Genomic DNA, 72,089 nt, shown 5'->3' on the forward strand with positions numbered 1-72,089 from the left:
ACATGATGTGGGGATCTGAAGAAGATGAAGTTCTAGCTCTCTTAAGGAATCTGTTCTTGGAAGATGAAGACATGGATTGCAGTGTGATAGTTGAGAATGAGGAGGAAGAAGGCCTCGTCATCCAGACAGTGGAGAAGGGAGTTTTCTCAGGAACTGGACTGCCACACAGGGCTCGATGAGTCCCGGGGTAGCATGGCTGCTAGTGTCATTCATTTTGAAAACAATTCCTTTTGAGCATTTTTGTTTAAAATATTTGTTCTTTCCTTTCAGTATTTTGCTTTAGAAAACATTGTTTGAAGTCATTAAAATTTGCTTTGTTTGACGTTTCAATACTTATCAACGGCTTAATGTTTTATTATTATTATCTTTCATATTTTTCTCTCTACAGCATTACTATTTCTTACCTTGATGAACCAACAACTGTGACATGTAATGAGACAACGCAACATAAGGATAGTGACTCGGAAGAGATAAGATGTGATACCTGAGGAAATCGTCAGAGAAGTTGAGAATTTTGAGAACAAACCTAAGTCCAATCTGGACGAGACTGAGGTAGTCAACTTGGGAGATTCTGAAACCGTCAAAGAAACTCGCATAAGCATTCACTTGTCACCATCAGAGAAGAAAGAGTACACTCATTTCTTAAGAGAGTATGAAGACATTTTCGCATGGTCATATGATGATATGACTGGGCTGACCACGTCCATAGTGGCTCATAAGCTACCTACCAATCCAAGGTGTCTGCCAGTAAAGCAGAAGCTCAGAAAGTTCAAGCCAGATATGAGTTTGAAAATCAAAGAAGAAGTTACCAAACAGATCAAAGCTAAGGTTCTCAGAGTGGTTGAATATCCAACTTGGTTGGCTAACATCGTGCCAGTTCCGAAGAAGGATGGGAAAGTCAGAGTATGCATCGATTATCGGGACCTAAACAGAGCAAGTCCCAAAGATGATTTCCTGTTACCCAACATACACATACTGATCGACAATTGTGCCAAGCATGAACTTCAATCCTTTGTGGATTGCTTCGCGGGATATCATCAGATTTGGATGAATGAAGAGGATGTCGAAAAGACGGCTTTTATCACACTATGGGGGGTGTACTGCGATAAAATGATGTCATTTGATCTGAAGAATGCTGGGGCCACTTATATGAGGGCCATGACAACTATTTTTCATGACATGATACACAAGGAGATAGAGGTATATGTGGATGACGTCATCATCAAATCCAAGAAGAGTACAGATCACATAGCAAACTTGAGAAAATATTTTGATCGGCTTCAGAGGTACAATTTGAAATTGAATCCGGCAAAATGTGCCTTCGGGGTCCCCGCAGGAAATTTATTAGGCTTCATCGTCAGTCGCCGAGGAATTGAGCTAGACCCATCAAAGGTCAAGACTATCCAAGATTTGCCGCCTCCAAAGAACAAGAAAGACATGATGAGTTTTTTAGCACGTCTCAACTATATCATCCGCTTCATAGCACAATCAACTGTAATATGTGAGCCGATTTTCAAAATACTGAAGAAGGATGCCGCAACCAGTTGGACTCAAGATTGCCAAAAAGCTTTTGACAAAATCAAATAATACTTGTCCACACCACCAGTCCTAGTCCCTCTAGAGCTTGGTAGATCACTGTTACTCTACCTTTCCATACTAGATGGGGCTTTCGGTTGTGTCTTGGGACAACATGACAAGACAGGGAGAAAAGAACAGGCCATATATTATCTGAGCAAGAAGTTCACACCTTATGAAGCACGGTATTCTCTGCTGGAACGCACCTGCTGTGCTTCGACCTGGATAATCCAGAAACTGAGGCACTACTTCTATGCCTATACTACATATCTCATATCAAGGATGGACCCTCTGAAGTACATCTTCCAGAAACCCATGCCTACAGGGAAGCTGGCAAAATGGTAGATATTGTTGAGTGAATTCGACATTGTCTATGTGACTCAGAAGGCAGTTAAAGGACAAGCATTAGCAGATCATCTTGCGGAAAATCCTGCAGGAGGAGAATACGAACCACTAAAAATTATTTTCCTGATGAAGAAGTATCATTCGTAGGAGAGGATATCTCCGAAGCCTACGACGGGTAGAGAATGTTTTTCGATGGAGCCGCAAACTTCAAAGGTGGGTAAATCCACTAAATCCCAAGTGTGATTTTTCTCTAAGGCATGTATTTCCTCAAGCATTGCTTCAGATCATCCAGGATGATTCAAAGCTTCTTTTACCATTTTGGGTATAGAAATAGAGTCTAGAGACACAATCAAAGATCTAGATGCGGGAGACAAGTGGACGTAGAAAACAAAATTAGCAATGGAATATATGGATTTGCAAGTACGTATACCTTTGCGAAGAGAAATTGGAAGGTCAAGGTTTTCTGGAGGGTCAGGTGGAGGCAAATCTGATGATGAAGGAACTGATGACGAAGGAACTGATGCAGAACATGTATCATTCGTCTGTTGCCTCCGTGAGTAAACTTGAACAATTGGCGGTCTTGCTAACACAGTTGGAGCAGGTACTAAAGGCAAAATAGTGGATTGGTTCTCGATAGATGAACTAGGAGATGGAGGAACATCATCTCGTTGTTCTGTCAAAGTACATGTAACCTGATATACTAGCCACTCATCTTCCCCCCCCCCTGACTTGTAGAAATGGGAGGTGTATAGAAGTGTAGACTCTAAAAATACCACATCAGTTGACAGCAAATATTTGCCAAGTTCAGTAGAATAACACCGACACCCCTTCTGAAGGCGAGAATAGCCAAGGAAAACACACTTCAATGCCTTGGGATCCAACTTGGTAACCTATGGTCGAACATCTCGAACATAACAAGTGCTTCCAAATACCTTAGGTTCCACCGGAAATAATGCATTGTTTGGAAAAAGAACACTGTAAGGCACATTACCACCAAGCATAGTAGACGACATGAGATTAATCAGAAAGCAAGCCGTAGAGACCGCATCAGCCCAGAACTGTTTAGGAACCTTCATTTGGAACAAAAGTGTCCAAGCTATCTCAAGTAGATGTGTAACGATCCGACCAGTTATTTTAAAAGTTGTAGCCCCATTCCCCTATTTACTGCTCATTCTGTGCTTTATAACTATTATGTGACTTGCCGGGGTAGTCGGTTCAGGTCCGGAGAGATTTTAGAATGAATTGGAACACTTAGTTCCAAAGTTTAAAACTTAAGTTGAAAAGATTGGCTGGATGTCCACTTATGTGTAAACAACCCCGGAATAGAATTTTGATGATTCCAACAGCTCCGTATGGTGATCTTTGAACTTATGAGCGTGATCGGAATTTTATTTGGAAGTCCGTAGTTAAATTAGGCTTGAAATGGCTAAAATAGGAATTTAAGTTTGAAAGTTTGACCGGGGAGTTAACTTTTTGATATCGGGGTCGGAATCTAGTTCCAAATATTTTCAAAGCTTCGTTATGTCATTTATGACTTGTGTACAAAATTTGAGGTCAATCACACTTGATTTGATAGGTTTCGACACCGAATGTAGAAGTTGGAAATTCTTAAGTTCCTTAAGCTTGAATTGGGGTATGATTCGTGGTTTTAGCATCGTTTTATGTGATTTGAGGTTACAAATAAGTTTGTATGATATTTTAGGACTTGTTGGTGTATTTGGTTGAGGTCTCGAGGGCCTCGGGTGAGTTTCAGATGGTTAACGGATCAAAAGTTGGACTTAAACAGCTGCTGTAATTTTTCGGCTGGAAATTCGGGGGCAGAAATCGAAGCCATGATCGAGCTCATGGTCGAGGGCCAAGACCGAGGCCCAGGATCGAGGCTTAGGATCGAGGGCCATGATCGAGGGCCAGGATCGAGGGAGGATCGATGGCAGCTTGGACAGAACTTTAAGTTATAAAGCAGGGGACTTCGTCCTATTTTCTATTTTTGACAAATTGGAGCTTGGGGAGAGGCGATTTTTGGGAGATTTTCAGAGAAAACATCGGGGTAAGTGTTCTTAACTCAATTATGGTTAGATGACCGGAATCCATCATCTGTTTTCACCATTTAATTAGTGTTTTGAGATTGAAATTTGGGAAAAGTTTAGAAATCTCAAAGAAACGAATTTTTGAGATTTCGGTATCGATTCAGAGTCGGATTTGAGTGAAACTGGTATAGTTGGACTCGTAATTGAATGTGTTATTGGGTTTTGTAACTTTCGCCGGATTTCGAGATGTGGGCCCTTCATGCGATTTTTGAGTTAATTTCAGATTCTTATTGAAAAATGTAGTATTTTCTAATGAAATTGATTCCTATAGTTTTTGTTGACTGTATTGAATTATTTTGGCTAGATTCGAGCCATTCAGAGTTGAATAATCGAGGAAAAGGCCTACTAGTGGATTAAATTGGAGCAAGTCAAGGTAAGTGACTTGTCTAACTTTGTGTGGGGGAAATTCCCCCTAGGATTGGTATTGATGTGATAATTATAATGTGTTGAAAGTCGTGTACACGAGCTAAATGTGAAAAACTCTAGTTTTTAAATTGTGTATTTTTCTGTCACACATTAATTAAATTATTTTATCCGATTATATTCATCATCATTGATCAATATTATATTCCTAAATTTGCCTGACATTTTTCCTACTAATTGTTTTTACCCGTTTAGTCGAAACTTTGCTTTATTTTATTCTGTGCATTATTTGAAGGTTGAATTTTCTTAAATTAAATATTATTAAAAATGAAGTATTTTACATTTAATAATTGGATGTTAAGGCAAGATGTTAAATTTGAGGAAATATTAATTTTGCTGAATATTTTGTGAAGATTTTTGTATTCATTGTGATTGAGTCGTGAGCTCCGTATTGTGTAAATAATGGATATTATTTTGCTGAATATTTGGTGAAGACTTTTGTATTTACTGTGATTGAGCCGTGAGCTCCTTATTGTGGAAAAATATTCTGGTTGTTGATTTATTTTGGCAAGTTGAAATATTTGGGCATTTGAAGTGCAAATTATGATATATTGTGATATTGATACGCATGCGATGATATAAGGTCTGGGTGTTGAAACGCATGCGGTGAGATAAGGGTGGCTTGATACGCGTGGCTAGTAGGGGAACTACTAGAAGTCATGCGGTATGATAAGAGTGGCTAAAACGCGGGATGCTATTTCGGGAAAAATATTTTCTTTAAAATTAAATGTGAAGGCTCCCGTGGTGATATAAGGAAATGAGATATTGTGAATTTATTTATGATCTGGGACTACGAGGCGGTACCTCGGGAGCGCCATTGTTGATATTTCTTTATGGCTGCATTTGCCTTTGATTAATGTCGTGATTTTCTTAAAGTTGAAATTTTTTGTTTTCCTGCCGCAAGGTATTACTTACCCTTATTTTGTGAAATTTGATGGTGACATACTACTTACTTGATTCATTTCCATTGTCATTTATTGTTATTATATTGTTAAACATGTCACCATGTCTTTTAGTATTCCAGTAGGGCCTGACCTGACCTCATCACTACTTTACTGAGGTTAGGCTTGGCACTTACTCGGTACCGCTGTGGTGTACTCATACTACGCTTTTGCACATTACTTTGTGTAGATCCAGGTACTTCTTACCAGCCCAGATATTAGTGAGCCACCGGTGTATGGAGACTTCGAGGTATATCTGCCAACGTCCGCAGACTCCGGAGTCCCCTTCTATCTTATTATGTTGTCTTCCTTATTTGCTTTAGATTCTGATGTATAGAGACATAGAGAATAAATTCTTAGAAGCTTGTGACTTATTCCTACCGGGTTTTGGGAGTTGAAATTGTTAAATAGTAGTTTTTATTTATTCGACTGTTAAGGATTAAATTTCAGTTTTATATTCAATTATATTCCGCATTGATAGGCTTACCTAGTCTTAGAGACTAGGTGCCATCACGACATCCTACAGAGGGAATTTGGGGTTGTGACAAGTTGGTATCAGAGCTCTAGGTTCATAGGTATTATGAGTCACAAGCAGGTTTAGTAGAGTCTCGTAGATCGGTACAGAGACGTCTGTACTTATCTTTGAGAGGCTATGGAACTATTAGGAAATTATCACTTCTTTAAATCCTTATCGTGCGCAATTGTTGACTTCAAAATTTTAAACCATTATCTTTTTATTCTCTCACAAATGGTGAGGACACGCACAACTAGATCCGATGATCAGGCACCCGCGCCCCCTGTTGGAGCCGCAAGAGGCTGGGGTCGGGGCAGTGGCCGAACCAAAGGCCGAGGAAGACCACGTGGTACAGCCAGAGCACCCGCACGAGCTGCTGCAGAGGAACCACCAGTGGCTCCAGTTGAAGAACAAGCACCTGAGGCGCCTGTTACCGCTCCTGGACTTCAGGAAACTCTTGCCCAGATTTTGAGCATGTTTGGCACTCTAGCTCATGCAGGGTTAATTCCACTTGCTCCTGCCACATCTCAGGTAGGGGGAGGAGCACAAACTCCCGTTGCCCGTACCCCAGAGCCACGGGCCCAGGTTGACCATGCCCCAGAGGTTATACCAGTGCAGCCAATTGTCCCAGTTCGGCCCGAGGCTAGGGCAGTAGTTTTAGAGGGGGAGCAGATCAGGCTCGAGAGGTACAAAAAGTACCACCCTCCCACATTCAGCGGTGTAGCTTCAGAGGATGCTCAGGGATTTCTGGAGGAATGTCACCGTATCCTTCGTACTATGGGTATTGTGGATTCTAGTGGGGTTTCTTTCACGGCATTCCAGCTTAGAGGAGCAGCCTACCAGTGGTGGCGGGCATATGAGTTGGATAGTCCGACCGAGGCAGCTTTACTCACTTGGACTCAATTCTCAGATATGTTCTTGAGGGAGTATGTTCCTCAGAGTCTTAGAGATGCATGACACACAGAGTTTGAGCAGCTGCGCCATGGTTCTATGACCATGTCGAAATATGCGGTCCGATTCAGTGATTTGGCTAGGCATGCATCAGCCTTGGTTGCTACTGTTCGATAGCGGGTTCGTTGATTTATCGAGGGGCTCCACCCTAGTATCAAATTTAGTATGGCCCGAGAAGTGGAGATGGACATCACATACCAACATGTGGTGTCAATTGCTAGGAGATTGGAGGGTATGCGGACTTGGGAGAGAGAAGAGAGGGAAGCTAAGAGACCCCGAGATTCTGGAACATATAACAATTCTCGTGCCCCAGCTGCAGCTCATCATGGTAGAGGCTATGTGAGCCGTCCTATTCATTCAGCACTTCCAGCTTCCAGTAGTATTCCGGCTACTCCCAGATCCCATGTTCCATATTATGCACCGCCGGTGTCTACTGTACCTCCTGTACGGGGTGCTTTCAGCAAGCAGTCTAGTCGATCAGGCCCGAGCCAGTCCCAACAGCCACATCCTCCGAGGGATTGTTTTAAGTGTGGTGACACTCGTCATATAATGAGGTATTGCCCCAGATTTAGGAGGGGTGCACCTCCACATATTTCTCAGGCCCCACCTATTCCACAGGGCCCTTAGGCTTCTCAGGCCATGATTACTGTACCCGTTGCTACTTCACCTGCACATCCAGCTAGAGGTGGAGGTCAGACATGTAGAGGTCGCCCTAGAGGGGGAGGCCAGGCCAGATATTATGCCCTTCCTGTTAGGACAGAGGCAGTTGCATCTGATTCTGTTATCACAGGTATTATTTTGGTCTGTCATAGAGATGCATCGATCTTATTTGATCCAGGCTCCACTTATTATTATGTGTCATCTTATTTTGCCCCGTATTTGGGCGTATCCCGTGATTCTTTGAGTTCTTCTGTTTATGTATCTACACCCGCGGGTAAATCTATTATTGTTGTCCGCGTGTATCGATCATGTTTAATTGTTATCAGTGGTTTTGAGACTAGAGCTAATTTATTATTGCTCAGTATGGTGGATTTCAATATTATTTTGGGCATGGACTGGTTGTCGCCCTATCACACTATCCTTGATTGTTACGCCAAGACGGTGACGTTGGCTATGCCAGGTCTACCGCGGCTAGAGTTGAGAGGTACCTTGGATCATGTTCCTAGCAGAGTTGTTTCTTTTCGTAAAGCTCAACAAATGGTTGAGAAGGGGTGTGATGCGTATCTGGCCTATGTGAGAGATGTTAGTGTTGATACTCCTACCATGGAGTCAGTTCCTGTAGTAAGGGATTTTCCTGATGTATTTCCAGCGGATCTTCTGGGTATGCCACCCGACAGGGATATTGACTTTGGCATTGATTTGTTACCGGGCACTCTGCCCATTTCTATTCCATCATATCGTATGGCCCCAGCAGAGTTGAAAGAATTAAAAGAACAGTTATAGGAGTTGCTTGATAAGGGCTTCATTCGGCCCAGTGTATCGCCTTGGGGTGCTCCTGTCTTGTTTGTGAAGAAGAAGGATGGTTCTATGCGGATGTGTATTGATTACCGCCAGTTGAACAAGGTTACAGTGAAGAACATGTATCCATTGCCACGTATTGATGACCTATTTGATCAGCTTCAGGGTGCCAGGGTATTCTCTAAAATTGACTTGCATTCAGGCTATCATCAGTTGAAGATTCAAGAACCCGATATCCCGAAGACTGCTGTTAGGACTCAGTATGGTCATTATGAGTTCCTTGTAATGTCATTTGGGCTAACCAACACCCCAACAACATTTATGCACTTAATGAATAGTGTATTTCAGCCCTATCTTGATTCTTTCGTCATTGTGTTTATTGACGACATTCTGGTGTATTCCCAGAGTCGGGAAGATCATGAGAAACACCTGAGGACTGTGCTTCAGACTTTGAGAGAAAAGAAGTTATATGCAAAATTTTCAAAGTGTGAATTCTGGCTTGATTCAGTGGGATTTTTGGGCCACATAGTTTCGTGCGAAGGGATTAAGGTAGATCCAAAGAAGATTGAAGCAGTGCAGAGTTGGCCCAGAACATCATCAGCTCTGAGATCAGGAGTTTTCTTGGTTTGGCGGGGTATCGCCGATTTGTAGAGGGTTTCTCTTCTATTGCTGAACCTATGACCAAATTGACCCAGAAGGGTGCTCCGTTCAAGTGGACCGAGGAATGTGAGGAGATCTTACAAAAGCTCAAGACAACTTTGACTACAACCCCAGTATTGGTATTACCTACAGGTTCAAGGTCTTATACTGTGTATTGTGATGCATCGCGTATTGGTCTCGGTGCAGTGTTGATGTAAGACGGTAGGGTGATTGCCTACGTATCCAGACAGTTAAAGGTACACGAGAAGAATTATCCGGTCCACGACCTTGAGTTAGCAGCTATTGTTCATGCCTTGAAGATTTGGCGGCATTATTTGTACGATGTACATTGTGTGGTCTACACTGATCACCAGAGTCTACAACATCTGTTTAAATAGAAGGATATTAATTTGCGGCCGCGGATATGGTTGGAGTTGCTTAAGGATTATGATATCATCATTCTCTATTATCCCGGGAAGGCCAATGTAGTGGCCGGTGCCTTGAGTCATAAGGCGGAGAGTTTGGGTAGCTTAGCATATTTACCGGTAGCAGAGAGGCCTTTAGCCTTGGCTGTTCAGGCCTTGGCCAACCAGTTTGTTAGATTGGATATTTTCGAGCCGAGACGAGTTTTGACTTGTGTAGTTTCTCAGTCTTCTCTTAATGATCGTATCGGGGAGCGTCGGTATGATGAACCCCATCTGCTTGTCCTTAAGGATACAATTCAGCACAGTGATGCTAAGGAAGTCACTATTGGAAATGATAGTGTATTACGAATGCAGGGCAGGCTATGTGTGCCTAATGTAGATGGTTTGCATGAGTTGATTCTACAGGAGGCTTACAGTTCGCGGTACTCAATTCATCGGGTGCTGCAAAGTTGTATCAGGACTTGAGACAGCTCTATTGGTGGAGGCGGATGAAGAAAGACATAGTGGAATATGTATCTCGGTGCCTAAATTGCCAGCAAGTGAAGTATGAGCATCAATAACCGGGTAGATTGCTTCAGAAGTTAGAGATTCCAGAACGAAAATGGGAGCAGATCACTATGGATTTTGTTGTTGGGCTCCCACGGACTCAGAGGAAGTTCGATGCAGTTTGGGTTATTGTGGATAGGTTAACCAAGTCAGCCCATTTCATTCCCGTAGTTACTACTTACTCTTCGAAACAGATGGCTCAAGTCTATATTCGCGAGATTGTCAAACTTCATGGAATACCGGTATCTATCATATTTGACTGGGGTACGCAGTTTACATCATGGTTCTGGAAGGTAGTACAACGTGAGTTGGGTACTCGGGTAGAGTTGAGTACAACATTTCACCCTCAGACGGACGGGCAGTCTGAACGCACTATTCAGATACTGGAGGATATGCTTCGTGCACGTGTGATAGATTTTGAGGGTGCTTGGGATCAGTTCTTACCACTTGCAGAGTTTGCTTACAATAACAGCTACCAGTCGAGCATTCAGATGGCTCCGTATGAGGCCTTGTATGGTAGGCAGTGCCGGTCTCCAGTAGGTTGGTTTGAACCGAGCGAGGCTATGCTATTGGGTATAGACTTGGTTCAGGATGCCTTGGAAAAGGTTAAATTGATTCAGGATCGACTTCGTACAACCCAATCTATACAGAAGAGTTATGCGGATCAGAAGGTTCGTGATGTTGCATTCATGGTTGGTGAGCAGGTCTTGTTCCGGGTTTCGCCTATGAAGGGTGTTATGAGGTTCGAGAAGAAGGGCAAGTTGAGCCCTAGGTATATTGGGCCTTTTTAGATTCTTGAGAGAGTTGGGGAGGTGGCTTACAAACTTGCACTACCACCTAGTCTCTCTGTAGTTCATACAGTGTTCCATGTTTCCATGCTCTGGAAGTATCACAGCGATCCGTCTCATGTGTTAGACTTCATCTCAGTCCAGTTGGGCAAGGATCTATCTTATGTCGAGGAACCAGTGGCCATTTTGGACAGACATGTTAGAAAGATAAGATCAAAGAACATAGCTTCAGTGAAGGTGCAGTGGAGTGGTCAGCCAGACGAAGAGGCTACTTGGGAGACTGAGCGGGAGATGCAGAGCAAATATCCACACCTATTTGAGAGTCCAGGTATAATTCTAAACCCGTTCGAGGACGAACGATTGTTTTAAGAGGGGGAGAATGTAACGACCCGGCCAGTCATTTTAAAAGTTGTAGCCCCATTCCCCTATTTACTGCTCATTCTGTGCTTTATAACTGTTATGTGACTTGTCGGGGTAGTCGGTTCAGGTCCGGAGTGATTTTAGAATGAATTGGAACAATTAATTCCAAAGTTTAAAACTTAAGTTGAAAAGGTTGGCTGGATGTCGACTTATATGTAAATGACCCCGGAATAGAATTTTGATGATTCCAACAGCTCCGTATGGTGATTTTTGAACTTAGGAGCGTGATCAGAATTTTATATGGAAGTCCGTAGTTAAATTAGGCTTGAAATGGCTAAAATAGGAATTTAAGTTTGGAAGTTTGACCGGGGAGTTGACTTTTTGATATCGGGGTCGGAATCAAGTTCCGAAAATTTTCAAAGCTCCGTTATGTCATTTATGACTTGTGTGCAAAATTTGAGGTCAATCGGACTTGATTTGATAGGTTTCGACATCGAATGTAGAAGTTGGAAATTCTTAAGTTCCTTAAGCTTGAATTGGGGTATGATTCATGCTTTTAGCATCATTTTATGTGATTTGAGGTTTCAAATAAGGTCGTATGATGGTTTAGGACTTGTTGGTATATTTGGTTGAGGTCCCGAGGGCCTCAGGTGAGTCTCGGATGGTTAACGGATCAAAAGTTAGACTTAACAGCTGCTGTAATTTTTCTGCTGGAAATTCGGGGGCAGAAATCGAAGCCATGATCGAGCCCATTATCGAGGGCCAGGATCGAGATCCAGGATCGAGGCCATGATCGAGGGCTAGGATCGAGAGCAGCCTGGATAGAACTTTAAGTTATAAAGTAGGGGACTTCGTCCCATTTTCTATTTTTGACAAATTGGAGCTTGGGGAGACACGATTTTTGGGAGATTTTTAGAGAAAATATCGGGGTAAGTGTTCTTAACTAAATTATGGTTAGATTACCCGAATCCATCATTTGTTTTCACCATTTAATTAGTGTTTTGAGATTAAAATTTGGAAAAATTTTAGAAATCTCATAGAAACGATTTTTTGAGCTTTCGTTGTCGATTCGGAGTTGGATTTGAGTGAAACTGGTATGGTTGGACTCGTAATTAAATGTTTTGTCGGATTTCATAACTTTTGCCAGATTCCAAGAAGTGGGTCCCGCGTGCGATTTTTGAGTTAATTTTGGATTTTTATTGAAAATGTAGTATTTTCTGATGAAATTGATTCCTATAATTTTTGTTGACTGTATCAAATTATTTTGGCTAGATTCGAGCCATTTAGAGTTGGATAATCGAGGAAAAGGTCTACTAGTGGATTAAATTGGAGCAAGTCAAGGTAAGTGACTTGTCTAACTTTGTGTGGGGGAAATTCCCCCTAGGATTGGTATTGATGTGATAATTGTAATGTGTTGAAAGTCGTGTACACGAGGTGACGAGTGTGTACACGGGCTAAATGTGGAAGATTATGTCTTTAGATCGTGTAGATTAGTGATGCATACATTAATTAAATTATTTTATCCGATTATATTCATCATCATTGATCTATATTATATTCCTAAATTTGCCATACATTTTTCCTACTAATTGTTTTTACCCGTTTAGTTGAAACTTTACTTTCTTTTATTCTGTGCATTATTTGAAGGTTGGATTTTCTTAAATTAAATATGATTAAAAATGAAGTATTTTACATTTAATAATTGGATTTTAAGTCAAGATGTTAAATTTGAGGAAATATTACTTTTGCTGAATATTTTGTGAAGATTTTTGTATTCATTGTGATTGAGCCGTGAGCTCCGTATTGTGAAAATAATGGATATTATTTTGCTGAATATTTGGTGAAGACTTTTGTATTTACTATGATTGAGCCGTGAGCTCCTTATTGTGGAAAAATATTCTGGTTGTTGATTTATTTTGGCAAGTTAAAATATTTGTGCACTTGAGGTGCAAATTGTGATATATTGTGATATTGATACGCATGCGATAGTATAAGGTCTGTGTGTTGAAATGCATGCGGTGAGATAAGTGTGGCTTGATATGCGTGGCTAGTAGGGGAACTACTATAAGTCATGCGGTGTGATAAGGGTGGCTAAAACGCGGGATGCTATTTCGGGAAAAATATTTTCTTTAAAATTAAATGTGAAGGCTCCCGCAGTGATATAAGGAAATAAGATATTGTGAATTTATATATGATTTGGAACTACGAGGTGGTACCTCGGGAGCGCCCTTGTTGATATTTCTTTATGGCTGCATTTGCCTTTGATTAATGTCGTGATTTTCTTAAAGTTGAAAATTTCTGTTTTCCTGCCGCAAGGTATTACTTACCATTATTCTGTGAAATTTGATGGTAACATACTACTTACTTGATTCATTTCCATTGTCATTTATTGTTATTATATTGTGAAACATGTCGCGCCCCCTTTTTCTCGCGAAATCGGGTTTCGACATTGACAACTATTTTAAAAAGGGAGGAAGGGTTATTAAAAGAAAGTCGCCACCTAACGGATTAAGGTGCATTAGGGAACCTATTGCAAATGACTCGGGTTTACTAGTTTGCGTCACCAAAGATCGGGTAAGGGCTCAAATTACCTCGAGGTCCACAACGGTGGATCCCGGCCGAACTTAAATCATGTGAATTAGTCTAAGAGAGAAGAGAAACATAAAGAAAGAATTATTTTAATAGGAGTGGGGGGTCGTATGTTTTTTAGCCTAAAGGATCACCCCGTGTAACATAAATAATACTTCGTAACTCCCCCAAGACGGGGGTGTTACTCATATTATTCAGCGGGCACAAACTATCATCTCCTGCTACCCGATTACTATCTTTAAGTTATTTACCTAAAGCGCTCTAATCAATTCTAAATCGTACCCTATGCGTGCACTACCTGTCCCTTGCCTATGGCCCAGGAGGCGTTTGGACCTCTATTTTTTGGATGGTTTTAGACTTAACTTAGGTTGCTCAAAAATGATAAAAACTAGGCGACATACAAAACAAATTGGACTTTCATGTAAAAGCAAATAAGGGCTCAGGTTAGCCTCCACACTTAGGTAACAAATGCACGCAAACAAATTAGGCGTTTTGACAGTTTCAACAATTGAAGTCGTTAGGCCCTATAGACATGATTTCTATATGATTATGGATTTTAATCATGCGAGCAGTTATGCAAAGTAATTTCTAAGTGACTGCACAGTTGTCTACTGGTTATAAGCATAAGCGATTGAAACCTATAAACATACTATCTAGGTGATTTATTCAGTATTTAGCAGTAATAAACATGAGAGATATTCAGAATTACTCAGTTGTTCCTATAGGCATGCTTTCTACTGGCATTCAATGAGGCAGTATTTTAAAGCCTGATTTTAGTGCTTAACACATATAGTGATTACCTTGTAGACATGATTCCTACCCTTGATGATTGAAACTGGTTTTAGTTCTTATATACTAAATGAGCAAGTATGACAATAACATATCAATCAATTAAGAACCCTATGGGAATGACTTCTAAAAATGTAGATTTATAAATGACCCTATGAATATGCTGCAATGCAAATTGAACTTTGGTTATTTTATTCCCTATAGGCATGGTATCTAAAAAGCAGAATAGGCAGGTTATCCACAGAGCTTATTCGAGCAAGCAAACACCTATATGCAGGTTATCTATAGAGCATATTCGAGCAAAATAAACACCTATAGGCAGGTTATCTAACATACAATAGCAGAATCTATTTGAATAAAGTAAACACCTATAGGCAAGTTATCTAACATACAATAGCAGAATGAGCAAAGTAAACACCCGTAGGAAGGTTATCTAACACAATAGCAGAATGAGCAAAGTAAACACCTATAGGCAGGATTTCTACCCATTCTCATGCAAATATTAAAATAAACCCAGTTTCCCAATTTACTAATACCCCAATTGTTATTACAAATAATTATTACAGACCAAAATTGAATGAATGAATTACAAAGTATAAAAACTATAGGAAGTCTGCAGCAGGCCCAAATACACCTGAACATGCCAAGCCTTCAACTCACAATAGCTCCAAAAGCCCATGTTCAAAGATACACAATAACCAGCAGTGAATGATTCACCCATATCTCAAGGATAAGCATACAAAACCCAAATCTCTAGCGTGTCAGAGTTCCCAAGGGCTTTAAGAACCCAGGGCAGGGCTCACACTAGAGAAGAATGATCCGAACAGTTCAAAGAAGACTAGGGACCAAATCCTAGTATATCAGAGTTCATGATGGTCTCATATGAACCCTGAGCAGTGCTCACACTAGGGAGGCCAAGGGACAGAACCTAAATTGCTTTGGCTTTCAACCAGCAAAGAGTGAGAATTCAGGAGAGTAGGGTGGGATTAGGGGGTACAAAATCACACATAGAACACAAACAAATAGCAACACATTTGAACCTAGGCAGACTTAATTCAGTTTTTAGAAGTTAACACAGTCACATGCTAATAAGACCAGTTCATAAACATGTTCACAGTGATAACAAAGACTGCAGATCAGACTAAGTCACAGAAAGAAAGCTCATTGATTAACAGTAGGTCAAGAACACACTAATTAGTATTATGAACTGATTAAACAATTTTGTAGAGGTATCATAACATAGTGAGCACAGAACCAAACAAGTCATATGGTGGCAGGTTCAATAAACAAATTGATGAATCTGTTAAGGCACACATAACTAAACAATCCTTAGGAAAGGTATGGAGGCATTTAAGGCTAAAGAAGAGCCCTAAATTACTCAGAGTTAGGTAGATTCAAACTAAGTTCAACATGTCTTAAATACAGGTAATAGAATTTGGGGTAACATGGTTTGATAACAGTAACACATTAAGTAGGTAATCATAATGGAATAGCAAAGGATTCAATAAACTCACTAGTTAAGATGAAACAGGAAAACGGAATCCAACAGTGTAGCAATTGTTACCAACAGAAGCAAAACAGTTGAGGATTTCTGGCCTTGGCTTCCAGCCGGCCAGGAATCAAAAGTACAGAGTAGTATTGCTAGGAGTGAAAAAATTTGAGTTCTAAACTTTATTTCAAAGGGGAGTGGGGAGGGGTTCGAATAATGTTCTAGCATTAAAGAATTCCTCACTTAAATACTGAGGTCAGTGTTTAAATCAGTCGGGTTGAACCCTATGTTTTAAGTGAAAAAATGCACAAAACCAGTAAGAAATAAGGTAAAGAATCACATCAGGCAGATAAAAGATCATTGTAAAAGGAATACTCAATCGAGTCAGATTTGATTCAAGTAAAAAGGGTTGAAAACCCTAAATTAGGTAAACCCCGAAATTAGCAGAGAATAATGGCAAAGAATCATGTATTAACACGTACAAATGAACATAGACATGGATTATTCAAAAGAGACATGAAATTGAACCAGATTAGTTCAAGTAAAAAGGGGCTGAAACCCTAATTTTGGGTAAAACACAAAATTAGCAAGAATAAAGGAAAAGAACACATATTAGCACAAAATAAACATATATAGGAACTTAAAAAAGGAAACTTATAATCGAACCAGATTTGGTTCAAGTAAAAGGGGTTTGAAACCCTAAATTAGGCAAGTCACAAAATCGACAAAAATCAACAGACCCATATGTAATATAGCAAATATAGACGAAGGACTGTTTAAAAAAAATAGTGTTTGAACCAGATTTGGTTCAAATCAAAGAAGATCTGAAACCCTAACATTTAGGGCTTAGTGTGAATCAAGAGAGATATGAGAGAATCATCACAAATAACGTACTTGGTCTCGAGATTTGTCCGGATTCAAACGATAACAAATAAGGGAAGAACCCTAAAATGGTAAGGGAATAGGGTAAGAATCCCATTAGGACCGGGATTTGGGAGGATTTGGGTGAGGCGGCAGCGTTAGGTTTCAACAGGGGAGGGGAAATGAGGGCGGCGGTTTTAGTAAAGTAAGGATTAGGGTAGAGAGGAGGGATATAAGGGATAGGGGGTCGTTAGTTGTGGGCCGTTGATCATTTTTGATCAACGACCAGGATTTAGGCGGATTGGGGTTGGGTTTAATGAATGGGTAAGGGTAATTGGGTTAGGGGTATTGGGCTTGGGCTAGTTTGGGTAGTTTTAGGTTCGAATTAGTTATAGAATTAGGGCCAGATTTTAAATACCCGATTTTAATAAATAATAATTTGTAAAAATAATAGATAAATAAAAATATATATTATTTGTGCATGAAAATGATTAAAAAAAAATTGTTTAACATTATAAAAAATATAAAAGTTATTTTGTTTCATAAATAAAGTAATTATAAGTACATATTGGCTATTTTTGCAAAATGTACAATTTAGCCTAAAAATGCAAATGTAATTATAACAAAATGTAAATAAAATATTTAAAACCTAATATGGGTGTAAATGAAAAGTGTAGATGATAAAATCATCATAAAAATAATTTATAAGGTAATTAATAGATATTTATATAATAAAATATAGGAATAAATTGATTTAAAGCCTTTAAAAACCATAGAAAATTATGAAAAATGCTTGTATATGCTTGTAGATCAAATGATGGTGCATATGCACTATTTTGAAAGTATAACAATAGATGCAACATGTACAACAGATGTCTACTTGCTGTGAATTATGTGGTAAAAATATGAGGAAAAAATTGGGTATCAACAGCTGCCCCTCTTTACCCGGGAAGGATGAAAGAGTTATCGGGTAAAGAAATGATGACTGATTTTGACCGAATGGGGTGATTTGAAAACACTGTAGGCCGCACTCTGGTCTCTGAGCTGCCTACATATCCTTGGTTATACAGGAATCAGGCCATGTGTAGTTCTGGATCCAACGGTGGAACGAACCGATGGAGTTGTTGTAAGAACGGACAAAATATTCTGGATAAGACAAATTGGGATTGAGAATGGTTATGGATACTTGAGTAGTTATCAGATGAGAATGGGTAACGGACGGTGATCGATTACATTTGAAATAATTGAAGGATATGGACGTTGAATGGAAACTGGAGCAAAGATTGCTCCTGTTAGGATAACGGTTACTTACCGGATTACCTGCAAACTCAAAATACAATGCATATAGATTATCGCATAAATTTAAACATGATGCAAATTCCCTTTGGACCATGGAGATTGTCTTTGGACGGTGAGGATGATGTCTTTAGACCATGATGTCCTGGGCCATGAATTGTGCGGTAAAGGATTCGCAGGCCATGAAATGATGTTCTCGGGCTATGAAGATGGTGCCTCCGAACCATGATGCCTTTGAATAATGATATGCAAGATTAAGAGATCCTCAGGCCATGGCATGGTGTCTTCCGGCTATGAGGATGATGCCTTCGGACTATGACGCCTTCGGACAAATTGGCTATATATCAGCCTATGAGATGCAAAGACATGATGCTTGAGATAAAACAAGACAGAGCTTAGTCTTGTATAGAGTTGGGAGCAGAGCTTAGTCCCAAGAGAAGAGTATAATGCAAGGTTTGGAATAGAGCAACATTTGTGGTTATGCAAGGAGAGACAATTCTTAGTCTCGTGCTGGGAAGGCAATGCTTAGCCTTATGCAGTTAAGGAGGCAGGGCTTAGCCTCATGCAAGATTTGAGACAGTGCTTAGTCTCATGCAAATGGAAGGCAATGCTTAGCCTTATGCAGTTAAGAAGGCAGGGCTTAGCCTCATGCAAGATTTGAGACAATGCTTAGTCTCATGCAAATGGAAGGCAATGCTTAGCATTATGCAGTTGAGGAGGCAGGGCTTAGCCTCATTCAAGATTTGAGACAATGCTTAGTCTCATGCAAATGGAAGGCAATGCTTAGCCTTATGCAGTTGAGGAGGCAGGGCTTAGCCTCATGCAAGATTTGAGACAATGCTTAGCCTTATGCAATTAAGGAGGCAGGGCTTAGCCTCATGCAAATATTTGAGACAATGCTTAGTCTCATGCAATGGGAAGGCAGTGCTTAGCCTTATGCGATTAAGGATGCAGGGCTTAGCCTCATGCAAAGATTTGAGACAATGCTTAGTCTCATGCAATGGGAAGGTAGAGCTTAGCCTTATGCAATTAAGGAGGCAGGGCTTAGCCTCATGCAAAGATTTGAGACAATGCTTAGTCTCATGCAATGGGAAGGCAGAGCTTAGCCTTATGCAATTAAGGAGGCAGGGCTTAGCCTCATGCAAAGATTTGAGACAATGCTTAGTCTCATGCAATGGGAAGGCGGAGCTTAGCCTTATGCAATTAAGGAGGCAGGGCTTAGCCTCATGCAAGGTTGAGACAATGCTTAGTCTCATGCAATTAAGGAGGTAGGGCTTATCCTCATGCAAAGATTTGAGACAATGCTTAGTCTCATGAATGGGAAGGCAGAGCTTAGCCTTATGCAATTAAGGAGGCAGGGCTTAGCCTCATGCAAGTTTGAGACAATGCTTAGTCTCATGCAGTGGGAAGGCAGTGCTTAGCCTCATGCAATTAAGGAGGCAGGGCTTAGCCTCATGCAAGGTTGAGACAATGCTTAGTCTCATGCAATTAAGGAGGTAGGGCTTAGCCTCATGCAGTTGAGGAGGCAGGGCTTAGCCTCATGCAAGTTTTGATACAATGCTTAGTCTCATGCAATGAATAGATAATAAGTGATTGCGGAGTATTTCTTAGCTGGAGATGAGTTCGGTAGCTTTGTTGTTATGAAGACAGTGATTCTAAGGTGCGCACGTACTGGCGACTATTTCTTGTTTTTGCATTCAAAGAAAAATATTGAGTTTTGCGGGGGAAGTTGGTTCGTGCCTTTTTCTGCTTGCTTTACTCTATTCCGCATTAAAATCCTATCCGAGTTACCATGGGTAGCATATGGATAAGAATAAAGTTTTCGAAAAATATGCATGCATAGTTATTCAAAACATAGTAATATGCAATTTAAAAATTGATTAGATGAACCGGTAACTGTGACACCATCAGAGACATTGCGACCTTCTTGCCATAGAAATTTGAGGGTCCTCCTCAAAATTCTGCCCCAGTTATATAGACAAATTTCTGGCTATTTCGCATGTGGTGCCGTTGGCTGAACTTGCTCCGGAATTTTGAGGGTCCTCCTCAAAATTCTGCCCAGTTTCTGATTTTGGGGAAAATGAAATTTTATTGAATTGTGACCGAACCCACTGGGCTGCCTACGTATTCCCTCTTTAACGGGAATCAGGTCAAGCGTAGTTCAATTACATCATATGAAGAAATGTAAACAGTTTAAACATAATATCTTTTGACTACATCGGAGTTGATAGGCTTTGGCCAAATTTCTCCATCCATTTTTGCGAGTATGAGCGCTCCTCCTGTTAGTACCCTGTGAACCATGTAGGGTCCTTACCAATTGGGTGAGAATTTTCCTTTGGCTTCATCATGATGTGGAAAGATCCGTTTTAGCACCAGCTGCCCCGGTGCGAACTTTCTAGGTTTGACCTTTTTGTGGAAAGCTCTGGACATTCTGTTTTGATAGAGCTGACCATGACACACTGAATTCATTCTTTTCCCGTCAATGAGAGCTAGTTATTCATAGCGGCTCTTTATCCATTCTGCATCACTGAGTTTAGCTTCTTGTATGATTCTCAAAGAAGGGATTTCTACCTCGACGGGAATAACGCCTTCAGTACCGTAGTCCAATAGGTAAGGAGTTTCCCCGGTTGACATGCGGACTGTGGTACGGTATCCTAATAAGGCGCATGGTAACTTCTCGTGCCACTGTTTGTGATTCTCTACCATCTTCCTTAGTATCTTCTTGATATTCTTGTTAGCAGCCTCCACAGCTCCATTCATCTGGGGTCGGTATGCTGTGGAGTTTTTGTGCTTGATTTTGAAGGTTTTGCACATGGCTTTCATTAGATCACTGTTGAGATTGGCGGCATTGTCAGTGATGATGGATTCTGGAACCCCGAATCGACAAACAATACAGTCCCTGACAAAATTTGCGACGACTTTCTTGGTTACAGCTTTGTAAGATGCAGCTTCAACCCACTTTGTGAAATAGTCGATGGCCACTAGAAAGAACCTATGCCTGTTTGAAGCGGTGGGCTCGATTGGTCCAATGACATCCATTCCCCCGACAGCAAAAGGCCAAGGTGCGCTGGTTGCATTAAGTTCATTTGGAGGTATCCGTATCATATCTGCATGTATCTGGCACTGATGATATTTCTGGACATATCGGATGCAGTCTATTTCCATAGTCATCCAAAAGTATCCGGCTCTAAGTATCTTCTTGGCTAGGATGAAACCATTCATATGTGGGCCGCAAGTTCCGGCGTGTATCTCTTCAAGTAGTTTGGAGGCTTCTTTGGCATCAACACACCGTAATAGCCCTAGATCTGGAGTTCTTCTATATAGAATTCCTCCACTCTGGAAGAAATTGTTAGACAACCTCCAAAGTGTGCATTTCTGGGTGTGGCTTGCGTGCTCTAGATATTCTCTCTTTGTCAAATATTCCCTAATATCATGGAACCATGGATTCCCATATGTTTCTTCTTCAACATGAGCACAGTAAGCCGGCTGATTATGGATTCTTATCGGAATGGGATCAATGAATTTCTTATCCGAGTGTTGTATCATGGAGGACAAAGTGGCCAATGCGTCTGCGAACTCATTTTGGATTCTCGGGACATGTCTAAACTCTATCTTTGTGAACCTCTTCATCATCTCTTGCACATGATATATATGGTAATATCTTGGTATTATTTGTAGCCCATTCTCCCTGCACCTGATGTACCAACAGATCTGAATCGCCAATTACCAGTAATTCCTAGATATTCATGCCAACGGCCAAATTGAGCACCAATATGCAAGCCTCATATTCGGCCATATTATTGGTGCACAAAAATCTGAGTTTCGCGGATACCAGATAATGTTGACCTGTTTCTGACACCAAAACAGCTCCAATACCCACTAGAAAGCAGTGGGATGCAGGTGGGTCTTCATGGTCAAAGTTAATCTTGACGGCTCTATGGCGAGACTTAAGGCCAGACTTGTGGCTAAGGGGTATACTCAAACTTATGGAGTGGATTATTCAGACACCTTCTCTCTGGTTTCCAAATTTACTTATGTCCGCTTGTTCATTTCTCTAGTTTCTTCTAAGAATTGACCTTTGCATCAATTGGATATTAAGAACACATTTCTTCATGGTGATCTCCATGAAGAGGTATCTATGGAGCAACCACCTGGTTATGTTGTTCAGCGAGGGTATGGCAAGGTCTGTCATTTGAAGAAATCCTTATATAGTTTGAAGCATAGTCCCCGGGCTTGGTTTGGTAAATTTAGTGAAGTAGTTCAAGAATTTGGGCTGAAAAAAAGCAAATGTGATCATTTTGTCTTCTACAAGCAATCAATAGTTGGATCTATTCTCCTTGTTGTCTATGTGGATGACATTGTTATTACAGGGAGTGATTATGCAGGAATCTCTTCTCTCAAGTCTTTCTTGCATACTAAATTTCATACAAAAGACTTGGGACAACTGAAATACTTCTTGGGAGTAGAAATAACTAGAAGTAAGAAGGGAATTTTTCTATCTCAGAGAAAGTATATTCTTGACTTACTAGTAGAAATTGGTAAGTTGGCTGCTAAGCCTTGCAGTACTCCAATGGTTCCTACTTTGCATCTTATGAAATATGATGGCGATCTATTTAATGATCCAGATAGATACAGGAGGTTAGTTGGGAGATTAAACTATCTCAATGTGACTCGTCCATATATTACTTTTGCAGTAAGTATGGTTAGCCAGTTCATGTCTGCACCCATAGTTAAACATTGGGAGGCTTTGGAGCAGATCCTATATTACTTAAAAAGAGCTCCTGGACTTGGCATATTATACAGCAATTACAGTCATTCTCGCATTGATTGTTTTGTAGATGCAGATTGGGTTGGATCCAAGATTGATAGAAGATCTACTACTGGTTATTGTGTATTTGTTGGTGGAAACTTGGTATCATGGAGAAGTAAGAAACAAAATGTTGTATCTCGGTCCAGTGCAGAATCTGAGTATAGAGCTATGGCACAATCAACATGTGAGATAATGTGGATACATCACCTTTTAACAGAAATTGGGTTGAAGCATCCTACTCCATCAAAACTCCGGTGTGATAATCAAGTTGCACTCCATATTGCCTCAAATCTAGTGTATTATGAAAGAACCAAACATATTAAAATTGACTGTCATTTTATTCGTGAAAAGAGTCAGGAGAACTTGATTTCCACTGGCTACATGAAGACAGGAGAGCAGCTAGCTGATTTTCTCACTAAAGCATTGAATGGCACTAGCTTGAGGGGGAGTGTTACAGGAGAGCAGCTAGTTGATTACCATTGTAACAAGCTGGGCATGATCAATATATATGCTCCAGCATGAGGGGGAGTATTACAGAATAAACCTAGACGCTTTACACAATAAACATAGATTATTTTTTAGTAGTGTACATAACCCATATATAGATAGCATATTTGTAGGAATCTCTTTTATTTATTTTCTTAATTAGCACCTAATATACTTGTATATATATGTATTACGACATGGAATAATACACCAATTTGATTCTTTCATACCTTGTTAATTACAAAGTGCCATATCTTTACATCTCTAAAGTTCGCAAAATATATTAACGTGGGAATTCTGCTGATTTTTTTTCCTTCGGGTGAGAGATTTTCATTTTCCTGAGTTAAAAAGGATGAAGTCTGCTTTTTTAATTTCCTTAGATATTTTCTATGCTCTTACTTTGTTGTCAAGTTTGGCATTTCTTCTTGATTTTATTTCTGGGGTTCTGAATAACTCTAATCAAGAATGTTAAAAGAGGAGGAATTTTGGTTTTACTCAAGAAAGATTCTACTGAGTAGTACATTATTATTAGGTATGTCGTCACTTATAAAATTCTAGGGATGCAATCGCAATCAACGAATGCGACTTGTAAATCGCAATCCGCTTAAAACGTAATCTTATATGTGACATAGCATATGTGATTGAGTCGCATTCAGGAAACGCAATGTATAAATCGCAATCAATGAATGAGACTTATAAATCTCATTTGATGATGCGGCTTATAAATCGGGATCCTGGAATGCATCTTTTTAATCACAATCATGAAATGAGCTTATAAATTTATATCTCTAAAGTTCAAAAATTTATTAACGTGGGAATTCTGCTGAATTTTTTCCCTTCGGGTGAGAGATATTCATTTTCCTGGGTTATAAAGGATGAAGTCTGCTTTTTTTAATTTCCTTAGATATTTTCTATGCTCTTACTTTGCTGTCAAGTTTGGCATTTCTTCTTGAATTTATTCCGGGATTCTGAATAACTCTACTCAAGAATGTTAAAAAGAGGAGGAAATTTGATTTTACTCAAGAAAGATGCTACTGAGTAGTACATCACCTGACTATTATCAGGTATATCGTCACTTATAAAATTTCACGGATGCAATCGCAATCAACGAATACAACTTAAAACGCAATTCGCATATATGACATAAATTGCAGTCTGCATATGTGACTGGGTCACTATCAGCAAACGCAACTTATAATCGCATTCGATATTGAATGAGACTTATAAAGTATTTAGAGAATGCAACTTATAAATCTCTAGCAGCGAATGAGACATATAAGCCGCAATCATTAAATCAGACTTATAAATTTATATCTCTAAAGATGGAAAAGTATATTAAAGTGGGAATTTTGCTGAATTTTATTTTCCGTCAGATTTGTATTTTCTTGGGTTAAAAAAGATGAAGTCTGTTTTTTTAATTACTTTTGATATTTTTGTGCTCTTACTTTGCTGTCAAGTGTCAAGTTTGGCATTTCTTCTTGATTTTATTTCCAGGAAACTCTACTCAAGAATGTTAAAAGAGGAGGAATTTCGATTTTACTCAAGAAAAATTCTACTGAAGATCTACAAAGTAGTACATCACCTGACTATTATTAGGTATGTCATTACTTATAAAATTCCACAGATGCAATCGCAATCGACGAATGTGACTTGTGAATCGCAATACGCATATGCAACTTAAAACGCAATCCGCATATGCGACATAAATTGCAATCAGCATATGGGCTGAGTCGCAATCAGCAAACACAACTTATAAACGCAACTTATAATCTGGTGTTTTCGCACCTGCAACACTTGGTCTGCATGTGCGAGTCCGCAGAAGCGGACAGCGGACCACAGATGTGGTGTTGGTTGGACCGAAAGCTTCAGGTACAGTAAGGAGGAAAGATTTAGCACAATGGTCATAATGTTGGTGCATTGGGACAAGTTAGATGGTACTTCACTTTTAAGAAAGTTGTAGCGCGTGTTTAAGTCATGAAGAATGAAGAGATTACTCACTTGCTTAGGAATTTCTGTTCCCCGAAAGATTGACAGAGTTCAGGAAGGAAAGATATGAAATACGAGGTAAGATGCTTCCAGCTAACGTCTTGTCTTTCAGATTCAAGCGAGTTACTCTTTGGTGCTTGAGGCTACATGTAATTCCAGGCCACTGGCAAAAATGTGAAGAACCTTTCCAAAAATCCAACATTGCGAAAGAGTCTTCAATTATATAGGATTTGAACTCGAGCAACTCTCTCATGTCTCTCATTTTTAAGAGTTGCAGCTGCAAGTTGAAGCAACATATGAAAATAATAGCAGAATATTAGATTTGCAATCATATTATGTACTTTCTTAGTTTTGTTTGTTAGACTTGTGCATACACACACTGCACACACACATGTGTGTGTATTCAAGTTTTGAGATGAGCACTCATTTCAAACACGAAATATTTGATTATTCATTCTTTATCTTGAGATGCGGGGTTGAAATTTTCTCAGTTGACCGTTATGGTTTTTTTTTTTAAATTTGAAGCTTTCAATTCATTCCGCATTGTTGTAATTATACATGAATTAAACATATATTATATATCCGTCGGATATTTTTAGTTTAATAGATTAGGGGGCGGCTATTTGGGTTAATTGTTCTATATTTTAAATCCATTAGTCTACTACATCATGGAAAATAAAAACATCATTTTCGGAAATAAAGATATTTGTCAGAGTTTGCAAGTATATTACTGCATTCAAGAGTTGACTGGCAGCCAAAATATCTTTAAGCTATCTAGCTATTACTAGGGAGGCTAAGAAGAGGAATGTTTTTCGGGATGTAGTCACGTTCTTGTGCATTGTTTGTTGTGCACCTCTTTAAATGCTTAGTTACACTGATGCACAATAGCTTCAGCTATTTACTGAAAAAACGTACCAGTAGAAAAAATATGTTCATAATCTAAATCCTTATATGCAGTCTACAATGATTGTAATTGATTTGAGGCAAACAGAGTAATAAGACAAGATGAAAAAAGTGCTGGAAACAATGATACAATAAATTAGAAGATATGGTTCTAATAGTTTCTGTCGCAATTCAACACTACGTATTATCTTGCAACGTCAAGGAAACAATGATATATGCTACCTTCTCAGCTTGGCATGCAGAATTTCACCCATAAATTCTGCATTAGTGTCCAGGACAAATTAAAGCAACATTACAAACATGTAACAACAACAAACTTGCAGATCTCACCTGAGGGAGCATCGCTAGTGCCATTGCGGACATCCACAATTACTTTGATCTCACCTGCAAGCATCTTTTCACATAAAAACACCTCAGTCCCATTTGGATCCTTATTGTTACATATAAATTTTCTTATCAATATTTTATCTCTTCATTTTTAATTTTTCAACAAAATTTTTTATTTTTTTTTAAAAAGCTATGCAGATATCATGATGACAAAAGTATTCTTGTTGTTTGTCAATCTTTCATTTCAAGAATTTAAAACATCATGCTGAAGACATCAGGACAATACTTCTCAATCTCATTAAGGAGCACAACAGTGTAAGTCGATGCCTCACAGCTTCAGCTTCAGTCAATTGACCAACTTCAGTGTAACCAACATCTTACTAATATTTCTCATTTTCTTTTTCTCTTGTAATGACTTCTGACCTAGACTAGCTAATTGGATATAGTTTAACATTTGTTTGTTAAACAAATAGAAATTATCAATTTATGTTCAATCTAAAGCCAATATTTTCTTTAAAGACGTTTTGATTTCGAAATTAAAGGTAGTGAAATCGATATGATATTACCTATAGTTTTAAAAGTATGAAAATGCCGAGGACAATGTAAATAAATGATAATTGCAGTTTACTTGTTAAAATATTTTCCCCATCAAATTTCAAATAATTGTATATTTATACTTGTGACTGTGACAATTTTAATTAGTAACAATTGAGTACCCATGACTCCAAAAAATGAAGGTTAGCATATCACACGATAAGGCAAATGTTATGTCCTCCTCATTCAGATGTATCCCCTCAAAGTGGCAATAAAATCGTGAGCCCGTTCAGTTTAAAAACAAAGTATACAAAAGCTATTGTTAACCGTTTAAAGGTTAAAAGATTAACACTAATGCTATTTTACTGATCTAGTTCTTGAATTTTAAAATTAAAATGGAGTATTTCTGGCGTTCAACATATGTATAGCTTTTCATTCTCTCTCTTTTATTCACAATGTTTTTAATGTATAAAAAGCACTAACTAAAAAAATTCTTCAAATAGTCTTATTCATTGTTTCTAGGACCCAAAATTAGATGGATCGGGATTAGCAATCTGACAAGACTACTATTACCTACCAATCAAACTCTCTCTCTCTCTCTCTCTCTCTCTCTCTCTCTCTCTCTCTCTCTCTCTCTCTCTCTCGTAAAATTACACGCCCTTTAAAAAATATTAATTAGGAAAGAGATTGGACTATTCTACCATTATTTATGTCTTAAGATATAATTTCTCTTTATTGAATATTTATGTTATTTATGTGTTATCTTCATTTTCAAAAATAATTATTACTAAGGTAAAAAAGAAAAAAAATATAATCAATTTTGTTTTGAAATTCTAAAATGACAAATAATTTGAGACAACTATTTTTAGTAACCACGACTGTTAATATGAGACGGGGAGTAGTAAAAGAAAATTGACTTTTAGCTACTACTTTTTAATGGAGGAACATAAATTCGGCTATAATTGTACTTATAACGACCAATTTTTTTATGTCGTCATAGTAATTTTTAAATGGTAAAATATTTATATTTATCTTTCTACATTTAAAAATTATTCATATCTACCCTCCGTTTGATTATTTGAATGTATATATCCCTAGCTTTACACATTTGAAGAAAAATGTCCTTCATTCGGGGAGAAATTCAAAAATAGCCAGATTTACAATTGGTCATTCAAAAATAGTCATAATTTCAAAAGTAATCGAAATTTAGCCACTTTTCATGTAAAGATAAATTTGAACGAAAACACTGTTCAAAATCCGGAAAATACTCCAACATAATATACTGGAGTTCCAGCATAAGTATACTGGAACTCCAGCATATTATACTGTAGTTCCAGCATAAGTATACTGGAACTCCAGCATAATATACTGGAGTTCCAGTATAATATACCAGTCCAACATAATATGCTGGAAGTTCATACACAGGTGCACCGATCTCCAGTATATTATGCTGGAACTTTCCGTGTTGCAGCAAAATAGTGACTATTTTTCAATGACTTTGCAAACGCTGGCTATTTTTGAATGACCAGTCCGAAAACTGGCATTTTAAAATATCCATTTCATTTGCCCAAGTCCATTACTGACCCTTCCTACAATCCTATGAGAAGCTATGCAACCATCACTAGAAGAGAAACCAATTACCTCCAAGCAGGTTGCAATGTCATACCCATATAAATGAGAATCACAAGTCAGAATCAATCCCTCATATAGTATTGCAAAAACTTGATTCTGTTACTCACTTACTTGGTTGTTTAGCTTCTATATTTCCATTGAATTTTATGAAGTGTATTGAAATTAAGAAGAAACTTAGGTGAAAGCATAAATTTAAAAAGTCTAAATTATAATTTGGCACCATCAATGCATGTGGTAGACATTAAGGTGCCGTTTGGTTCGAGTATAAGTACTATAATAATACCTGCATAAAATCTTGTACTAAATTGTGTATATTGTTTGGATGCTTATTTTATACTAGCACAAAATTCAACATAACTTATACTACCATGTTTGGTTGTTTTTTTCCTTGTTGGAATAAATAATACTTGTATAAATTGTACATGAATGTATGTGTTATTTTATATGGGAAAAGATGAAATAACGATACATGTATTAAGTTATACGGAGATTAAAATAACAAAATTACCCTCACCATTTCATACTTGAAATCTTTTCTTTTCTAAAGCCTAATGTGTAGATCACTTCTGCTTAACGCTTAGAAACACAAAGTGAATGCAAAATGCTTAAAAATCGATAACAAGAGATTTGCTAAATGAGAAAGTAAAGAATAGGTATAGACTTCTAAGCATTACAACAAAATGCAAAACTATTGCATAACTCGTTACAGCAAGATGCATAATTACCGTCTAAAATTGCATAACTTGTTACAGCAACATGCAAAATGTCCCTCTTCCAACGAATTTCAATGCCATAAAACAGGTATAGGCTTCTTCCATATCATTATTACTAGACTGCCCTTGCCCCTGCTAAGCACGGGAATATGTTGGTGGTGTATCTTTGAAATCTTTTTTTCAAAATGATGAAACAACAGAAGAGATCCGAGCTTTGATTTGCCTGCCTCGTGGATAAAACTAATGAAACAATTAATACTGTAGTGCATATACATTTGATATGAGAAGCCAGAAGTGCAAATTTCATGAACATGCTCTAAAGGAAAATAGCTTTACACTCGGGTATAGAGGAGGAGCCTTAACCAAGGTGACAGAAAATCACTCCAAAGCAGCGTTCAACTTCCATCCATATCTGGAATGCAAGACGCTTTACTAAAGAGAAATATGAGATAAAATTTGACAGATCTCACAGAGGCACTGTCCAATCTTCTCATGCTCACCGGCGTTAAAACTTAATTAGAGGATAAATTCCTATTCCTGCCTTTGCCATGGTGAATCTTCTCGAAGCTTTTGGCAATTACATCTTTCACTCCCTACCACAGGGTTTACATCATTACAATATGCTACAGAGAAGAAACATAAAGAAATCAATAAAATTTCCAGTAGCAATGTAACTAACCAGAATATGGGACCCTAGGCAGCCTAAGTCTTGGGAACTTTCACTTCCATGCTCACTCCAGCTAAGATCATGGTGTCTTGTCCAGCAAACTTGTATTCCTGAAAGCATCATTCATTTAAGTAGTGTTAACAGAAAATAAGCTCTGAAGCATCTAGTACTTTGATGTTACAGATTTTGAATTGTATAAAAGACACCTTTTTTTGTAAGATGAAATGTATAAAAGGAACTCTTTCTCAATGTCAAAGATCTGAAAAGAAAGACTTGCAAACCAAAAGCGGAATGTAACACTGCAGCATCAACAAATACAGAGAGTTTCTCCCGTAGAAATGTGAATTGGTATTTGGCCAACTTCCCCTTTTAAAAGCCTGTTTACCGGGCAAATGTTTGTATAAAGTACCTAGCCATAATGTCATCATTGCCACAACAACTACCATATGAGTTGAAGTCCTAGCTATCAACCACCTGCTGATAAATAAGGTACCTAGCAGGACTATCTTTGTGAATGCTTCCAGCTAGTGATACGATCACAAAAGTTTAGCAAGCAGTAGGCATTGTTCACCTTATGGGACCCTAGATGCCTCTATCTAAATCCAAAAGAACTTGTGGAAAGTATGCAAATTCTCCACTGACTTGCCAGGTATAAGCATCTCAAATTGATATTTGGAAAAACGAAGTCCCATTAGAATGACAATTAAGGTTTTCTTCTAAATCAATTAAAATATACTATAATGCGATATATCTCGTGCCTTCTTTTGCCCAATTGATTAGATATCTTTGGCAAAGGTCTAATTAGTATCTAATGGAGTACCACTATAAAGAGAAAAAGACTTCTCATCTCCATGGAATTATTAGAGGAAACAATTTTAGCCTTTAGGCCGCATACAAAAGAAATACTGCATGGACAAACTTGCAACACCCCTGCCTTGATCTTGATCATAGAATAAGACCAGTACATAGAGCAAAACCACTGCACTCCATCAATTCTCTCTTGCATAATAGACATCACGTTTATGAAGACGGACATACTATACCAATCAGAAGCCATCAAAGCTAAGGTTCAAAGTATAAACTAAAACAATTATCTACAAGAGTCCAGTCGTATCAATCTCTCCCGAGTTTTTAGCCCATTACATTTAATCGGTAACTTCAAGTTCTATAAATATTAATTCAATAAGATTATTCATTTTCGTCATTTCTCATGATTAATCAAACAAAATATGAATAATAAAAATACATATTTAGATCAAGATCGCATTTCATGATTAAAAGAAGAATTAGAAAAACTATACATGAATTAAAATAAAAAATCATATAAAAGAACACTAATTCCACAAAAAGACATATTATCCCCAAAAAATGAATTATATGTTCTACAAAGCAACGGTTGTAGAAATTCAATGAAGGCTGAAGAAACTAATGATATCCAGTAAGTTCAAACTCGAATAATCAAATTAGTTTGCACTTTACCAAAATAAAAAATAAAAAATATAATCACTATAAAGCTTTTCGACCACATTAATGTTTATCAGTAAGGCATAGAGCATGGCTGGACCATTATGTCGATAGTTTTAATGCTTGACCAACCTACAAATAGACACCACTATCATATAATGGAGGTTGTGATGACTTCAACTTATCTCTATAGGGGAACGAAACATATTCAAGTGATCTCCTCAATTCTTTTGAGGTGACATAGCAGGGATATGACAGACAAATACTTTTAAATGTTTCTACTAACTTAGATAATAATTTTCCTTCTATTTCTTCTTTGCCCTTTTGTGTGAGGGTGCTTCCTTCTTGTGAATTGTTATTGCTAACAGGTAGTTAGCTGCAAACTATTTTCGGAAATTGAGAATCAAAACCATGCTCATCTTCTAATGGAAGGTCGTTCATACTTGAGAGACTCAAGCTCTGAAACTATAACTATTCATGGCGGAATGACCTAATAAACAGCTCAAAGCTCAAATTAATTCATAAATACTATGTCAAATGCTGATCGAAAGCTTAAATCCAAGTTTAGCTCAATGCTGAACCCTTAAACAAAAGTACTGTTGTTTATTTCTTTGCAGGCAACAACCACAAAAGAAACAAAAAAAAACTTGAAGACATTTATACCATTCATATAGAGAAGTAATATTCTACATCCATTTAGAACACAGGACGATTCAAGAGAAACTTAGTAGTAGCTAATTGGTCTTGACTTCTTGATAGTTAGGTTATTTTCATTAAGTTGACAGAATATGGTGCTTAAAAATAAATCAATATTTATGGTTTAACTCATTAAAGGCAAGGTATGACAATTGACTACAGCTCACTAATTTTACTATGGCTGCCACCTTCTTCAACATGTTTTCAGTTGGATCATGAGAGTTCTCAAAAGTCTTGGTAAAAGCTTGCCATATTTCACCGTGCTTCGATCGTAAAACAACACCCAAATTAATTCGTAACTGCATAATAACATGGGGATCATGATCGCATTTCTTTATATCTAACATTTTCTGTTAACACATAGCTAGACAATATTGCAATAGAAATAAAATAGAAGCAAATGGAATTTATTTCAAAAAAAACAATTCTTTAACACAACAACATATAACATTGTTTACTAATATTGTTTAGTAGTAAGTAATAAATAATACTATACCTTTTGGTTGCGAAATATTGTGTAAGTTGTAGAACTCCTGTGTGACAAAGGAAAAGAAATTAAAAATTGATTAGTTGCTTTAGGCATATTGTCAAACACCTTAGCTATAGTATGCACAGCGTTGTATTAGAGTATGCACCTCTGCAGAGAATATTCGTAAGAGGCATTTGAACAAATAATGCATATATAGAATTTTCAAAGGACATGAAGAAAGAACGGGAAAAAAAAACCTCAGGGGTTGGCCTGGTGGCAATTGACTTGAGCCTTGGGGTTTGCTCCCTTTCAAGGTCTCAAGTTCGAAACCCACTGGGTGCAAACAATTTCTGAGGGCCATCGGACTGGGTAAAACCTGAATTAACCGTGGTGCACTTGCAGGAAACTCCTTGCCGAAGGCCTGTGCACCCCCGGGATTAGTCGGGGCTCAAAGAGACTTGGACACCCGGTGCAAATCAAAAAAAAAGAACGGAAAAAAAAAAAAAAAAAAAAAGTATCATGCATCAAAAAATACAAAATGGTACACTTGTAATTGAGAAGAAAAAGAACAAAAAGGCACAATCCGTAGAGAATTTCATAAGCGAAATGAAGATTTCTAAATCAGTAATCTCTATGACAAAGAGAATCAAACTTTTACTTACTAAGTTGTATCGCATCAGGAGGAACAAAATATAGGCAAAAGACTACAAAGAATATGATTTACAACTACTGAAATCCATGCACAACACCTTAGTAAAATCGCCGGTGAGCGAGAGGGAAAGGGGTTCAGTATACATTTTTAGATGGTAAAATACGGTACGCGTGTTTTATCAAGAGGAAAACAGTATACGTGTTACGGAACAGTGCAGTGCAGTATATTTACCCCTGAATAGATTCGTAGTTTCAAAATTGTCGTGTTCTTCCCAGGTTTACAACACAATTTAATTTGCTTTTCACACGATTCTTTGGTGCAGTGTTCTTCCACTCCAACTCACTTATATATAGTAGTAAAGTAATTTGACAATATTTAGCAATGAAATAAATAGTATTAAGACAAGAAAATAACTGTTGGATGAAGAACCTGACCAGTACTTAATTGAATTCAAGCAAACTTAATTCTTTTCCAGTTTTTCAAGAAACTTGTGACAATTTTGTTCTTCCCTAATAGTTTTAAGTGAGATTAACCAAACTTTTTTTTTTTTCAAAAAGAAGAAGATTAACTAAAGCTAAGGAAAGAAAATATACAAAACTAAAGTAGTTCAATGTTATAAATAGTAAACAAACATATTTATAGAAAAAAGAAGACACATTAAATTGTATAATGTATACTAATTTTTAAAACGACAAACCAAACGTTCAACAAGAAATAATATTTACATTGTAATCCATGCACTATTAATCCCTACGTAACTAATACCTACATAACTAATCCCTACATAACTAATACATGCATAACTAATTCATGCATAACTGATTCTTGCATAACTAATCCATGTATAACTAATCCCTGCATAACTTATGTTCGAACCAAACGATCCCAAAGGTTTAGAACTATGCTCCATCGATGCAATTTTTAAGAAATATGCTCCATCGGTGTCTTACTTGTAGTGTCAATAAAAAGGACAAATAAAAAAAAGAAAAATATAAGGCAAAATCACTTCCTTATAAAACTGTATTTTTCTGGAGAGAATGTAGTAGTCAAATGTTCTTTTACTGAGTACAATCTAAGATATGCAACTAGACGTCTATACTCCAGCTACTTTTATTAACATATATTACTTATCAAAGCAATTAACTAGTATCAAACAGTAACAATTTTCTTTAATTTATAAAATTGCTTAATGAAAATTTACTCATTCTCCACAAAAAAACAAAAAAGATGAAAACAATTAGATATTTACACTATGCATGTCAACCGCTACTTCACCAGAGCATATCTCAAAATAGAAACAAATACATTGTCGTTAAGAAAACATAGTCGAAGTGTCAAGCTTCTATCCAGAGGCGGTTTCGGCAAACCAAATAGTTTTGACCAAAATCCTGTATTTGTGTTAAGAAACTCACAGAATATGTATAAATTGTTTAACCAGAATCCAATAAACCGCTTTTTTTAGAATTCAGAACCTATAAACTCAAAATTCTGGATCCACAGCTGCTTCTACCCACATACATACTTTACCTTTGCCTGTGGCACCAGCAAGTGTTCCAACCATATAAGGATGAGCAGCCAAATATTACGGAACAGTAGGCATATCATCACTTTGCAAAGTACACACAACCTTCTTCTCAACCGTAGAAATGATATCGACTCCATTTTTGTCATCATCAATCTTCTTTTCAACGTTATTAATATTGTCATCAATCACCTCTACTTTTTTGAGCTTTCCTTTTTCTTTTATGCTTCTGCTTTTCCTGAATCTTGCCAATGTACTCATATGAGTCATCCCAGCCCCAGATTCCTCTGTTCCAAAAGTGGATTAGATATTTTACAAGAAAATGGCTCTTTAAAAATGTAAACCCAGTTTTCTTGTGAACTTGAAAAGAATTTATGTTACCTTAATGTGGAAATATATTCACCATTTAGGTTGTTGTCGGGTATCAGGAACTTCTCCTCATTGTTTTCTCCTCCAAATAGACCAATAGTATTTTCCAAGCTGTGTTAAACTTGAAATTACCAACGTAACTACTGATCAAGGAGATACCAAACAGTTGATAGAATCAAAACAGACATTCAAGTTTCTCAAGAAAAGTAAGCAGAAGAACAAAACTGATAAGAGTGGTTTGATGCTTTTACTATGAAGACCTTTCCTCTTAAAATTTCCTACAAAAACATCTTCACAAGAATATATACTTTCTAAAAGCATTAACAATATTCTTTTGAAGCATTTCACTATCAAATATTTGTTTTGAAAGTACTTCTACGATTTGAAGTAATTTTGATATCTAAATTCACTGAATTATCAAATTTCATATGACATACTAGTGAAGTTGAACATTTGATTTTTATTTCCTAAAAACAGCTTTTATTCCCTCTTTTCTGTCAAATTCTTAAAGCATTTCCTGTATGTAGGAAATTAGGAATCAAAGGGGCTTCACTAGTAGCACAAACCTTGTTGTTGCAAGAAAACTCCCAAAAGGTGTAAAGCACGCGGAATGAATTGGACCGCCATGTCTAATAGTTGTCAATGATTTTGGTTGATCTCTACTAATACTCCTCAAGTCCCACACAGAGAAAGTCCTATCTACCAAGCTTGTAACTACAATATTAGGATCATCTGGCATGCAATGTATCGTATTGATTCTCTCTTCGCGCAATCCCCATAATGATAATAGTGTGCTAGCCCTTAAATCAAATATTTTTAACACTCCACAACTTCGTCACCAAAATATAAACAGTTTACGTCCTCTACTCGATGACATGTGGAATATATTGCATAAATATCCTGATATACCTCTTTGAAAGCCTCCTTTTCAGCATCGAGCAACGTAATACGTTGATCATAACTTGAAGTAAATATCTGCAAGTACATATGCAAGAAAAAATGTTGGATGTCGAACTAATTAACTACTATGATCAATAACCACACTAGAGACATGAAGATGATGTTATATATGAAAATTGAAATAGCTCATATGCTGTACATGAATAGCTTTTCATTTTCATTGTCAGTTCTCACATATTTTGGGTATTAGTTAGATTATTATTACAATAGTCATCACAATTTTTTAAAGTCCTAAAAAAAAATTAAAGAGGAAAAGTAATATCAAACTTCAAAGGCTTTATGCCAAGCATTACTATGAAATTATGTCACTAAAAAAACAGGAATTAGCTATGAAAATTATCGCTAATCTATCACTAAATAGCCTGTAGCTAATAAGATTTTTTGATCATCCGTCACTAAATAGGATTAGCACCCCATTCTTTAGTTTAGCAACTGAATTTGTCGGTCGCTAATTCCTATTTTTTTTTTGTACTTTCCACTTCACTATTCTGATCAGCCAGCTAAGATAATGCAGCAACAATTCAACTTCCTACAAGGCGACTACTTATGTGTAAATATACAGATAGTTCCCGCATATATTTCATTTCTAACAGGCATAGTGCAATTCTTTTTCTTTCTTTTGGGTACTTACAAAAACACTATAAAGTTAAAGCTTGTTCGCACCAATTACTAGTTAGTAGAGAAATCTGAAGATTAATATAATCCGACAGACAATAGTATGAATCTTAATTAAGTACTCATAAAAATAGAAAAGCAAAACAGAGTTATCACCTTCAACAGGGAGAATGGCTCAATTGAAATTCCAGATATTTTGGAATGGTGAGGTTGAAACAGATAAATTCCAATGTCCCCGTTCTCCTCTTCAAAATCCACGTTCCATAGCCCAAAATAGCCAAGCTCATCGCCTACAACAATTACTTTCATATTCGCTGCGGAAGAAACTTCACAGCTGAAATGGCACCTTTCACTATTTGTGTTCTTCCATTGGGGTTCAACTCTAACCTTTCCAGATCAACTTGCCGATCAGTAAGTGTTGTATCCAATAGCGGATCATTTCTTCTCAAACTTCTTATTGTTTTAACCATAACATCGCACGAAAACTCCTCACAAGTAGAAGACTTTTTAGATAATTTCCTTGCGTCAATTTTATCACTGAGGCCATCACTCAATTTTGGTGGCATTCCTTGACTTCTACGAGATATGCGGCGAATAATACTTGTCACTTCAACTTCATCTCTACAATCGAATTCATCATACACATAAAATTAATCAGAACTGGAAAATGATATGCATGTCTATCTACTGGTTCGGGGTACTGAATAATTAAGAGTTTAATAGTACAACAATGCAAACAGTACCGATTGATGTTAATTATTTTGGAGAAAGAACAAGATATATAGAACCTTTTGCTTCTTTGCCGCTTGGAAGCTGCTCTTTCGTTATCTGCCATTGCTAATGATTAAGTGAACACGAGAAAAGGTCACTCAACAAACAAAGGAGAGGAGAGATGCAGGAGTTGAAAGGAGAGGAGTACTTAATATGCCGTAAAAGATCAAAAGTTTGTAGGAGAGAATACCAAAAGTCACTTGATTAATTGTCTGAATCTTAATCAGTTCCAATCATGCTTCCCAAAGAAGTTCATGAATGAATGAACATAAAGCAATTCCTCTTGGGAACAAATTAGCTCGTTACATTTATATTAAAATCCTTTTCTACTTGTTAAAGCATACAATGGAAAAGGCACTTGAACAAACTGCCTGCCAAGTTTGCCTTAACAACAGATTGAGCATAGCATATTCGTCATGCTTCCCCAGAACAATAAATGCTATGCTCAATCTGCTGTGAAGGCTGGCCTGTACAAGCACACTCTTCATCTTTCCCTAGATCCGCTGTTCAGAATTTTGAGGAATTGGGTCTTCTTCCACATTCAGATGGGAGTTGGAAACTACTTCCCCGAAGGTATTCCGAGCTTGCCTTAAACTTAGACAAACACTTCAGAAAACCACAAAAATAAGAAACAGAAGCAAAAGCTATTGAAAGCTCTATCCCCGATCAACGTGTAAATCTTTCCCATTTCCATCGTGCTTAATTTCACATATATTGTCCAGAGCTTCACCGCTAGAAAACCCTAAGGTTAGTGCAGATTAATATTATTTTATATGCTAATTTGATTTCTATTAGAGGTTTATTAACTCATTTTCCTCTCTAGTTCGATATAGGTGCTTGGAGATGTTATTGAGTCCCTTGCTGGGTCGATCTCATTTCAGAGCATACAAACTCTTCTGGAACCATTGATTACACCTCATATAAATAAACATCTAAAAAACCAGTCACCGACTAATAGCCTGTTTGGCCAAGCTTTTTTTTGGGCCAATAGTGCTTTTTTGGGCCAAAAGTGCTTTCGGCCAAAAATTGAGGTGTTTGGCCAAGCTTTTAGAAGGAAAAAAAAGTGCTTTTGAGGAGAAGCAGAAGCAGTTTTTGAGAAGCAGAAAAATTTAGCTTCTCTCCAAAAGCACTTTTATGAGAAGTACTTTTGAGAAAAATACACTAAGAAGCAATTTTCAAAAGCTTGGCCAAACACTAATTACTGCTCAAAAGTGTTTTTCAAATTAATTAGTCAAACACAAATCGATTCTCACCAAAAGTACTTTTTTGAAAAGCACTTCTCAAAATAAGCAGATTTTAGAAGCTTGGCCAAACAAGCTATAAGAAACAGCAAGTTTTACCTTATGAACTCCAACACCAAAATTCTCTTGGGTCAATATGCAAAGTCGCCAATCATGTATATATAAACATCTCCCAAAGGCAAAAACAAAGCCTTCAATTATCAAAGCAAATATCATCACAGGAGGTGAGAACTGCTTTGCTTACCGTCTAAAATGCAGCTTCAATATAGATATAAAGTCTTCAGATAAGTACCTCTGCAAAGGTTGGCAACATCGCTTTCATCCTTGAAATTCTTCACTTCAGTTGTAGCTCAAAAATGATTTGACTGAAGTAACCGCATGTAATCTTTATCATTCACATATATCAGCCAATTCAATGTCATACTGGAGCCATGAGTCTGGCGGTACTGGAGGCCTAGCCTATTTCCCAAAGCTGCATCGACAAAAGGCATGAACACAGAAACTTTTTAAGCGTTGGAATCACAACAAGGAAGTCTAAATGATGTGCATTTTCAGCAAGGACTTGTATATAACCCAAATATGGTGGAACAATGAGTCTTCCCTTTTCACCAACAGGCAAACCTCAACAACTTGTAAGGTTATAGTTTAGCAACGCCTAAGGGACAGTAGAATAGAGTGCTTAAGATATAAAGAAAATAGTTTCAGTCTATGAAAATGATTACCTTCAATGACAATGTTCATTGTTCAATACCTTTACCATTTTCTTGTCACCTGATCAAAGACAGGCAAAATAAATTTAAAGAGATATTTATGTACAGATATCAAAAGTTTTCAGATGGGGCTTACCTTGCCACTTCTTACATTCTTGAAATCATTTATACCTCTCAAGAAGAAAATTTAAAAATCAATTTTGCCTCTTCAGATTCATCTTTGCACTATCCACTTTCCTCCTCCTCGTTGTAGTTTATTCTCTGCTATAACAAAATCTACCAGATCCTTCTTTTCATTTCCTGCTTAGAATGTAACCTGACCATTCTTTTTTGACGGAACCAAGGAGGTGGATTATTGATGCAAATCAAAAGAAAGCAACTCAACCTTGATTTGGGTTCTTCTAATATTCTCCACTCTTAATGAAAGTATAAAGTTTAGGCAAATTCAATTATTGACGTCTGTCCTTTATTCTTCTTTTGATTGTTTTCAGGCTTGAGAACTTAAACTCTCTTATCTCGTGGATACTGGTCATTGTTCAGAAGGCTTCTTATAGTCTGTCCATTAAGAATTTAAGATGTATTGCACTGCTATGATTTATGTGATCATTCTGGTTATCCTGTGTCTATGAACTCACAGGAAGCAAAAAAAGGTATTAACCAAAAGGATGTTCTACAAATTAAGGGCCAAAAACGAAGAATATAACAACCTAGAATGACAAAAACGGACAAAAACTTCCAAAAAGAAACGGCACAACAAAATGAAACGAAGAACAGAAGGAAAAGGACCAGCATAGTAATCTACCCGAGTATAAGTTACTCTCAGCTGACAGGATTTACAACATTTCATATCATTACCCTCCCTTAACTTCGAGCGGGAAAGGGATGATAGTGATAAAAGTATTTCAGTGCAAAGGTTACCACAATAATGAGGACCAATATTGGCAAGAACAAGCATCAGTCGAAATGGGAGTTGGCTTATAGTAATTCTAGTCAAGGAATGAGTCATCCCCAGAGAAATAATGAAAGCGATAAATTGAACCAAATTTACCAGACAGACAGTGCTTTGAAAAGCCTTACCTTTCTTTTGTCCCTACTGGTGGAACCATTCTTGCAAACATCTAGCAGATAATTAAAGCTCTAAGTCAATGAGAACTCCACTTGTTCATCATGGCACAAATAGTGCACAGCGAGAGGAAACAAAAGATGAATGTTGGATAATATGGATGGTTAAGGATTGCTGTAAGAGGATAATCTTGACAAGTGCAAATAAAAGGAACCTTTTCTGTAAGCTTCAAATCCCCCATAGTACCTTTTCAAGATCTGATGGTATGAACATATCTATGTGCCTTTAACTCACACAAACAATGCCCAATCAAATATACCAAGACAACAAAAGTGCATCACAGTCATTGTATCAAAATAAGAGCATTTAGTAAAAGCTCAAACAGAACGTGACTAACAATTTAAAAATTGTTATTTGAGTTCAGGAGCAAAACACATTCATTTGCTATAGAAGTAAATGAACGCGCCCTAATCTAATAAGACTTACTTCAGAAACATACAGAATCTCCAGAATTTATTTGCAAACATAAGTAAATACAAGCCTTTAGTGTATGGATGATGTGAATGTTCCTGTCTCCTTAGAACTCGACGATATAATACAAGACTATAGAACAGAAGGTAAGGTCGTATGAGGTGCACATTCCTGATGCTTCAAAAGACCACCAAGATCCAAACTCTAAGGAACCAATATCCTAAAGGTTCCAAACCTTCCAAAAGTGATAGGTATGTGTTGCTTCTTGACATGAAAGCTCCACAAGCACACAATTAGGGATATCCTAGTTTCCTTATATATAGTTGGCCAAATACATAAAAGCCAGGAAGAGACTATATCTTTTTTCAGCTGAGAAGTTGAATGATGTTGTGGTACATACTAAGATATGATATGCTATGCACATGGATTTCTTCCTGCTAACATTCTTACAACTATTTTTCGTTTACTCTTAAATCAAGCTCTTTCTGACTACAAGTATCATAAGTTCTACAAACTTGATATTTCTACTATCTAATTCCATGATGGGAGGGAAGGGAGATTGGTAGAGTCAAATCACATAACTGTCCGGGGATACACCAATCATCGACTACGTATAGATCTATCACATGCTTTAAAAACAAGAAGTGAATCTTCAAATCTGAATAAGTTGGTTCACTATCAAAAGATAGGCAACCAGGCCATTGACACTCTGCGTCTTAAAAGTTGATATGCTGCGACGAAATATCTAATAATCTACTCAAGTAGGTTAGTTGATGCATTTCATATAAACAATAGGCTCATGAACCAATATATACCTATATTAACTGTTCAGAAGAATGAGAAGTTCTTCCAACTATTAGAAATATCTACTGCAAACGCAGTATCACTTGCAATATGGCTGATAAATTTACCAATTAACTTATAATGCAAAAGCTAAACTGACCATACCTTCTTTTAGCAAATCATAAAGAGTGACCATATCAACACCACGTAGAAAAGGTCCTTCCCACTTAATAATTGATACCATGCCTAATAGATAGAATCATAGGATTCACTAATTATCCAGAAAAGCAACAGCATGAGAAGCCAGATAAAATTATAATCAACTGTTACTTTATGTTAAGCTTGCTAATACAAACCCAATATCAGGTTTGTACTCCCAAATCCAGTACAGCTGTGAGCTACCCAAATAGAACAGGTTAGTTTTGGTTGGAGATTCAATCCTTATATCAGAAAAACCAGATCCCCAAATAACTAAAGTGCATGTTCAACCAATTAAAGAAAAATATTATTTATTAACCTAGAAATACAATTGAGTACTAACTAGTAATAAGACATCCTATAAAAAACAACACCAATTTTCGAAAATTGCAACAGATAGAAACTAATGTCTGGAGCTAAGAAACAGACAATCGAAGAATTGAGAGCATTTAGCCGCATTGGGTCCGTTGAGAATTGCGGTCCAGGAAGGAGCTTACCGCTTGACTAATATCACCTTAAACTATTTTTCAATTACATTGCTAATTCGCGCAGAGTTCATAAAGGTGTTGGTTTAGAATACACAGTAATTCAAATACATGCTTTCAAGAATCTACTCCTGAATGTGCATGTAAATAACAGTAACTTGCATGCACAGAATCAACCAAGAAAATATCTCCACACACAAAAAAAGAAAAAAAAACGTGCTCATCGTACTTCATGCTGAAGATTTGATTAGACGTAACAAAGAAAGAGAAAGAAAAAATCACAAGAAAGTAATTCTATAGAATGTCGGATGGTTTTTTTTCACTTCAAAACAAAGTCCCAAAAATTGCATTGTACAACAGCTAAAAATTAGAATCTCCACAATGCCCCTGCCCCACCCTTTGCCATCTAATATAGTAGTAAAAATTCAAAAGATGTAACTGACCCCCAAAATGTGCCACCTACTACTGAGACCTATTGTCCATAACACTATGCATCGAGCTTTTTGCTATTAACTTATAGTCCATGAATACCTTGAGACGGAGCCATATCTTAAAGTTCATGGAGGAATTCCCAGTATTTGTTAAGCATATGATCATCTGGATGTACTTGATGCCACTTGCCCGTACAAAATATTGCATATGCATCAGCTGCATACCTGGAAAGTTAAGAGAAGCAAAAGAGTTGTCAAGTCAGTTTATCTTTTTTTATGACAAGTTAAAATCCATTAGTTGTGTGCTACAGTCCAAAGCTCATTCTATATATTCCCTTACTTGCCAATACCATGCAGTTGTGTCACATGAGTCCAACTTTCTCCCAGATATTCTTGAGAGAGCTTTTGAATCATCCGTGCTCTCTTTTTATGTATTCCTAAAGATCGTATCAACTTTTCAATATCCTCCGGAGCAACCTCTGTAGCAGTCACTGCATTTGGGCAGAGTGTGAAAAACTCTGATAGGACTCTGCGAACCTATGTGCGTTGTGGGCAAGTGTTAGTAGGAATCCACATCCAACAAAAATCTCTGGGAAGCTGAAACGGAACTCAGATATTCTTTCAAATAATATTCAGTATACTTATAAGTAGAATCCTTATAAGTAGAATCCTGGGAACAAAGTTATTACACCAAATTTAAGACTCAATAACTATATAGCTCTCATGCTTCTTCAGGAGTATCTGTGCGGTTCACTTCTAGTCAACAAGCAACCAAAATGCAGAAGAAGGGGAATGCTAAGGTAATCCTATCTTCTTTCCTAAAGCTTTCAATAATGCTCATATTTTTGTGGTTTTATGCTGTTATGGTGTACATTTTTGTAGATAGGTACAACCCAGTCCTCAACTTTTCTACGTCCACATCTTATTAGTCCAAGCATCTTCTCGTCAAGATGAGTTTGACGATAGCTACTTTTCTTCCTTGTTAAACCCTAAAAAGATGTATTACGTGGGCACTGTAAAATGATTGAAAAATGAGCCAAATGATATCAAAGAGAGAGACTTTCTCTTGCTGCTCTCTTGCTTTCCCTGACAGAATTTCTTTCTTTTTTACTTTTAGGAGAAAAAAAACAGAGAAGAAAAAATATGAATATACCATATATGTCAGCAAGTGTTAACGTGGATCATGCTCATGTTCTAAACAGTAAGCTACCTTTCAACACAGCTATGTGTTTATTGTCTGCCCCATACAAAATTGCCTTATTTAGTAAGTTTAAAAACAATCTTTGATCATGAAATAAATTTCTAAGTTTGGTCAGACGGGGCAAAGCACGTTTGACAATGTTCTTCAAGGAGGACATGCTCCATATTATGTGCGGGCTATGAAATACTCCCTCTGTCCCAATTTATGGTATACTCTTTACTTTTTAATTTGTCCCAAAAAGGATGTCACTTTTCTATATTCAGAAACAATTTAACTTTAAAAACTCAATTTTACCCTTAATGAGATGATTTATAGCCACACAAATATGAAATGTCTAAGGCTAGTTTTAGACCACAAGTTTCAAAAGTCTTCATTTCTTTCTTACCCTCTGTGTAAAGTCAAATTGTGCCACATAAATTGAAATGGAGAGACGAACAAACTTTGTCATGATATTTAATGCTTTTTCATTATAAATAAATTCAATTGGACAAAGTATTTAACTTACACATTGTTCATAACTAATGCAAAACAATAAAAAGATTCCCAATGATACTTCAGTTTTGATGCTTGGGCCTATCCTTGCCTATGTTCCATTATGTTGCTGGGACGGTAGTTCCCTCATGGAAAGGCATTCAGAACATCAGAAGCATTTACATTTGTCAAGTAGCTGATATTTTGACACAATAATTTTATAAATAAACTGCCTATATATCCCGTTTTTGAGAATGGAAATCTGCCTAAAATACCCTTTTTGGGTCTAAAAATTGTTTGCTTCCTAATTGTCCACTGGATGCTGCTTTCATTGTTTCTAATGTAATTATGAGGAATAAAACGTGTTAGCATGGCTTATGAGCACAACAATGCCAGAAAAGACCAAGAATACACCTTTTGTTCATGTTCCGTAACTTAATATACAGGAAACTTTATCTAGCCAGATAAACCAAACATCTCAAGAATCAGCGACGGCTTAAATTTCAGCTCATCATCTTTCAAACCATAATACCAAATAAATGTGATGCCACACAGAATTCAATCAATTCCTACAATGTGAACAAGACAATGCAAATATTTTACCTCCCTACTTCATGACAACTTTATTTACGAACAATCATAAGTTTGCTGTCTGCTTAGGAATGATTAAGAAAGGGAACAGTGGCTACAATTACCTGCAAGCCAGTGGTGCAATTTAGAAGCATACAGATAACCAACACCCTCCAAGGATCATGAGCATGGTCTTCTTGCAGGAGACTAAAATGGGATCGGGGAGGTATCCATGTGTTGTCTTCAGTCCTCCTTAAATAAGCCTTGTCTCTCTTCTGGGCAGCAGAGAGATAATTTTTCCGCTTTTTTGAGTCTGTTCCACCTCCTACCGTGCTGATCACTGCATTCTCTTTTTCACAATGTGCATTATGGAAGTAGGGAGAAACCTTTCTCCCAGTGACGCACTTCTTTGAGGACGAGTTTGCTCTATCCTTCCCTACCTTTATTTCTTCTCCTACTTCTGAGTTAGCAAAGTAAGGGGAAACCACTCGAACTTTGGCTCGTGATTTTTTGTCAGTTTTTTCATCTTTTTTCCTCACACACTTTAGAGTCCTTCCTTTCTTCATTTCGGTTTCTCCATTCTCCAAGAGACAAGGTTTCGGGTTTTTTGAGTCAGTTCCACCTCCTGCCATGATGATCACTGCATTTTCTTTTTCACGATGTGCATTAAGAAAGTAGGGAGAAACCTTTTTTCCAGTGATGCAGCTCTTTGAAGGCGAGTTTGGTCTATCCTTCCCTGCCTTTATTTCTTCTCCCACTTCTGAGTTAACAAAGTAAGGGGAAATAACTCGAACTTTGGCTTCTGACTTTTTGTTACATTTTCCATTTCTTTTCGTCACACGTTTTAGGGACCTTCCTTTCTTCATTTTAGTTTCCATGTTCTCTGAGCTCACGAAGTAGGGGGAAACAACTCGTACTTTCTGTTCAACGCATTCATCATTTACCTTGTCACAATTTGAAACACAAACTCTTTTTGTCTCAATTATTGTTTCATCCATCAGATTCTGAGATATGCAGGGTCTGCTACCTTCTTTCCCAAGAAGTGACAAATGACTCTCAGATCCAGTCATAGAGCCAGATATCGAAGCCTTTTGGATTGTTTTCATCCTATGAGAGAAAGGACTACAAACTTGTGACCCAATGGCATTCTTGTCATCTTCAGTTCTCCTTTTAACAGAACTAAAGTTTCCACTTTTGTATGCAAACTGTGAAAAGAGATCATCAATACTAGTAACTACAACATTATCACCGCGCGTTACTGGCAACGAAGCAACAGTAGTACATCCCTCATCTAAATCACCATATTGTTTAATATCCTTCTCATTAATATCTTTGCTTGTCACTTCCCACTTGGTATTAGGAGGACCATTCAGGACGGGGTTCACATCCATTTCCCTCTTATCTGGATTTGCATCTGTTTCATAAGTAGAACCAAGTCCGTTTCCTGCTCTCGCATCAGCGATACCATGTTTAGCATTTCTCTTTTTCTTCCTTTTGTTACTCTTCTGATGCATTTCCAAAGCAACCTCCACGCACTCAGTCTTGATAGGCTTCACACACAAATCAGAATTAATAGCTTCATCAGATTTACTACTTCCATTCTCCTCACAGTCAGGCACTTTCTTGAAATATGGAGAACAGCTTGCCATCTTAACTTCCTCTTCAGGACCCTTAATGTCACAATAATTCTCTCTCTGCTTCTTCCTTTTCAATTTTCTCCTCTTTATTCCTTTATTATTCCGCTCCAGAACCAGCATAACATCATTACTGATACCATCGATACATACATCCTGCATTTTATCATTACTGGTTTTTGCTTCAGTAGAAACATATTTATCACAACTCAGAGCCGTGTTCCTTTTTCTTCTCGCTTTCCTCCTCTTTTTCCCATTATTATTATGCTCCATATATACACATACATCCTGCATATCATCATTACTGATTTTTGCTTCTGTAGAAACATTATTATCACAACTCAGAGCCCTATTCTTTTTTCTTCTCCCTTTCCTCCTTTTTTTTGCTGTTGTATTTGAAAATCCGTCACATGATTGATTTACCGAGAATGCCATCCCCAATTTCTCATAATTTATCGTCTTTCTATTTTTAACTTCAATTGTTTGTCCAAAAATCGCACAGACACTCTCGGTAGGCTCCATATCTGAGTCTCTATTGTGTTATCTTTTCACCACAAAAAGTTGAAACAAAAATCAAACCCAGTTCTCAAACAAAAAACTCAGTAATTCTAAGGGAAACCCCAGAAAAAGGCTCAGAGAAGAACCTAACCTGCAAAAGTGAACACCGGCGCTTCGGACGGTGGAATTAGGCGCCAAAATCGAAGTGGGTTAGAATATTCTAGCGCTTCTCTGATTTTTCTTTTTTCCTAATATATCAAAAGAAAACATTTTTATCGGACGTCCCCGAAGGGACCAAAAGAAAACATTAGTTCATGAAATTATAATCTCTAATTCTTAAAAAACACTTTCAGCTTCCCGAGGCTCATTGTTTAAAGTTCCTATATGGGAACTGGGTTTGATTTTTATATGGGTGTGTACGGGTAAAACCGAGCTCGGTATTCGATCTAATTTGAAAAACGGAGGGTCAAGGTCGGTACATCTGTAATAGGGTAAAAATCAAAATCCGAGGTTCGATCTGACATCCAACATGGTCAGCCGAAGGCGGAATATAATATTCAAGATCGGACCCAAAGCATCATCAAAACTAGCCATCGAAATTATCATATTTGCCCTCGAGTCTACCGAAGGCGTAATCGATCCTGTTTCTAACGATCTCGGAGAAAGCTCTGCCAACTCATCCGACAAGGGTATGTGATTCTTGCCATTAACCGATCATTATGGCGGAAATCACGGAATTAGTCAAAAAAGGAATCAACGATCTTCAAAATTAAGGACTTATATTTTTTATAGTACAATTAAATAATACCCTAAGGGATAGGTCTCCATCAATATATAAAGGAGACTCGACAACCCATTAAGGACATTGTAACGTATGCTCATAAGCAATACATTTTCCAAGCTCCTACTCTTTGATATTTTTTCTGTCAATAAAAGTGTATTCAACTCAATGGTGGATGGCATTCTTAAATTGAAATCATCCAATTCATGTGGTTTGCAGTTATTTTATCGCTATTTATTTTAATTGCAATCTAATTTATCGCTTTGTATCAAGTTAATCCACATGTCCTTATAACCACTAACAAATTCAATTGTTATCCGATTTTGAGGGTAAACAGTTTAGCGCCCACCGTGGAGCTAAGGATAATAGTGGTTATTTGATACAAATCTTCATAACACACACTACTTTACACTTGCTCTTTAAAGTATCTTTGATTTCAGGCTAAAAATGTCAAACTCACAATTAGCACCCCTACATATCGACAACGAGTCTGGTCATCAGGGTGAGAATAACAACATAGCGCCTGGTAACGTAGGGCCACCCGCTGGTCCCGTAGGAATTTCGATCGCAGATCCGATTGATGTTAATTCCCATGTGGCGATCGAAGCCAACTTGCATACCGACCCCAAAAATAGCATATGTGGTGGGGCCCGATCGGCGGCTCGAAACACATGAAACAATGAAGAAGATGGGATCAGCCTACGGATGATCTTCGAAATGATGCTAGCTCAACAAGTGGCGATAGCTCATTTGCAGAGCCAAAGCCAGACGCCGAGCAGAGTTGAACCCGATCCGCCCCGTGAAGTCATCCACATGAATGAACCGATCATAGTAAGGTCAAATGAACAAGAATCGGGTACTAACCCCGAGATTATAAAGATGCTCGAGGAGCTGACAAAGCGGATAGAATCAGGGAAAAAGAAAATCGAAGCAAACGACAAAAAGGTGGAAACCTACAATTCTAGAGTAGATCAAATCTCAGGGGTACCTTCGATATTAAAAGGACTGGATTCTAGGAAGTTCGTGCAAAAACCGTTTCCTCCAAGCGCGGCTCCGAAGCCGATCCCCAAGAAATTATGTATGCCCGAAATACCTAAGTATAACGGGACGACCGATCCAAACGAGCATGTAACTTCTTACACGTGTGCCATCAAAGGGAACGACTTGGAAGACGACGAGATCGAGTCTGTTCTACTAAAAATAATTCGGGGAGACCCTGTCAAAGGGAGTTATGACATGGTATCACAACTTACCTCCTAATTCTATTGATTTATTTGCTATACTTGCAGACCTCCTTCGTGAAAGCACATGATAGTGCCATCAAGGCCTCTACAATCCGATCCAGTTCAAAGGGACCCCTAACCAAATGTGCAAATATCATGGCACTCACGGTCATAAAAGGAAAATTATCGACAGCCGAGAGAAGAAGTAGCTCGTTTATTCAACAATGGGCACCTTCGAGAATTCTTGAGCGACCGATCCAAGAACCACTTTAGAAACAGGGATTCTAACAAACATACAGGACAAGAAGATACAGAAAACATCAACACGTCATAAATATGATCATTGGTGGAATCGATATCCCACAAGGGGCAATGTTGAAACGCACCAAAGTATCCATCACTAGGGAGAAACGAACTCGAGACTTAGTACCGGAAGGAATTTTATCTTTAAGCGACGAAGATGCGGAAGTGACCATACAACCTTACAATGATGCACTAGTAATATCTGTACTCGTAAATAAAACTCGAATTAAACATGTGTTGATTGATCTAGGTAGCTCGGCCAGCATCGTTCGGTCGAGGGTCGTAGAACAACTCGGTCTACGATACAAAGTCGTGCCTGCAGTCCAAATTCTAAACGGGTTAAACATGGCATGTGAAACCACTAAGGGGGAGATATCGTTACCGGTCAATATCACCCGAACCATACGAGAGGCCAAGTTTTATGTGATCTAAGGAGATATGAGGTACAACGCCCTTCTTGGAAGGGCGTGGATCCACAACATGAGGGCAGTGCCCTCAACTCTTCACCGAGTGTTAACATTCCCAACTCCGGAAGGGATTAAGACGGTCTACAGAGAACAACCGGCCGCAAAAGAGATATTTGCAGTCGAAGAAGTGATTCCAATATCAATACTCACAACATAGAAAGAACCAAATTCGGGCGCAAACCAAGAGACCAAATAGCAGTCACCGACACCGGCCACGACCCAATTGGATGAATAGGGGACTTATGAAGACGATGATTACAGTGCCCTTATCTTTTATAATACCTAATGACTACGACTCAACCAAATCAGCGGTCGAAGAGCTGGAACAGGTTATATTGGTCGAGCATCTGCCCGATCGAAAGGTATACCTAGGCACGTGGTTAACTCCCGAGCTCAGGAAAAAACTTATTCAATTCCTTGTAACTAATATAAATTGTTTCTCTTGGTCCTATCTTGATACGACAGGGATCCCACCGGAGGTAACCACTCACAAACTAAGCCTAGACCCAAAAATCAATCCGATCAGGCAGAAGAGGAGGCCCCAGTCTGAGGTTAAACATGTTTTCATCAAGGATGAGGTATCTAAACTCCTTAAAATAGGGTCCATTCGGGAGGTTAAATACCTGGATTGGTTGGAAAACGTAGTGGTAGTCCCTAAAAAGGGAGTAAACTAAGAATGTGTGTAGATTACAAAGATTTAAATAAAGCATGCCCCAAAGACTCTTTTCCTTTGCCCAACATCGACCGTATGATCGATACCACGACCGGCCACGAGATCCTTGGTTTTTTTATGCCTATTCCGGGTACAACCAAATACGGATGGACCTAGGTGATCATGAAAAAACCTCATTCATCACTAAATACGGCACATATTGTTATAATGTAATGCCATTTGGATTAAAAAATGTTGGTGCCACATACCAATGCTTAGTAAATCGGATGTTCGAAGAACAAATAGGAAAATCAATGGAAGTTTACATTGACGATATGTTGGTTAAGTCCCTGCAAGCAGAGGACCATTTAAAACATTTGCAAGAAACGTTCAGCATATTGAAGAAGTACAATATAAAGTTGAACCCAGAAAAATATGCGTACGAAGTCGGATCGGGTAAATTCCTCGAGTTTATGGAATCCAACCGAGGAATCAAGATCAACTCGGAAAAAATCAAAGCCATAGAAGATATCACGGTCGTAGACAACGTAAAGGTCGTGCAAAGGCTAACCGGGTGCATAGCCGCTCTGAGGGAGCTCAAAAGATACTTATCGAGCACACCACTGCTTCATACACCAAAGACAGACGAACAACTGTATTTGTACTTGGCGATCTCGGAGATAGAGGTAAGTGGAGTCCTAGTTCGGGAGGAACGAGGTACGCAATCCGATTTATTATGTTAGTAGGACCTTAGGTGAGGCCAAAACTAGGTACCCCCACCTAAAAAAACTGGTGTTCGCCTTGCTAAGCGCCTCCAGGAAACTAAAATCATACTTCAAATGTCACCCTATATGTGTCGTAACAACTTACCCATTAAGGAATGTAAATGCACCCAAACTCTCTGGCCGATTGGCCAAAGGGCCGTGGAAGTAAGTGGTTACGATATTGAGTACCGACCCCGGACCGCCATTAAGTCCCAAATGTTGGCTGACTTCGTGGCTGACTTTACGCCGACCTTAATACCCGAGGTCGAAAGAGAATTATTGATTAACTCGGGGACTTCCTAGGGAATCTGGACCCTCTTTTCGGACGACACTTCAAAAGCAAAAGGGTCCGGTCTTGGCATCATACTAAAGCCACCAACATGTAAAATAATTAGGCAATCTATTAAGACTGTGAAATTGAATAACAACGAGGCCGAATATGAGGCCATGATTACAAGCCTTGAATTAGCCAAAAGCTTGGGGGCAGAGGTGATCGAAGCCAAGCACGACTCACTCCTTGTGGTAAACCAAGTTAATGGGACATTCAAGGTCAGGGAAGATCGATTACAGAGATACTTGGACAAGTTACAGGTAATATTACATCGGTTCAAAGAATGGACTTTGCAACATGTACCTCGAGATCAAAACAGCGAAGCTGATACCCTCGCTAACTTGGGATCATCGATCGAAGACAACGAGATCAACTTGGGAGAAATTGTATAGCTTATAAGATTGGTGGTGGAACAAGTCCACGCACGAGATCAACTCAACGAGCCTAACTTGGGACTGGAGGAATAAGTACGTGGAATATCTCAAAACCGAAAAGTAGCCCTCGGACCCAAAGGAATCGAGGGCCCTACGAATGAAGGCAAACCGATTTAGTTTGTCCGAGGATGGAACCTTAGTCAGAAGAACGTTCAATGGCCCGATTGCGATATATTTGGGACCAGGAGACACCGAATACATTTTGAGGGAAATCCACGAAGGTACCTGTGGAAATCATTCGGGTGCTGAATCACTGGTTCAAAAGATAATCAGAGCCGGTTACTACTGGATTGATATGGAAAAATACGCGAAGGAGTTCGTTCGAAAATGTGATGGATGCCAAAGGCATGCTCCGATGATTCATCGAGCAGTGGAGCCTCTACATTCGATCTTGTCACCATGGTCATTCGTGAAATGGGGATGGACATCGTTGGCCCCCTTCCACGGGCACCCGGTAAGGTTCAATTTATTTTATTTATTTCTAAATGGGTGGAAGCATAGGCGAATGAAAAGGTCAGAGAAAAAGAAGTCATCGATTTTATCTGGGATCACATTATATGTCGATTTGGAATATCGGCCAAGATTGTGTGCGACAATGGAAAATAATTTATTGGCAGCAAAGTAATCAAGTTTCTTGAAGACCATAAGATCAAAAGGATCTTATCAACTCCTTACCACCCTAGTGGGAACGGACAAGCAGAATCCACCAATAAAACCATAATCCAAAACCTCAGAAAGAGGTTGATCGATGCCAAAGGAAAATGGGAGGAAATGCTACATGAGGTTCTATGGGCGTACCGTACAACCTCGAAGTCCAGTACCGGATCCACACCGTTTTCTTTGGTTTATGGCACCAAAGCTTTAATAGCGATCGAGGTCGAAGAACTGAGCATCAGATTCTGACATGCAACAAAGTAATTGAATTACGAGGCTATGAGTACGAGCCTGGAACTATTAGATGAAAGGCGCGAAGCCGCCCTTATCCGGTTGGCCGCCCAAAAACAGCGAATCGAAAGATACTATAATCGAAGGGCCAACCTTTGATATTTCAATACCAGGGACTTAGTAATAAGAAAAGTTACACTAAACACCTAAACCCAAATGAAGGGAAATTAGGGCCAAATTGGGAAGGACCGTACCAAATTATCGAAATCACCGGAAAAGTTTCCTACAAGCTCGAAACAATGAGCGGCAAACAATTGCCGAACAACTGGAATTTAACTCACTTAAAGCGATATTACTGCTAAGGTACACCATCGTTATTTATTTTATTTTTCATTTCAAACTAACACTTGAAAGTGACCAATAAGGGATGATGCAAGATCCTAGGTCTGAAAGCACGCGTTGCACTATTTTTCCCTTAAACCGGCTTTGTCCCAAATGGTTTTTTTGGCAAGGTTTTTAATGAGGCAACAAGTAAATCGTGCTAACTTAGCATTGAAGGCCAGCTACGAACCGGTGATAAGGGAAGAAACTTCGTGATTGAAGGGTCTCGATCAATAAGATTTATTATAAGGGTCAAACGGTCAAATGAACTGTGCCCGCTCGAGCCCTGGCACAAAACATGTATACATTTGTGCATAAGAATATAAAAGAAGATTTTTCCTTGCACATAAACATTTTGTCCTTTGAAATATTTCTTACATCTTTCAAGAAGCCAAAGATATCGAGCCCAAGGGCCACCTTAATCCGAGTTTGAACATTCACTTCACTCGGGGACTATAGGCATTGCCCAAATTAAAAGGCTAAGGCCATTCTGAGTTGAACACTTGAGGGCATGAAGCTTATTTGGCATTGCCCGAATTAAAAGGCTAAGGCAGTTTCGAGTTAATAACACTCGAGGGCACGAAGCTTATTTGGCATTGCCAGAATTAAAAGGCTAAGGGCATTCTTAGTTAATAACATTCGAGGGCATGAAGCTTATTTGGCATTGCCATAATTAAAAGGCTAAGACCATTCCGAGTTAATAACACTCGAGGGCATGAAGCTTATTTGGCATTGCCCGAATTAAAAGGCTAAGGTCGTTCCAAGTTTAAAACACTCGAGGGCATGAAGCTTATTTGGCATTTTCCGAATTAAAAGGCTAAGGCCGTTCCGAGTTAAAAACACTCGAGGGCATGAAGCTTATTTGGCATTGCCCGAATTAAAAGGCTAAGGCCATTCCGAGTTAATAACACTCGAGGGCATGAAGCTTATTTGGCATTGCCTGAATTAAAAGGCTAAGGCCGTTTCGAGTTAAAAACACTCGAGGGCATGAAGCTTATTTGGCATTTTCCGAATTAAAAGGCTAAGGCCATTCCGAGTTAATAACACTCGAGGGCATAAAACTTATTTGGCATTTCCCGAATTAAAGGCTAAGGCAGTTCCGAGTTAAAAACACTCGAGGGCATGAAGCTTATTTGGCATTGCCCGAATTAAAAGGTTAAGGCCATTCCGAGTTAATAACACTCGGGGGCATGAAGCTTATTTGGCATTGCCCGAATTAAAAGGCTAAGGTCGTTCCGAGTTAAAAACACTTGAGGAAATGAAGCTTATTTGGCATTGCCCGAATTAAAAGGCTAAGGTCGTTCCGAGTTAAAAACATTCAAGGGCATGAAGCTTATTTGGCATTTCTCGAATTAAAAGGCTAAGGCCATTCCGAGTTAATAACACTCGAGGGCATGAAGCTTATTTGGCATTGCCCGAATTAAAAGGCTAAGGCCATTCCGAGTTAATAACACTCGAGGGCATGATGCTTATTTGGCATTGCCCGAATTAAAAGGCTAAGGCCGTTCCGAGTTAAAAACACTCGAGGGCATGAAGCTTATTTGGCATTGCCCGAATTAAAAGGCTAAGGTTGTTCCGGGTTAAAACACTAGAGGGCATGAAGCTTATTTGGCAGTGCCCAAATTAAAAGGTTAAGGCCGTTCCAAGTTAATAACACTCGAGGGCATGAAACTTATTTGACATTGCCCGGGCTAAAAAGGGCTACGACCATATTAACACGACTCAGATACGTAACAAAAATAAGGACTTCCAAAAATTCTTATAACCGATTCTAAAGGCTACCCTCGGCAAGCTATAAACCTAAATTATTATGGGGAAAAGTTTTCGGTAACACCGAATCCCTACAACGCCTTAACACAAAGTAGCGTTAAAGGCAAGATTTGTTCGAACCTTCGAACATAATCTAAGTATTTCATGCTAAGGCATTTCGACCTTTGCAAAAACAAATAAAAGCAAAAAGGTAGTGCAAAAGCTATGAAAGGGAAAAGGCTTTATATATATATATATATCAAAATTTCTTTACAAGGGCTGAATAGCTCCGATACATATTTTTTACAACGGCCGAACGACCTCGACAAAAAGATAGTGCAAAAAACAAAAAGATCCTAAATGTACTAATCTTCATCGGGGGTCTCACCATCGGACTCACCCGACTCTTCAGACCCCTCAGAATCCTCCTCGAGATAAGCTAGCTTCCTGGCATTGGCTTCGTATATCTTGGCATTTTTGTTTTCAGCCAATACGTCAAAATTTTGAGCATGGACTCCCTCGAGGGCCTCCTTTCGGGATTGCCACCTCGCATGCTTTACCGTGTTTTTTGCTTGGTCGTGAATCACCTCAGCATCAGCTTTATATTGGGCCACCTTATCATCGGCCTCGACTCTGACCACATCAACCTCTAACTTGGCTGCCTCAAGCTCCTTGGCCAGGTTCTCTTGACCAGAAACAACCGAGTTCAACAAAGATTGGAGTCCCTCGATCATATTTACCTGCACCGAGTATTTCTCCCTTATAACCTGAAGCTGAACCTTAGCCGAAGCTAACTGCACCCGGGCAGTCTCTTTTTTCGAGGCCAGGCGGTCCATATTTTTCTTCCATTCTTCGGTCTCAACCTTTACCGTGTCCACCTCCACCTGAAGTTGCTCGATCTGGTCAAGTCTCTTTTGAACCTGTGGGTTCGAGTCATTAGCTAATGTGTCTGAATCATCATCACTAAGTTCGAATATTCGTCTTACCTGCTCGACCAAATCGGCATGCTCCTTCCGAGACGCTTCTAACTCAGCCTGGAGTCTCTTATTAAGAAGCTTGTAAGCATCCTTCTTCTCAACAAGCTCCCGATTCACGGCCTCGTGACGCTTGAACTCCTCCCGATATTAGAGAAAGGCCTCGTGATGAAGCACTGAGTCCTGCAAGCATAAAGGAAAACATTACCATTGTTCATGATTAAATGTAAGTACATAATGGAGGGACATTCGAAATTACCCTATTCAGCACCTGTTGAACTTCGTTGAACAGGCAGGGCGTTCCACCTCGTTCATTTTAGCTTGATCCTCTTTGGTCACCAAGCACCGAAGGTAAATGGCAATCCCCACAGGGGAAGAGAGAACTTGGGCATCCTATGAAATGGACATATAAATTGCTCGTCTCCGAGTAGGATCAACACTCGGAATTGGGAACTGATTCACTAATTTTAGGCTTGAAGAAGACCCGCCAGCTCCCGGGGACGGTATCTTCTTTGGTACCGGTAAATCGCCCAACCCAGTGACATCCTCCGAAGTAGTAGAATCCAGTCCATCGAATAAATTGTGGAAAGAATCGGCTGCTCCTTGGGCCCCTCGAGGTTACCTTTCAACTTTTGAACCTCGTTTATCATAGAATCGGTAAACGAAGGAGATCTAGAGAGATCGATCACCCCAAACGCCTCTTTAGACACATTACCTTCTGACCGAGAAGTACCGGTCACAATTTCTTTTCCGACCTCCCTAGCTCAGGGCAAAACGGTCTCGACCCTCCCTGGTTCGGAGACTTCATCCATTGCTTCTTCTACGACCTCCATGGCTTGAAGTAGTTCGGAACCACTTCTCACGCAGGTCACCAATTCAGAATCTTCTTCTTCTTCGGACTCATCTCTCAACCGACAGAGTGAGTCCGATGAGAGTTCTCGGGCGTTGGCATTCTTAGGTTTGCACGCCAGCCTCTTCCTCGGTCTCTTCTTTTCAAGGCTCAAGGAACTCAGAGTTATTCCTCTTTTCTTCTCTTTATCCTGCTTCAGAGTAGGGGGATCAGCGTATATGTCATCATCGGCTAATGAAGGCCTCATTTCGACATCTTTTGATAAACTTTCAAAAAGAAAGTAAAATGATTCAGAGAGCGATGATGTGAAAGTAAGATCAAATATAACTTAGAGAAAAAAAATCTGACCATGGTTGCGGACCTCCCATCGGCCCTTCGAGAGCTCACGCCATAAGCACTCAGAATAAGGTCTCTGTGTCGCAATGCCCTCGACCCACTCCTTGAGTCGAGGAACGACATCCGGCATCCGGGCAACAACTGCATCATCACATAACATCAATGAGAAGGGATGGAAACGAAAAGCAATATAAGAAAATTTGAAGGCGAAGTTACACTTACGTTTTATGTTCCATTTCTCGGGGAACGGCATGTCCGCAACCGAGATTAAGTCTGAGGTCCTCACTCGAACAAATCGGCCCAACCAGCCCCAGTCCTGATCCTCGTCGATGCTCGAAAATAAGGCCTTAGTGGCTCGACTTGTGAGCTTGATTAATCCCCCTCGGTAAAGTCGAGGGCTATACATGTGCATGAGGTGGTCGAGGGTAAATGGACACCCCTAGAGCTTGCTCACAAAGAAATGAAGCAGAATAACAATCCTCCAAAACGAAGGATGGATCTGCCCAAGCGTCACTTCATACCTTTTGTAAAGGATATGATAACTAGGTCTAAAGGACCAAGCGTGAAAGGGTAATTGTAAACATTTAAAAAACCCTCCACGTGGGTGGTGATCGATTCATCGAGGGTAGGGACCACTACGATTTTATCTTCCCAGTTCCAGTCCTCTTTGACCTTATCGAGGATGCTGGCAGTAATAGTACATATGTACCTTGAGTCCGGCTCGTACCGGCCCGGTACCAAAGGGGTTTTCTCGACCTTGAAGTCGGCCCCAGTTGGGCACCCCGAAGGGACAAATGACTTTAGAGGAGGTTTCGGTGTTGGTTTCTCAGTAGCAGCAGGCGAACCATTTTCAGATGGTTTCGAGGAAGAAGGGGTTTCTTTTTTAGGAACAGATTTTGAAGTCTTTGCCCTTTTTTATAAATAATTTAGAAGAAAGTGTTGGTAAAAGAGGAGGCGTGCTTAGCGAAATAACTTATGTAAACTTTCAAAAGAACTAGAAGAGATGGTATAATTATCAGATAACTTATAAGAATTCTCAGAAAACCAGAAGGGAAGAAGTTTGAACTTAAGCTCTCATAAAACAAGTAGATGAGAGTGATGAGTTTTCTCAAAACAAAAAAGCAAATCTTTGAATGTAAAAGTTCTAATGAATGAACGGGGTATTTATAATTTTCTCAAAATGGCGGTTCGCTTCCTGTAGCGACCGACCATTAACTGACATCCATTTAATGCCTTAAAGACTGGACGGACTGGATGTTTTCAACTATTCTTATCACTTACGTCATGAATCTGTCGTCATGATTTATCGGAGTAAGAATCGGGATCCCATATCGTTTCTCATCATTTACTCTCCAAAAAACAAGGGGATTTGACGTCGTATTTTGTCTCCTACGTCATGATATATCGAAATGAGAATCTGAGACTCATATCATTTTTCATCACCTACACTCCGAAAAATGAGAGGACTATTTGTGTACGAGTAAAACCGAGCTCGATGTTCCATCGATCTTGAGAAACGGAGGGCCAAGGTTGGTACATCTGTAATATGGTAAAAATCGAAGTCCGAGGTTCTATATGATATCCAACATGGTCAACCGGGGGGCGGAATATAATATTCAAGATCAGACCCAAAGTATCATCAAAACTAGCCATCAAGATTATCAGATTTGCCCTTGAGTCTACCGAAGGTGTAACCGGCCAACTCATCCGACAAGGGTCCGCGATTGTCATGACCCGAAATTTCTACTTTCGGGACCGTAATGGCGCCTAACATTTCACTTGCTAGGCAAGCCAACGTTAGAATATAATTAGCCATTTTAACAAAAAAATTAAATTAATAATAACAATAAAATAAATGCGGAAATAAAGTCTGAAATAAAGTGATTAATCCATAATAATCGCGATATCTAAATACCATTCCAGAACTGGAGTCACAAGTGCACGAGCTTCTAGAATAATACAAGTATAGGTCTGAATAAAATAAGCTGTCTGAAAGCAAACACACAGGTAAAATAAAGTAGACGGGGACTTCAGAACTGCGGACGCTGTGCAGTTGTACCTCAAGTCTCCTCTGGGTAGCTGAAATCCGAGCAAGTTTATGGTACGCCGTTAGGACCAACTCCGAAATCTGCACAAGAAGTGCAGAGTGTAGTATAAGTACAACCGATCCCATGTACTGGTAAGTACCGAACCTAACGTCGACGAAGTAGTGACGAGGCTAAGGCAGGTCACTTACATTAACATGTACGCAATAATAGTAATAACAACAATAATAAAAATGGGAATAGTAGTAAGACCAGTAAATAATATTAATAATTGGAATCAATTCAGCAGTCACAATCCCTCAACTTATTTCCATTTCGGCCTGCAACCCGTTTCCCTAATATAAACTTTAAATAAGTATGTTGCGGCGTGCAATCTGATCCCCCAATATAGGCTTTTAAATAAGTCTGTTGCGGCGTGCAATCCGATCCCCCAATATAGTTACTTTCATTTCCGTTGCGGCGTGCAACTCGATCCCCAAATATATTTTAACAACTCATAAATGTAGTAAATATTACTCCAATAAATACCACGTTTAATGAGAAACTATTAATCATCAAGGCACACAATAATTATAATTTATTTATGAACAAATAATGACAATTAGTAATTAATTGTAGAAATCATGGAAAAAATAGGCAGTTTAATATTTAGTATGCTAAATGTCAAATAACAATTAAGACACATAAGTCAAATAAGCATGTAACAATTATTGCAAGAATTCACGAATTAATATTTGACAAGGAATATGAGTGAAACAATTAATATAATAATTAATTCATGATTTAAAACGATTTATGATTTTTCAAGTAATTATGCAAACAATTAATTTGACGACGTATAGACACTCGTCACCTCGCCTATACGTGATTCACATGCATCTCACATAGCAAATAATTTAAGGGTTCTATTCCCTCAAGTCAAGGTTAACCACGACACTTACCTTGCTTTGCAACCAATTTTCAAGAATCCAATAAACCTTTGTCTCGTGAATTCGTGTCCGAAATCCTCAAATCTAGGCATAAACAATTCAATATACTCAATACAAATCGTAGAAATTAATTCCATATGAATTTATAATTTTTTCGGATAAAAATCTAAAATTTATTTTAAAAATCAACAGTGGGACCCACGTATCGAATCCCGAAAAAATTTAGGAAATCCGAACACCCGTTCCGATACGAGTTCAACCATATAAAAATTATTGAATTCCGACATCGGATTGACCTTCAAATCTTAATTTTACATTTTTGGAAGATTTTATAAAAATCTGATTTTTCTTCCATAAATTCACGGATTCATGATATAATTGAGTATGGAATCATGAAATATAATCAATATAGGATAAGGAACACTTACCCCAATGTTCCCCATAAAAATCGCCCAAAACGCGTCTTACCCGAGCTCAAAATCGAAAATGGTGGAAAATGGGTCGAAATCCCATTTCCAGAACTTAAGTTCTGTTTGCCCAGATTTTTACTCATCGCGATCGCGGGAATTCGTTCGCGATCGCATAGAACAATTTTCTGCCTATCCATTTTACTCTTCGCGATCACGGATAATTCTTTGCGTTCGCGAATCATGTTTTGGTTGCCCAGAATTTTAACTATACGCGATCGCGTAAATGGTCATACGATCGCGTAAATGGTCATGCGATCGCGGAGAATAATTTCACATCCTTACGCGATCACGTACTGACTTGTGCGATCGCGTAGCACAAATTTGGTGCTTCAGCTTCTGCCTCATTCCTTCTTCGTGAACGCGGCTTTGCCCATGCGTTCGCGGTGCCTTAGCTTTTCCAACTGTGTGACCGCGTACAATACTATGCGATCGCATAGTACAAATTTTTATCAGTGATCAACAAGCCTTCGCGATCACGGATGAAGCCACGCGATCGCGATCAAGGAAACCAGAAATAGGAAATACCAGATTTCCAGCCATCTGTTTTTGAACAAAAATGGTCTGAGGCTCGTCTGAAACTCACCCGAGCCCTCGGGGCTCCAACCCAAACATGCACAAAAGTCCAAAAAACTCATACGAACTCGCTCGCATGATCAAAACACCAATTTAACACCTAGAATTATTGATCGGACACCGAATCAAATGAAATTTTTAAGAAAACTTTAAAACTTCTATTTTCACAACTGAACGTCTGAATCCCGTCAAATCAACTCTGTTTCTCACCAAATTCAACAAATAACTCATAAATGACATAACGGACCTATGAAAAATTTTAAAACTCGAATCCGACCCCGATATCAATAAAAGTAAATTTTGGTCAAACTTTGAAATCTTTAAGCCTTTTAGGCTTCTAGTTTTCGCCAATTGGCGATATTTTATGTTAGGGACCTCCAAATTAAAATTCGGGCATACACTCAAGCCCCAAATCACAATACGGACCTACCGGAACTGTCAAAATACTGATCCGAGTCCGTTTACTCAAAATGTTGACCAAAGTCAACTCAGTTGAGTTTTAAGGCTTTGTTTTACATTTTAATCCATTTTTCACATAAAAACTTTTCGGAAAATTATACGGGTTGCGCACGCAAGTCGAGGAATGATGAATAGTGCTTTTCAAGGTTTAGAATACAGAAATAATTATTAAATTTAAAGATAACCTTTTGGGTCATCACATTCTCCACCTCTAAAACAAACATTCATCCTCGAACGGAGTTAGAAAAAGTACTTGAGCTGGTAAAAAGGTGTGGATATTTACTCTGCATGTCCGACTCAGACTCCCAGGTAGATGCTTCTACCGGCTGACCTCTCCATTGTACCCGAACTGAATGATAACTCTTAGACCTCAACTGTCGGACCTGCCGGGCTAAAATAGCTACCGGCTCCTTTTCATAAGTCAAATCTTTGTCCAATTGGATTAAGTTGAAGTCTAACACATGGGACGTATCACCATGATATTTTCGGAGCATAGACATATGGAACACCGGATGAACCGCTGATAAACTAGGTGGTAGTGCAAGCCTGTAGGCTACTTCACCCACCCTTTCAAGAATTTGAAAGGGTCTTATATACCTAGGGCTCAACTTGCCCTTATTTTCATACCTCATTACACCTTTCATAGGTGAAACCCGGAGCAATACTCTTTCTCCAACCATGAATGCAATATCACGAACTTTACGGTCGGCATAACTCTTTTGCCTAGACTGATCTGTGCGAAGTCGATCCTGAATAATCTTGACCTTATCTAAGGCATCCTGTACCAAATCGGTACCCAACAACTGAGCCTCTCCCAGTTCAAACCATCCAACTAGCGAACGACATTGTTACACCCTGTGCGTCCCAAGGTGACGTAATGAATATGAGACTTTTTAATCATGATTTAAATTATTTTAAAGTCATAATATGTCTATATATGATGTTTGGATAGAAAATATGAAGTTTGAAAAAAATCAGATTTAAGTTGCGGAAATATCGACTAAGAATTTGCCTTGTAACAGAGCTTTTTGAGAAATATATTTTATGTGCTCTATGAGGTCTTTTTGAGAAATATTATATACCAAATTGAAGTTCTTGGAATGTAGTTTCCAACGTACTTAACCGTTCATTCATACGACACCCGGATAAAAAGTTATAAGCAATGGAAGAAGGGCCAATCATAGGGTGCCAAGTAGCACCTTTTTGAATTTTAAATAAATGAGATTTTTACATCCCATCTCCTCTCTTTCTCTATCTTTCGAGAGTGCTCGCCCAAATAACACCCCTAACTTTACTCTTAAGCTCTCTGCAAGAGCTTCAAACAATATTATCATCCCGGGCACGGAATCAAGAAGCGATAACATTAAAACGATCCCTACGACGTAAGTATCGCTATATCGCCTCTCTTTTTCTTTGTAGTTTGAGGTTTGGAACGTACTTCATAGTTAAGAAAATGTGTAATTTCTGTATTTAAGTGTTTAAATATCAAGAAATGTTAATAAATTCGTTTCCTAATAGTTAGAACTCACGGGACGGTGATCGGAAGTCGTGAGTTCGAGTTATTTGACTTGTAGTGGACTATTTTGTGGGCTGTTTTGTATTGCCTTTGGGCTGTATATTTTCCTACTGTTTAATGGAGTTTTGGAGGACAAATGGTGTGGAGAACACCACACAATAACAGAATGGTAGGCTGGTCGTTCGTCATTATATTTTTTTAAGTTGTTTGACACTACTTTGGTTGTCGTTTTATGTATGAAGTGATTAGGGTATGTGGGCTATTTTGTGGTATATTGTGATGATTTAAGGTATGTTAAGGCTATCCCTTCTTTCTTTTTGGCATGATCCAAATGATACAAACGAAACGAGCAAAATACGCAACTTTTATAAATGACTCTATTCATAGAAATATTAGGGGTGTCTATATTATTGATTCCCCTTGTGAATTATTATTATATCCTCTGTTCATGGGTCTCAGAAAAATACGTATTTGATAAAGTTTGTCCAAAAAACATATTGATTTTATGATATTCGAGAAATCTTATTAAAGTATTTCTTATGCATTTCATGCATTTATGCATGTACATTGACCTATGATCAGAAGGCATTATATACGCGTATATTATATATATATGGGATATGGGAAAAGGTTATGGCGTTATATACGCACCACCACCTGATAAGCTGGTATACGTTGATGATTTTTCCCACAGTGGCTGAGATGATATGATAGGATGCCCTCAGAGGCTTGATGATATTATGTACGCATATACCTATGCATGGTATGACATTTATACGCACATGCATGACATTATAAATTTTCATGATTCATAGAGCTATTCAGAATTTCAGGTTGAGTTTTTTTACTCCATATTTCTCTCATGTCTATTATTTACTGATTTTCATTCCTTACATACTCGGTACATTATTTGTGCTGACGTCCCGTTTGCCTGGGAATGCTGCGTTTCATGCCCGCAGGTCCCGATAGACAGGTTGAGAGTTCTCCTAGTAGGCTATCAGCTCAGCATAAGGTGTTTGTGCACTCCACTTGCTCCGGAGTTGCCTATTTGGTCAGTGTAATTTGAATATGTATTGATTGGTATGGCGGGGCTATGTCCCGGCCTTTATGATATTTATGTATTCTCAGCAGAAGGCTACAAGGCATTTAAGACTGTCACTCTTTCTTCTTACTCTAGATCGTGTGGTAGAGATCAGCTGTAAGAAATTCAAATTCCCAAATTCTATTTTCTTCGTTATACAACAACATCTACATCCAAAAAGACAATTGGTAAGAGATTGAATGTGGCTATGGAAGAGTTGAGTCAGAGGAACTCGATTTTGCATCATGCTTATGATGAGTAAATGTAAGGCCTTCAGTAGATATGTGTGTACTACGATGTGTGAGCCTCTTGATAAGGAGCCCTAAGGCATGAATATCTATCTACCCCTATGGTAAAAAGCAACGAGAGAATCATAAGGTAGATACAAGTTTCAACAAGTAAAAGAAGCTAGGTGAAGAAGGATACGAGTACCCAGTTAGTGAAGATTATCTGTATTTACAATTCAGACAGAGAAATATAAGCATTCTGAGTTACTTTCAACAATAACAAAGATATATTCACTTGACAACACCCATTTCAGTTATACCCTGTGGGAGCTAACAAATATAATTTAAGAAAATGATAGGATATCAGCATCCAACTAGGGTTAGAGTAGCAAAAAATTATGGATGGATTGTTATCATTAGCTCACATTTCTGAGGGATATTGCAAATATGGTAATGGTTCTCCTTGTGAGACACCCAGATAGTGCACTCTAGAATAGTACAATCAGATATGAATACTAGAATGTTCAAAAATTTCAGAAGATTGGCATTGGAATCCTAGAAGGGATAAATATTTACCTTTGTATTGCTCTCGTCCCTAGTAAAGAGAGAGTGTTAGGCGACCTGAAGAGCCAATGAGTTGAATCAAGGTGGGCTAAAAGTGAAAGAATGTTTTAAAGAAGTTTTCATAATAAGGTGATATACATAAATATTACCAGGAGAATAAGAAGAAAGTAAATGAAGCATTATGAGTAAGATGTGATAAATGGATGATAACGGTAAATCAAAATATGACAGGACTACAGATTCTATAGTCAAGTAAAGGAAAAGACAAAAAGTTACATGCCTTGAGACAATAAAAGAGTATAATCCATAAAGTCATGTCCCCATTTCGAGAAATGAATTGGTGACTCATACGTAATTACCAGAAGGAAAAGTTAGACTCCGGAGTAATAGAAATTAGTATGGGCTAGTAAATAAGATAAACTGAACATGAATTCGGGACCGAAGGATTTGATAATAGTTGACATCGTGAGTATTTCAGAGATCGTGTTCCGGACGATAATTGAATGAACAACATAAGAATAACTTTTAAAGGTTATTCAGGAAGACGTTTACCTAAAACAAGCACTGTGAGCACAGTTAAGCTTAAGGGACTAAGTGTGCCAGTTACACTAGGTGTCACCTTTGTGTGTAAGAAATTAAATTATCCCTGGTACAGAAGGGTTACCGCAAGGCAAGTAAGAGTCCATAAAGATGTGAAAAGATGCCAAATATGAAGAGGTGAAACATTTATAGGTAAATCTTCATAGCAATAAATATTAGTACTCCCCTAAAGGGGGGGAAGATGATGTGATATGGTATTAAGTCGGAGTTATGTGGTTAAGGTAACTATGGAATAGTAAAGGAAGAATGTGGTAGAAAGGGGAAAGGAATGAGATTGCATTTATTTAAATCCTACGGATATGATACGACTCCAGACCATTATATAAGCATGACGACGGGGAAAGGCAGTAAGGGTTCCATCACTTGATGCTATTGATAAATAAGTGCAAATAAACACTGGATACATAAGGAGCCAGTGTGCGGGGTAAGTTAAGACAAAGGATATAACCCACGAGAGATTAAGGAGAATATATATATGATAATGGACTAACATATAGTTAGTAGTTGATTCAGGAAGATCCTAGCCATGGCTAAACAAGAGGATACAGACAAATCAGCAGGTTGTGCAAGATAAACATAGTGAAACCCAACATAGGTAATTCAGTCTCGCAAATATTATGACATCGTAATCCTTGAGAAATATTCAGATAGGAGTTGGGGTTGTTAAAGGTACCGTATAAGTGTTATGAAAATAAAAAAAAAACGGTGCCACTGAGAAGACAGTCAAAAAATTTCAGTTCAGAATCAACCTTACGAGCACAAGGGTGCAGAGGTAAGTAATTAAGGATAATTATAGGTAAGTAAGAACATCAAAAATTCTTTCGGGTATACGATGTAATAAGCTCGCAGCTTTACAAGAGCCAAAGGGTCTCTCTTAAGTACTACAAAGAAAGACTAGCTAAGGGAATAAGGAAGAAGGCTTCAACTTAAGCATAGTGACATAAGGAAGAACTGGTCTTGTAACAACAGTCTCACAACAACATTGTATGCACTCCATAAGAAAGTGGCACCTATCGTGGCAAATGAAAAAGAAAAAAAAATCAAAAGATGATATTTGAGATCATGTGAGTTACATGAAATTTCAGTATTTGTGGGCAATGAGATAAGCCATGTATTCATGCAACAAGTGGCAGAACGACCATGAAAAGTAATTGCTTATGTTTAAATTCAACTAAGAAAGCACGAGAAGAATTACCGGACCCACGATTTAGAGTTAGCCGTTGTGATTCATGCACTAAAGATGTGGAGGCACTATTTGTATGGCATTCATGTTGATATCTATATGGATCATAAGAGCCTTCAATATATCTTCAATCAAAAGGAATTGAATTTACACCAAAGGAGATGGTTGGAGCTACTGAAAAACTATGGCGTTGATAGTTTATACCATATGGGGAAGGTGAATGTAGTAGCCGACACCCTCAGCAGTAGATCTATGGGTAGCTTGTAATATTTATAGCCAGAGAAGTGTGGGATAGCCCATGAGATTCATCAGCTAGCTAGTCTTGGAGTTCAATTACTGGACTCAGGTGATATTGGAGTTACTATTCAGGACATGGAAACATCCTCTTTAGTAACTGAAGTGAAGGAACGCCAGTATGAGGATCTTGTGCTAGCTTATTACAAAGATACATCCCCTCAAAAGGAGAATACACCATTTGAAATTACAAGAGATGGAGTCCTCAGATATCGAGGTCGATTATGTGTTCTAATGTGACAGGGTTGCGCCAGCAGGTTATGGGAGAATCTCACTATTCTCGTTATTCAATTTATCCAGGAGCTACGAAGATGTATCATGATATCAGGGGAATATACTAGTGGGACGAAATAAAGAAGGATATAGCAGAGTTTGTTGCTTAGTGCCCAAATTGTCAGCAGGTTAAAATTGAGCATCAGAAACCTGGTGGGTTATTATAGGCTATAGAGATTCCGACTTGGAAATGGGAAGTGAATAATATGGATTTCATCATAGGCTTACCTCGTACCCAACGTAAGTTCGATTCTATATGGGTTATTGTCAATAGACTTACAAAATCAGCCCATGTTTTGCCTGTCAGGACTATTTATTCAGTAGAGGATTATGCAAGGCTTTACATTAGGGAGATAATACGATTTCATGGTGTCCCTATATCTATTATCTCAGATAAAGGTGCTCAGTTTACAACTAATTTCTGGAGGTCCTTCCAAAAAGGATTGAGGACTCTGGTAAGTCTTAGTACAACATTTCATCCCCATACAGACGGTCAGGCTGAACATACTATTCAGACACTGAAGGATATGCTACGGGCTTGTGTGATGGACTTTAGGGGTAGCTGGGATGATCATCTTCCACTTATTGAGTTTGCATATAATAATAGTTATCATTCCAGTATTGAGATGGCTCCGTACGAAGCTCTTTACAGATGGAAGTATAGGTCACCTATCAGATGGTTCGAGATTGGGGAAACTAAGTTAGTAGGACCAGAGTTGGTACAACAGGCAGTTGAGAAGATTAAGCTTATACGAGAAAGGCTATTAGCAGCTCAGAGTCATCAGAAGTCCTATGCCGATATTCAACGATGAGACTTGGAGTTTCAGGTAGATGACTGGGTATTCCTAAAGATATCACCGATGTAAGGCGCTATGAGATTTGGTAAGGAAGAAAAGCTTAGCCCTCGGTACGTTGGACCTTATAAGATTATATGCAGAGTAGGCCAAGTAGCATATGAGTTAGACTTGCCTTCCAAATTGGAGTATGTACATCCAGTATTTCATGTGTCTATGCTCCGTAGGTGTATTGGAGATCCCTTTAAAGTCATTCCAATTGACGATGTTCAGGTTACAGAGCAGCTATCATATGGGGAAGCTCCCATTGCTATACTAGATAGACAAGTTCAGAGATTAAGAACTAAAGATGTAGCTTCGATTAAAGTACTTTGGATTAACAATAATGTGGAGGAGATGACTTGGGAAGCTGAAGAAGAAATGAAAACTAGGTATCCTCACTTGTTTCCACTTCCGAAGAAGGATCAGACTGAAACATCACAGCCTTTAGGTACGTATATGGTACTTGATTCTTATGTTAGTTCTTGTTATTGGTCGTGTGAAGACATTGATGTTATTGATGATTGTGGCCCTGTGTGGCTTTGTATTATTAGGTTTGCTGTGTGGCAAGTTGGTAGTAGTACCGTTACAGAGGAGACTCTGCCAAAATTTCTATAGATTTCTCGGAGTTTAACATTCGAGGACGAATGTTTCTAAGGGGGGAGGACTGTTACACCATGTGCGTCCCAATGTGACGTAATGAATATGAGACTTTTTAATCATGATTTAAATAATTTTAAAGTTATAATATGGCTATATATGATGTTTGTATAGAAAATATGAAGTTTGGGAAAAATCTGATTTAAGTTGCGGAAAAACCGACTAAGGATTTGCCCTGTAATAGAGCTTTTTGAGAAATATATTTCGTGTGCTATATGATGTCTTTTTGGGAAATATTATATATCAAATTGAAGTTCTTGGAATTTAGTTTCTAATGCACTTAACCGTTCATTCATACGACACTCGGATAAAAAGTTGTAAGCGTTGGAAGAAGGGCCAATCATAGGGTGCCAAGTAGCACCTTTTTTTACTTTTAAAAAAATGGGATATTTACATCCCATCTCGTCTCTTTCTCCATTTTTCCATAGAGCTCGCCCAAATAACACCCCTAAATTTACTCTTAAGCTCTATGCAAGAGCTTCAAACAAGATTATCATCCCGGGCACGGAATCAAGAAGCGATAACATTAAAACAATCCCTACGACGTAAATATCGCTATATCACCTCTCTTTTTCTTTGTAGTTTGAGTTTTGGAAGGTACTTCATAGTTAAGAAAACATTTAATTTATATATTTAAGTGTTTAAATATCAAGGAATGTTGATAAATTCATTTTCTAATAGTTAGAACTCACGGGACGGTGATCGGAAGTCATGAGTTCGAGTTATTTGACTTGTAGTGGACTGTTTTGTGGGCTATTTCGTATTGCCTTTGGGCTGTATATTTTCCTATTGTTTAATGGAGTTTTGGAGGACAAATGGTGTGGAAAAACACTACACAATGACAGAATAGTGGGCTGGTCGTTCGTCATTACATTTTTTAAAGTTGTTTGGCATTACTTTGGTTGTCGTTTTATGTATGAAGTGATTAGGGTGTGTGGGCTGTTTTGTGGTATATTGTGATGGAGATAAGGTTAGAAAATGATGCTTATATTTTGTTATTGTTGTGTTCTTGTTGTTGTTGTTGGTATATGGTATTGGAGGAGGGCTTAGTTACAAGGGAGATGCTGCCCAAATTTACGTAAACGAGCTACTAGTTTAAGTTGCGGACTTAGCCTTTACTCAGCATTGATTTTAAATCTCCTTATGATGTGGTAGATTGAATTGAGTTGTTTGAAGAATTTCTTGGAAGGTATTAAGGACTCAACAGAGTTAAGGTATGTTAAGGCTATCCCTTCTTTCTTTTTGGCATGATCCAAATGATACAAACGAAACGAGCAAAATACGTAACTTTCATAAATGACTTTATTCGTAGAAATACTAGGGGTGTCTATATTCTTGATTCCTAGTGTGAATTATTATTATATCCTATGTTCATGGGTCTCAGAAAAATACGTATTTGATAAAGTTTGTCCGAAAGACATATTGATTTTATGATATTCGAGAAATCTTATTAACGTATTTCTTATGCATTTCATGCATTTATACATGTACATTGACCCATGACCAGAAGGCGTTATATACGCGTATATTATATGCATATGGGATATGAGAAAAGGTTATGGCGTTATATACGCACCACCACCTGATCAGCTGGTATACGTTGATGATTTTTCCCATAATAGCTGAGATGATATGATAGGATGCCCTCAGAGGCTTGATGATATTATGTACGCATATATCTATGCATGGTATGGCATTTATACACACATGCATGACATTATAAATTTTCATGATTCATAGAGCTATTCAGAATTTCACGTTGAGTTCTTTTACTCCATGTTTCTCTCATGTCTATTATTTACTGATTTTCATTCCTTACATACTCGGTACTTTATTTGTGCTGACGTCCCTTTTGCCTGGGGATGCTGCGTTTCATGCCTGCAGGTCCCGATAGACAGGTTGAGAGTTCTCCTAGTAGGCTATCAGCTCAGCAGAAGGTGTTTGTGCACTTCACTTGCTCCGGAGTTGCCTATTTGGTTAGTGTAATTTGAATATGTATTGATTGGTATGACAGGGCTATGTCCCGACCTTTGTGATATTGATGTACTCTTAGAGGCTTGTAGATATATGTCATGTATACCGATACTGGTATGGCTTTATAGGCCAGTACGTTATATGTATAAGTCGGTATATCAAGTTGGGTCACCCTATATTGAGTATTTCCTCATGTTTTATTCTACTAATCTCACGACAGCCTCTCCAGCTCAATTACCTATGTAGTATGATACGAAAATACGTTATGTTGGTACTCGGTTGAGTAAGGTACCGGGTGCCCGTCGTGGCCCATCGGTTCGGGTCGTGACAGGCATCACCTTCCGTATAATGTCTCATATGGAGCCATCTGAATGCTCGACTGGTAGATATTATTACAAGCAAACTCCGTAAGTGGTAAGAATGGATCCCAAGAACCTCAAAATCTATAACACAAGCGCGTAGCATATCTTCCAATATCTGAATAATGCGCTCTGACTGTCCGTCTGTATGTGGATGAAATGTTGTACTCAACTCAACCCGCGTGCCTAACTCACGCTATAAAGCCCTCCATAAGTGTGAGGTAAACTGCGTACCTCGATCTAAAATAATAGTCACGGGCACACCGTGAAGGCGGACAATCTCACGAATATAAATTTTAGCTAACCGCTATGAAGAATAGGTAACTGCCACTGGAATGAAATGTGCTGACTTGGTTAACCTGTCCACAATGACCTAAACTGCGTCAAATTTTCTCTGAGTCCGTGGGAGCCCAACAACAAAATCCATAGTGATACGCTCCCACTTCCACTCAGGAATTTCTAGCTTCTGAAGCAAACCACCAGGCCTCTGATGCTCGTACTTAACTTGCTG

General features: G+C 38.4%; 2 protein-coding genes across 4 annotated transcripts; both read right to left on the reverse strand.

The window, feature by feature from the left end:
• Positions 1-29,632: 29,632 nt before the first annotated feature.
• On the reverse strand, positions 29,633-42,779 carry LOC107760014 (uncharacterized). Of its 3 annotated transcripts, none has more exons than XR_012709014.1 (8): positions 39,616-42,779; positions 37,038-39,365; positions 36,216-36,281; positions 35,319-35,417; positions 34,943-35,224; positions 32,791-32,827; positions 30,147-30,244; positions 29,633-30,060 (listed from the first exon to the last, which is right to left on the reverse strand). XR_012709014.1 is itself a non-coding variant. In XM_075252590.1 (8 exons), the coding sequence occupies exons 5-8, from the start codon at positions 35,120-35,122 to the stop codon at positions 29,980-29,982; spliced, it is 396 nt and encodes a 131-aa protein (XP_075108691.1). In that variant the 5' UTR covers positions 35,123-35,224; positions 35,319-35,449; positions 35,873-36,281; positions 37,038-39,365; positions 39,616-42,779; the 3' UTR covers positions 29,633-29,979. The 3 variants fall into 3 exon arrangements, 2 of the variants coding, with proteins under 2 accessions (XP_075108691.1, XP_075108690.1); XM_075252590.1 differs by having other exon boundaries at positions 35,319-35,449; positions 35,873-36,281; XM_075252589.1 differs by having other exon boundaries at positions 29,633-29,879; positions 29,968-30,060; positions 35,319-36,281.
• A 116-nt stretch (positions 42,780-42,895) lies between these two features.
• Positions 42,896-47,758, reverse strand: LOC142180380 (uncharacterized). The gene is made up of 4 exons (XM_075252588.1): positions 47,560-47,758; positions 45,402-47,454; positions 43,375-43,571; positions 42,896-43,259 (listed from the first exon to the last, which is right to left on the reverse strand). Exons 2-4 carry the CDS (start codon positions 47,430-47,432, stop codon positions 43,154-43,156), a joined length of 2,334 nt encoding a protein of 777 aa, XP_075108689.1. The 5' UTR covers positions 47,433-47,454; positions 47,560-47,758; the 3' UTR covers positions 42,896-43,153.
• Positions 47,759-72,089: the final 24,331 nt, after the last annotated feature.

This window comes from Nicotiana tabacum, chromosome 4 (genome assembly GCF_000715075.1).
Source record: "Nicotiana tabacum cultivar K326 chromosome 4, ASM71507v2, whole genome shotgun sequence".
Taxonomy (NCBI): domain Eukaryota; kingdom Viridiplantae; phylum Streptophyta; class Magnoliopsida; order Solanales; family Solanaceae; genus Nicotiana; species Nicotiana tabacum.

Bases quoted from the DNA above. Each gene is read 5' to 3' on its own strand.
- LOC107760014 (XM_075252590.1), bottom strand. From the start codon at position 35,122: ATGACAATATTAATAACGTTGAAAAGAAGATTGATGATGACAAAAATG. The intron at 32,828-34,942 runs GTAAAGTATGTA...TTTGTCACACAG, and splicing joins TGCTGGTGCCACAGGCAAAG to GAGTTCTACAACTTACACAA. The intron at 30,245-32,790 runs GTATAGTATTAT...TGATGCTTTCAG, and splicing joins CAATATTTCGCAACCAAAAG to GAATACAAGTTTGCTGGACA.
- LOC142180380 (XM_075252588.1), bottom strand. From the start codon at position 47,432: ATGGAGCCTACCGAGAGTGTCTGTGCGATTTTTGGACAAACAATTGAA. The intron at 43,572-45,401 runs GTAATTGTAGCC...CAACGCACATAG, and splicing joins ATTGCACCACTGGCTTGCAG to GTTCGCAGAGTCCTATCAGA. The intron at 43,260-43,374 runs GTAAGGGAATAT...TTAACTTTCCAG, and splicing joins CAACTGCATGGTATTGGCAA to GTATGCAGCTGATGCATATG.